At 37.5% G+C, this 63,563-nt stretch overlaps 6 protein-coding genes across 9 annotated transcripts; 2 read left to right on the top strand and 4 right to left on the bottom strand.

The window, feature by feature from the left end:
- Positions 1 to 19,875: 19,875 nt before the first annotated feature.
- LOC110883417 (protein NRT1/ PTR FAMILY 1.2) lies at positions 19,876 to 23,139 on the bottom strand. Its single transcript, XM_022131181.2, has 4 exons — positions 23,057 to 23,139; positions 22,240 to 22,457; positions 21,154 to 21,668; positions 19,876 to 20,870 (listed from the first exon to the last, which is right to left on the bottom strand). Exons 1-4 carry the CDS (start codon positions 23,070 to 23,072, stop codon positions 20,054 to 20,056), a joined length of 1,566 nt encoding a protein of 521 aa, XP_021986873.2. The 5' UTR covers positions 23,073 to 23,139; the 3' UTR covers positions 19,876 to 20,053.
- Positions 23,140 to 24,287: 1,148 nt separating this feature from the next.
- Positions 24,288 to 27,143, bottom strand: LOC110940863 (protein NRT1/ PTR FAMILY 1.2). The gene is made up of 4 exons (XM_022182436.2): positions 27,023 to 27,143; positions 26,731 to 26,948; positions 25,323 to 25,840; positions 24,288 to 25,146 (listed from the first exon to the last, which is right to left on the bottom strand). Exons 1-4 carry the CDS (start codon positions 27,141 to 27,143, stop codon positions 24,288 to 24,290), a joined length of 1,716 nt encoding a protein of 571 aa, XP_022038128.1.
- A 2,459-nt stretch (positions 27,144 to 29,602) lies between these two features.
- On the bottom strand, positions 29,603 to 33,393 carry LOC110940858 (protein NRT1/ PTR FAMILY 1.2). The gene is made up of 4 exons (XM_022182430.2): positions 33,235 to 33,393; positions 32,942 to 33,159; positions 31,408 to 31,922; positions 29,603 to 30,461 (listed from the first exon to the last, which is right to left on the bottom strand). The coding sequence occupies exons 1-4, from the start codon at positions 33,353 to 33,355 to the stop codon at positions 29,603 to 29,605; spliced, it is 1,713 nt and encodes a 570-aa protein (XP_022038122.1). The 5' UTR covers positions 33,356 to 33,393.
- Positions 33,394 to 41,552: 8,159 nt separating this feature from the next.
- LOC110883385 (TOM1-like protein 9) lies at positions 41,553 to 48,888 on the top strand. Of its 2 annotated transcripts, none has more exons than XM_022131155.2 (10): positions 41,553 to 41,872; positions 43,486 to 43,564; positions 44,712 to 44,810; positions 44,900 to 45,013; positions 45,116 to 45,276; positions 45,382 to 45,463; positions 46,062 to 46,147; positions 46,242 to 46,427; positions 47,493 to 47,953; positions 48,158 to 48,888. In XM_022131155.2, exons 1-10 carry the CDS (start codon positions 41,772 to 41,774, stop codon positions 48,709 to 48,711), a joined length of 1,923 nt encoding a protein of 640 aa, XP_021986847.1. In that variant the 5' UTR covers positions 41,553 to 41,771; the 3' UTR covers positions 48,712 to 48,888. The 2 variants fall into 2 exon arrangements, with proteins under 2 accessions (XP_021986847.1, XP_021986852.1); XM_022131160.2 differs by lacking the exon at positions 41,553 to 41,872 and adding an exon at positions 42,398 to 42,457.
- A 2,883-nt stretch (positions 48,889 to 51,771) lies between these two features.
- LOC118491685 lies at positions 51,772 to 52,077 on the top strand. Its single transcript, XM_035989658.1, has one exon. The coding sequence runs from the start codon at positions 51,772 to 51,774 to the stop codon at positions 52,075 to 52,077; it is 306 nt and encodes a 101-aa protein (XP_035845551.1).
- Positions 52,078 to 54,336: 2,259 nt separating this feature from the next.
- LOC110883400 lies at positions 54,337 to 59,086 on the bottom strand. 3 transcript variants are annotated; one of them, XM_022131168.2, is made up of 6 exons: positions 58,867 to 59,086; positions 58,680 to 58,797; positions 57,443 to 57,541; positions 56,390 to 56,857; positions 55,647 to 55,991; positions 54,337 to 54,735 (listed from the first exon to the last, which is right to left on the bottom strand). In XM_022131168.2, exons 2-6 carry the CDS (start codon positions 58,773 to 58,775, stop codon positions 54,460 to 54,462), a joined length of 1,284 nt encoding a protein of 427 aa, XP_021986860.1. In that variant the 5' UTR covers positions 58,776 to 58,797; positions 58,867 to 59,086; the 3' UTR covers positions 54,337 to 54,459. The 3 variants fall into 3 exon arrangements, with proteins under 3 accessions (XP_021986860.1, XP_021986865.1, XP_035831976.1); XM_035976083.1 differs by lacking the exon at positions 54,337 to 54,735 and adding an exon at positions 55,029 to 55,187; XM_022131173.2 differs by lacking the exon at positions 57,443 to 57,541.
- Positions 59,087 to 63,563: the final 4,477 nt, after the last annotated feature.

Genomic DNA, 63,563 nt, shown 5'->3' with positions numbered 1-63,563 from the left:
TATAGTTTGCAATACTTCACTTTTGTGCAATTTCCGCGTCGTATGAACCATGAACCATCCTTTTAAGGTTATAAACATTATGTAGGGTTATCATAGAGCCTATTTATCCATTATTGACACTTTGGACCCTTACGTTCCATAGTTTTCACTGTTTGTCACTTTTCGTCCCTCTAAAGTATGTTTTCACATACCGGAACCTTATGACACGTGTCAAGACATTATTGGACGAAATTTTTCGAGGTGTTACAAAAAAGCCCTGCAAATTGAATGGTGGAAAGAGTATGGTATAGTATGGAATGATTGATTCCTTGTAGTTAACATAAGGAGAGAACTATGTCATTGAGAACTAGATTTTATAAGTTATGAGCGAAACTTTCGGGTATGGGTTAAACTCTCGTATGAAGAACCTGTATGATGCGCTTGCTTAGGCAACTTAAGTGATGCATGAATTGAGAAGAATAGTAATGTAGGATAAATGAGGTGAGTTGAAGGTAACGTGAGGGTACGTATAATACAAATAACTATAGGAAACGTAGAATGACGCTAGATTTGGAGTTAAGCATGTATATGTGACTATGAAATATTAGTTTTGTTGCGATAACAAAACAAGAACTAAATATTTTGTGATATATGTATAAAATATAATCTAAGAAATGGATGAAGATATTAAGATCTGCTATAACGGATCGTACAATTGTAAGTATGATACTAAGTGTGAAGAGATGCGTAAATTGACCCACTACAAACGGGCCAAGAAAATGGGGATGTAAGTAAAGGTAAAGTATGAGAAGAATGGACTTGTTAGAAAGAAGTCAAATATTCGAATAATCATGAATTGAGAATGGATAGTTATTTAGCACTACGACGTACCTATCGAAATTAAACGTAGATGTGTATGTATAAATTACGAATTTAGATCGTATAGTCGGCTAAGATAATATGAAATTTGAAATAAACAGGAAGGAATGTTATTATTAGGATGTTGGAATTGTTTCAAGCAAATGGTATATTGCACAGGATATACAAATAATAGAATGACGAATGAACCATTAGCTAAGAAATGTGTTGGAAGCTAGCGTTATTAACGAAAGCGACACTAATAAAAACTCCAGGACGGGTTCTTGAAAATAGAGGGTTGTTACTAAGATGGGCTAGTGGTCCTGTTGATAGGGCAAGGGAAAGGATGTTAGTGTCTAATGGAAATGAGAAAGGTTTCGGGGACGAAACCTCATTTAAGGGGGGTAGACTTGTAACGCCCCAAAACTCGGGTCTAAATATTTTATTTGGACATTTATTAGGTTGGCATAAGTAAGTAGGATTTATTGGTTAAGTGGGTTGTTTCACTAATAACCAAGTTATCTAACTTGGTTAGATAGTATTGGCTATAGAGTGAGAATGGAAAACAATGGGGCCAACTATGTTTAATTAACAATCATGAGGGACTAATGTGGGTTAAAATGAAAGTTGGGATATTATAAGAAAATAACAACATACACAAACACACATTCGTGTGTGTTCTAGATCGATCAGGAGCTCCCAAAGGAGCCAAACCCTAGCTCAAGCTTATATGATCAAATTGAAGGGTAAATCGAAGCTCAAATTCATGAATAAACATGGATTAATGATCACCTTCACAAGAGGATCATAAGGTATGTCTCAAAACTAAGATTGGTGATCTTGTATGAAGTGGGTTATGTTTTAATCCATGAATTGGGATGAAATTGAGCATGAGAATGTATTAGTATCATGATATAGAGCATAGATTACACATGGTTTAGGTTAATTAGGTAATTAGAGATGAAACCCACTTGTAGTAGTGAAGATGATGATATGGATAATCATGCATGTTTAATTGTTGTGTAAAGTTTATGTATGATGTTGTATGTAATGAGTAATTGTTAGTTAAATTGGGTAGATTATGAGAATTATATGATTCCAGTGGAACTTGATGATCTTGACATAAACTTGTAAAATTATGCATGAATTAGTTGTACATTGTGCATTAAATGGAGTACGCACACCAAGTGTTTCATGAAATGCCTCGTATAAGCTAGTATGTGAAATTGTATGCTAAACACCGGATGAACATGTGTAGAGTTGTTAATGACATGATTGATAATAATTAATTATGAGAAGATAAATTGTAGAAGGATTTCATAAGAAGGTGTGGTTGATGGAATGATTGGGTGAAATTATGCATTAGAACTTGTATTCTAGGCTTGAATAATGAGGTGCACATCATACGACGGATAAGTGGCTTAATAGTAATTTGGATTTGGATGTGTACTAAATTGTCGCGGCCCCCGACCCACCCTGGACGGAGTCGGGGCCCGCGATGCAGATTTCAGTGGTACCCGTGGTATTTAATTTCTGCGACAGCGGAAGTCTTTTTACAACAGGATCTTTTCACCGGAAAATATGCTCGTTTTAATATATTACACAAAGTTCTTAAGGGATAAATCCCATAACTTACAATAAGTTGATTTCACACAGAAATCTTTATTTTTCAGAACATGTTTTATTTATTTATTTACACTGAGCCACTTCTCTGAGCTTGATAGTGCTTTATTGCACTTTTCCTGGATCACATAGATCACCTGAAACATGTTTGAAAAAGGTTTTGTCAGCGGGGAAATACTGAGTGAATCATTCCATTTTCTAAAACGACCCGTTAGTTATAAATTTACAGTATTAAGAGCGATTACAATGTTTCTATCAACCAATTATCAAGAATGGGTATTTGTCACTCGACCGGATCTGTGATTGTGGTCATATCACTATTGGTCCCGTTGCCCTAATAGTGACGGTTTACTCACACAGAGTAATAATCACTCACATAGAGTAATATTCACTCACATAGAGTGATAATAATAGTAATGTGCACAATACCCCACATACCAGCTGTAATTTGGTGATTACAAAGACTTAATCCCTGTAATTATAACCTTGAAAATAACTTGAGGTATTGTAATACTTACTCACAAACTGTGAGAAAACAGTTTAAAAAGAAGAATGACTCACATTGCAGATTAACGAGCAATAGATATAAGCCTACTGATTAGCCTTGATTTCACCTAGTTTAACATAATGCACACACAGGCAGGTTAGTAACTAATACAGCAATTACGTCAATTCACGAGATTAAACCTTCACAACGATTAATCAGTGCGATACTCGATAATTCAATCGGATTCACAACGAATAACAGAGCATAGTCCGAATTCGAACAGCACTCTAATATTCAAGTCGAAATCACGACGAATAATCAAAGTACAAGCTCAATTGAGCAGCACCTGGACTATCGATGGATAGTTATAATCGATCGGACGTTGAATCGTAATAGCGATCGAGTTATTACCCTGATTGCGGCAGCACTTCGTGATCGGTGTGTGTTTTGTGTGAACGATATTCGCTATAACTCGATGGTTACAGAGAATTTGGACGTCGATTTTGTACCAAAGTTCAAGTGCCAACGTCCCTTATTTATACCTGAAAATTGTCCTCCCTCGCGCCACGCGAAGAAAACATACATACCCGTCGCGTGGCGCGACGGGTCTATTTCTTAGCCTAGGTTGTTTCGTGTCTTAGATAGCCTTGGTGAGCAAGTTAAACGAATCAATTTCATTTCTACAGCTAATTTAGAAGATAAATATCACTAGGGTTTAACCCCCCCTGAGTTTTAGGGGCCTTGATCCTGATTCCGATTGTTATGAAAATTTTAGGGTTTATACGGAATCACTTGGGTTTCTCAATTAGGGTTTCCTTATTACCTAATTACCATCCTAATTATGGATTTTAGTGGCAGTTGTTACATCCTCCCCAACTTAAGAAAAATCTCGTCCTCGAGATTTATTGGAATAAATGAGGATATTTGCGCTTCATTTCTGATTCTAGCTCCCAAGTGTATTCTGGTCCTCTCTTTGAATTCCATTTAACCTTGACCAACACCAGTCGTTTATGTTTGAGAAATTTGACTTTTCTATCTTCGATCTGTATTGGTTTCTCTATAAACTTTAACTTTTCGTTCACCTCTACATCTTGAAGAGGTACTACCAGGGACTCATCTGATAGACATTTCTTGAGATTGGATACATGAAATACATCATGTACTCCAGCTAATTCTTCTGGTAGCTGTAAACGATAAGCAACTGGTCCGATTCGTTGAATCACTGGGAATGGTCCAATATACCTTGGACTTAGCTTTCCTTTCTTACCGAAGCGTACTACTCCTTTCCAAGGAGAAACTTTTAAAAGTACTTTATCTCCTACTTGGAATTCGAGCGGCTTGCGACGATTGTCTGCATAGCTTTTCTGACGATCTCTGGCTGTTTTTAATCTTTCCTTGATCTGTGTTATCTTGTCAGTAGTTTCTTGTACAATCTCAGGACCTGATAATTGACTTTCTCCGATTTCTGCCCAACATACTGGAGTTCTGCACTTGCGTCCATACAATGCTTCGAATGGTGCAGCTTCGATGCTTGAATGATAACTATTGTTATAGGAGAATTCAATTAATGGCAAATGGCTATCCCAATTACCACCAAAGTCAATTACACATGCTCGGAGCATGTCTTCTAGCGTTTGTATTGTCCTTTCACTCTGTCCGTCTGTTTGTGGATGATAAGCAGTACTTAGATTTAGTCGAGTTCCCATTGCTTTCTGAAAACTTTTCCAGAAATGAGATGTAAAACGACTATCTCTATCCGATACAATGGAGAGCGGGACTCCATGTAGGGATACTACCTCGTCCACGTAGAGTTGTGCTAACCTTTCCATGCTAAAGGTTTCTTTCATTGGTAGGAAATGAGCTGACTTGGTTAATCGGTCTACGATTACCCAAATCGCATCATTACCTCTTTTGGTTTTGGGTAACTTTGTAACAAAATCCATTGTTATGAGTTCCCATTTCCATACAGGCATTTCTAATTGTTGAAGTAATCCTGAAGGTTTCTGGTGTTCTGCCTTAACTTGTGAACAGGTTAAACACTTGGATACGTATTTGGCTATATCCTTTTTCATTCCTATCCACCAGAAATTATTTCTTAAATCTTGGTACATTTTATTATTTCCTGGGTGCATGGTATACCTAGATTTATGAGCTTCTTCTAAAATCTTATTTCTTAACTTTCCTTGCTTAGGTACCCAAATTCGTTTCTTATGGAATTTCCAAATTCCATCATTTCCTTGTTCTAGTTCTTTTAGGTAACCTTTCATTCCTTCAGCATCGTCTTGGATTGCTGTTTTCTGAACTTCTTTAATTTGTGCTATTAAATCTACTTGTAGATTTAACCTCAGAGCACGGACTCGTTTCTGTTTCTCATGGTACTTACGACTTAAGGCATCTGCAACTACATTTGCCTTTCCTTCGTGATATTGTATATCACAGTCGTAATCACTTAACATCTCCATCCATCTTCTTTGTCTCATGTTTAATTCTTTTTGCCCAAATATATATTTTAAACTTTTATGATCTGTATAGACAGTAAACTTACTTCCGTACAGATAATGTCTCCAGATCTTAAGGGCAAAAATTATGGCTCCTAATTCTAGATCATGAGTCGTATAATTTTCTTCGTGCTTTTTCAATTGTCTAGAAGCATACGCAATTACCTTCTTGCGTTGCATTAACACACATCCATAGCCTAATTTTGAAGCATCACAATATACTTCAAAATCTTCTGTTCCTTCGGGTAAAGCTAAGATTGGTGCATTCGTCAACCTATGCTTTAAAATTTTAAAAGCTTCTTCTTGTCTAGGTCCCCATTCAAATTTAGCGGCTTTACAGGTTAACTTAGTTAATGGTACGGCTATCTTAGAAAAATCTTTGATAAATCGTCTATAGTATCCAGCTAAGCCTAGAAAACTTCTTATCTCCATAGCTGTTTGTGGAACTTTCCATTTTGTAATGGCTTCTATCTTAGCAGGATCTACATGGATACCTTCATGATTTACCACATGACCTAAGAATTGTACTTCTTGCAGCCAAAATTCACACTTTGAGAATTTGGCATAAAGCCTTTCTTTTCTTAACAGAGTTAAGAGAACGTGTAAATGCTCACAATGTTCCTTTTGGCTTTTGGAGTAAATAAGTATATCGTCGATGAAAACGATTACAAATTTATCCAAATATGGTTTACAGATTCGATTCATCATGTCCATGAATGCTGCTGGGGCATTTGTTAATCCAAAGGGCATGACTGTAAACTCATAATGACCATACCTAGTTCTGAAAGCAGTTTTAGGTATGTCTTCTTCTTGTACTTTCAACTGATGGTATCCGGATCTTAAATCTATCTTTGAGAAATACCTAGCTCCTTGCAATTGATCAAAAAGATCATCAATCCTAGGTAGTGGGTATCGATTCTTAATCGTAACCTTATTCAATTCTCTATAATCGATACACATTCTCATCGATCCATCTTTCTTTTTCACAAACAGTACTGATGCACCCCAAGGGGATGAACTCGGTTGTATGAATCCTTTGCTTAGTAATTCATCTAATTGCTTTTTCAATTCTAGCATTTAGGTAGGTGCTAATCTATAAGGTGCTTTAGCTATTGGTGCAGTACCTGGAATTAAATGAATTCTAAACTCTACTTCCCTATCAGGTGGTAATCCAGGTAATTCTTCTGGAAAAACGTCTGGGTATTCTGAGACTACGGGGATGTCCTGAAGTTCTTTATCTTTAGTGTTAATGATTACTGAAATCATATACACCATTTCCTGTTTCCTCGAATAACTAGCCAATTTCATTACTGAGATAAATTTTAATGGCTTTCGAGGTTTATCTCCAGTAATCAAAATTACTTTTCCTGAAGGGGTTTGAATTTCTACTGCATTTTTGTCACATAGGATTCGGGCATGGTTGGCTACTAACCAATCCATTCCTAAGACTACATCGAATCCTGCTAAATTCATTGGTAACAAATTTGCAGAAAACTTATGGCCTAATAATTCTATTTTTCCTTCTTGCCAGATTTTATCTATATTCACAGAATTTCCTTCTGCGGTTTCAACTGTGAAAATTTGCCTAAGAGTGGTTAACGGTAACTTAAGAGCTTGACAAAATGAAGTATTAATGAAACTTTGGTTCGCACCAGAGTCAAATAATACTTTTGCAAATACGTCATGTACTAGAAACGTACCGGCTATCACATCTGGAATGAGTTCGGCCTCTTGAGTAGTCAGCTGGAATGCTCGCGCATTTCTCTTGGTTGCTCCTTCAGCTGGTTTGGCTTGGTTAACTACAGGTTTAGCTAACTTAGGACATTCAAATTGAAAATGTCCCCTTTCTCTGCAATTATAACAAACTCTTGTTTTCTTTCTGCAGTCTTCTTCCCGATGTCCTTTCATTTTGCAAAAATTGCAAACCATGTTGCATTGTCCATAATGCTTCTTTTTACAAATTTTGCAGAAAGGAGATGATGAGGATTGCCCTGTTCCTCTTTTCTTGGTATTACCCGCACGAAATCCTTGAGTAATCTTTTGAGCTAATTCCTTCTTGCGATCTTCCTCTCTTGTGCGTACCAACTCATCCGTCAGGGTATTAGCTAATTCTACCGCATCGTCAATAGTACGAGGTCTCGCAGCTTTAACGATGTTTCGGATTTCACTAATTAACCCCCAGATGTAACGAGAGATAAGTACCGGTTCTGGCGAAGCCAGTGATGGCACTACCCTTGCGTATTCAAAGAATGTCGAAGTATAGCCCCGGCAATCTACACCTAACATACGATGACTCAGGAACTTGTTTGCCATCTGTTCCTTCTCGTATTCGGGACAGAATTTTCTTTCTACCAAACTCTTAAATTCTTCCCAACCTATAGCGTAGGCTATCCTTCTTCCTTTTGCCTGGAGGACCGTGTTCCACCATTCGAGTGCTCCTTCTTTGAACAGATTTGATGCATACATCACTTGATCCTCTGTGGCACATTTGCTTATTGCAATTACTGCCTCGGTTTTCTCTAACCAACGCAGTGTTGCAGTTGCCCCTTCGTTACCTGCAAATTCAGCGGGTTTGCAGGCAAGAAATTCTTTGTAAGTGCAACCAGGCGTTGCAGCTTTCATTCTTTTAGGGAGTGGGGCCTGTTGCGGATCATGATTGTCATGATTGCCGCCTCCATTTATGCTGTTACTGCCGTTATCTTCTGGAATACGTTTACTAGGAATTAATTGTGGTTCGGCAGGTTTCTGAACAGCAGCTACAATTTCTGGAATAGCATGAGCTATCCCTTGGGTGATAAAGTGCTCGATATCTTGTCGAGTTATATATTGATCTTCCGGTTCTTGTTCAGATTGATTTACTTCATTAATTGGTTCATTGTTAGCGTTTTCCATCTGCTAGTTGGTAAAATTATTAGTGTCTAACTTATCAATGACAAGATTCACATAGATAAACACGTAGATTATCACAATATACAAGTATAACCAAAATTGTCGATTTCTCGACTTTTACTTTGTTATGGTATATTGTATATGCATCCATACACACCGTATTTTACAGAGTTTTATTGCCCATTTTACAGAATTTTAAGTTACTATCATACAATACGGCTTTCTGTGGTTTAACTGATGGTTCTAGTAACGATGCTCCCTCTCATCGTACTTCCAAGTTAGATGCTCTCCCATTTCCCTGATCTAATTACCTGTACCTATCAGTTCTTCACCGAACTGACGGAGTTCAGCTAGGTTTTCATTACTCATGGGAGGATTTGGGAGTGGTTCTGGGTCAAATTGTGGAAGGAAGCTATAAGGACTGTTAACTATGTTTTGGAATTGCCAGTCATTGGTCCACCATTCCTCCATTTGGCCTAATGGTCTGGTATGAACTAGTGGGTCTGGAATAGCTGGTCCTAGGTTTAGTGGGAATTGAACTGTAGCCGGGTAAGAGAAGAGATTATCGTTGATAGGTTCTAAAACATCACAATTTTCCAGTAGGCGATCTATTTCGTCTTGGAACGTGAATTCCTCAGATTGTTTAGAGCTTTCGCCAATCTCTATTCCCTTTTGTTTCAGATCTATTCCTATTTCCTTTTCTGGTAGTTTCGAACTTTCTCCAGTTTCTATTTCCTTTCCCTTGCTCATGATCACAGGATTTTCTATTTTAGGGAGTCTCCTAGTGGCAGGTTTCCTACGGCGTACTTTCCTCCACCCTACATATCTTCTCTTCTTTTTAGGTTTGGCTTTTTCCAACGGTGGAGCTTTGAATTCCACAGGTTCTTCTATGTCAGCAATGTAACCAGTAAAGTCGTGCGAGACTTCGATAGGCACTGGATATAAGTTGAGATTCTGGAAGGCTTCCGACATCTCATTCATGCTGCATAGCATATATGCAAAATGCAATGTTAAAACTTTGGAACAAAGTTTAACAAACAAACACTGAAGTTTTATTGCATATTACTTTTTGTACAGAAATAACTGAAATAAACACACTGGGATTTTATTTATTTACGGGATTGTGATTTCTCTTACTAGACCCAACTTATCGGATATTTAGAGATTAGCATTTTCTGCTACCGTAACTAGCATATAGAGATTTGCCCATTTCTCGTCTATTTTATCTTCCCAAGGTGTACTATTACCCAATTCTTGGACTTCTGGGTTAAACCTAACTCTCTTGGTTCGGGGTTTCTTTTTCTCCTGACTCTTTTTAAGTATCGAATCCCTTTTCTCTTGGGAAAGAGGATTCTCATAGTTTGCTTTGCGGACAAAGATTCCTTCTTCTAGGTTTACTGGGTTTCTAGAAGAAGATGCCACATCTAGTTTGTGGTAGATAGCAGACAGCTTTTGCTTACCCATACTGTCACTAAAATAACCAGTTAGTACAACATATAATCACCGAATAACAATTAGTAAAATTAAGCATTTGGACAAAATACTTAATTTAGGCTTAATCAGTGGCTCGATCAGTGGCTCAATTTAACTATTAGCTCCGATACCACCTTCTGTCGCGGCCCCCGACCCACCCTGGACGGAGTCGGGGCCCGCGATGCAGATTTCAGTGGTACCCGTGGTATTTAATTTCTGCGACAGCGGAAGTCTTTTTACAACAGGATCTTTTCACCGGAAAATATGCTCGTTTTAATATATTACACAAAGTTCTTAAGGGATAAATCCCATAACTTACAATAAGTTGATTTCACACAGAAATCTTTATTTTTCAGAACATGTTTTATTTATTTATTTACACTGAGCCACTTCTCTGAGCTTGATAGTGCTTTATTGCACTTTTCCTGGATCACATAGATCACCTGAAACATGTTTGAAAAAGGTTTTGTCAGCGGGGAAATACTGAGTGAATCATTCCATTTTCTAAAACGACCCGTTAGTTATAAATTTACAGTATTAAGAGCGATTACAATGTTTCTATCAACCAATTATCAAGAATGGGTATTTGTCACTCGACCGGATCTGTGACTGTGGTCATATCACTATTGGTCCCGTTGCCCTAATAGTGACGGTTTACTCACACAGAGTAATAATCACTCACATAGAGTAATATTCACTCACATAGAGTGATAATAATAGTAATGTGCACAATACCCCACATACCAGCTGTAATTTGGTGATTACAAAGACTTAATCCCTGTAATTATAACCTTGAAAATAACTTGAGGTATTGTAATACTTACTCACAAACTGTGAGAAAACAATTTAAAAAGAAGAATGACTCACATTGCAGATTAACGAGCAATAGATATAGGCCTACTGATTAGCCTTGATTTCACCTAGTTTAACATAATGCACACACAGGCAGGTTAGTAACTAATACAGCAATTACGTCAATTCACGAGATTAAACCTTCACAACGATTAATCAGTGCGATACTCGATAATTCAATCGGATTCACAACGAATAACAGAGCATAGTCCGAATTCGAACAGCACTCTAATATTCAAGTCGAAATCACGACGAATAATCAAAGTACAAGCTCAATTGAGCAGCACCTGGACTACCGTTGGATAGTTATAATCGATCGGACGTTGAATCGTAATAGCGATCGAGTTATTACCCTGATTGCGGCAGCACTTCGTGATCGGTGTGTGTTTTGTGTGAACGATATTCGCTATAACTCGATGGTTACAGAGAATTTGGACGTCGATTTTGAACCAAAGTTCAAGTGCCAACGTCCCTTATTTATACCTGAAAATTGTCCTCCCTCGCGCCACGCGAAGAAGACATACATACCCGTCGCGTGGCGCGACGGGTCTATTTCTTAGCCTAGGTTGTTTCATGTCTTAGATAGCCTTGGTGAGCAAGTTAAACGAATCAATTTCGTTTCTACAGCTAATTTAGAAGATAAATATCACTAGGGTTTAACCCCCCCTGAGTTTTAGGGGCCCTGATCCTGATTCCTATTGTTATGAAAATTTTAGGGTTTATACGGAATCACTTGGGTTTCTCAATTAGGGTTTCCTTATTACCTAATTACCATCCTAATTATGGATTTTAGTGGCAGTTGTTACATAAATGGATAGCTTATGGACTTACTAGTAAAGAATGGTGTTGAGATTATGTCAAATTTCTAGCTTTGAATATGGTTGTCAACTATAGAATCATGAATATGTTAGTATATGTTGAATTGACGATACATGTGCATATATGTAATTTGTTGATCATGTGCTTATGTATGTGTGTGTCCAACACCATGATTATGAAATATAAACGGTATCATTGCTATGGTCGACTAGGTTTAGATGAGTATATGATCATATGATGAAAGTATGTAAGTAAGATGGTTGACTTTCTGAAAGTCAACAATGTATGAACAGCACGACTAGGTCTTTGGATGCACTTACAAGGGTAGGGAGATCACGGGATACAAGTTAGATTATTTAATGTGCTATACATGATGGTGAATGAAATTAGCATGGATTAGAATAAGTAAAATTGCTAATGCGAGTCTTATGCATGCTAATAGTTATTTAACGAAAGTCAAGCAACCGTTTGGGTTGTAATTGAATGCTAGTGATGATGAATATATGTAATAACAATGTTTTGAATATGATGGCATGAATGGGTAGGAGTTTTCTCTAGCATGGACCAAAGAATGGAAGACTAACGGGTCAAGCGGAGGCGAGGAAGCAAGCATGAACACTAACGCTTAAGGTAAGTGACTTTCGACTCACTTCTTAGTATACATAAGAACTTTCTTGATATTAAATGAAGGGAAGTCATGTATGGTATGAAATGATTGAAGGTATTAAGATAAGTATTGATCTAGATAGTCGAAGGTAGTTTGTGGGAACAAACGGGTCGAATAAATAAGAATAAGTGAGGTAACGGTAATAAATTTGATAATGATTAAGGACCCGGGATAAGGATTCTTAGTCTAATATGTAAGGAATTGTTTTACGGATGTTTGGGAACAAGTTTCAAGTGAAACGGATGCAAAACGAGCAAGTTATGCAAATTTTAGTATTAAAATGGGAGGCTGATATGGGCTTCACCGTAGCTTACGGTGCCCACCGTAAGCTACGGTGGAAGCTGGGACTTTATTTCTGCCGTAAGGCAGTTTAAAGCTGCCGTAGGACTTTTGGGGGCCACCGTAAGCTACGGTAGCCACCGTAGCTTACGGTGGAGGTCTGATGCAAATGTATAGTTTATGAATTTCTTTGTTTTTCCTTCGATTTCGGACCCCGTGAACCCATTCCAAGCCTCGTTAAGCATACATAATGTTCCTCAACCCTACCAAATGGCTTGGTGAGCTACGGGTGAGCATGGAACTCATCCTTAAGATCCGAAACATACCCAAATGACACTTAAAAAGCGTTTATGTATGTGAGAGCGAAGGTATACACGTGAGTAGTTATGATTCGTTTTATGTATGCATGTAAGTATGTAGTTACGTATGCAGGTAGGTATATATGTAGGTATCGGTGTATGTATATACGCAAGTAGCTACGTATGTGCGTAAGCATTATGTATTTAATTATGAAGGTATATACACGTGTAGGTATGAACGCATATATGTGGATGCAAGTATGTATGTATAACTGTATGCCAGTAGGTAAGTTCGTATGCTCGTATGTTTTCAATATGATTGAGTATTGATGCTAATGACAGTGTACCTTGAGAATAAAGAATAATGCAGGTACAATGTTGAAGTCTCATCAGGGAATGGATACTCAGACGGGAATGCCTAAATGCAAAGAATTAACGAATGGAAAGTGAAAGTGTATGAATAATGTTACATTGATAATGCGTACTAACGTTTTAAATTGTATGGTAAGTGTAGGTTGTACGAATCACGGAGGATCACCGAGGAGTGGAGATCGAAGACCGAGTCACAAGTTAGATTGTACGGGAATGCTTGGATAACCAATTTAGTAAACATAGTTTATGTTTTTATTTTGTAAATGAGTTCGATTGTTGTATTTATTGTAAATGTGTCACCTTAAAAATGAACTTCAAGTATGTTAAGACATTCATAATGAAAGAAATTTTATGGTACGTATTTTCCGCTGCGCCTTTGATAGGTGATTGATATTATATTGAGAGGAGATCTCACTGTAACGTGTATATATTCAGATTATTGTAATCAATAGAAATCACGGAATACCAATCTTACATGGTATCAGCCTATTCACGATCCATACCCTAACCCTACCTCCCTTCTGCAACTTCTCCTCTCTCCTACAGCCTCTCATCTTCACTCCGATCACCTATTTTCACCCTATCTTCTATCATGGACAGCAAACTTCATCCAACCATGACAGTGTCCAACATCAAAAACGTTGTGCCTATAACCCTCGAAGTTGAAACTGCCCATTACACAACCTGGGCAGAACTTTTTCAGAATTCTTGCAATGCTTACCAGGTTCACGATCATCTGGAACCCAGAAAGCCGGCGCCGGCAACTACCTCCTCTGGTTCTGACAAGGACAAGGTCACTGCTCCTCCCTCTGATGATGAAGCTCTTTGGTCTCGTCTAGATGCCATTGTCAAGCAATGGATATATGGCACCATCTTACCAGATCTCCTTCATACCATACTTACTCCGGGTCAGACTGCTTATGACGCCTGGACTACTCTGGCCAACCTCTTCCGGGACAACAAAAACACCAGGTCTGTCTTTCTTCAACAAGAGTTCTCCAATATTCGTTTAGAAAACTTTCCAAACATGTCAGCCTACTGTCAACAGGTTAAACTCCTGTCCGACCAACTTGCTAGTGTGGGGTCCCCCGTTGACAATCAAAGACTGGTACTTCAGCTTTTAACCGGTCTTACCGAACAATACGATGGGATTTCAACGATCCTACAACATCGGGACCCTTTGCCTGATTTTCATGAGGCCCGATCAAGTCTCACAATGTAGGAAAGCAAAAAGAAACACCATGTTGCTCAGGCCGCCCATTCCTCTGCCACTGCACTTGCGGCTGTCTCAGCCAGCCCCTCTAAGTCTGACAGCACCAACACAACACATTCTGACCATAACCGTGGACGAGGAAGGAACCGCGGACGTGGCAGAGGGTGCAGAAACAATGGTCGCGAGGGTCGGTCTTACAATACTCAGAATACCCAGCACCCATACATTGTTTTTCCACAATCTTGGACAAACAATCAGTGGGCTGCTCTCATGAATCAGCAGGCCCAACAATGGCCAGCAGCAACCCCGAGCCCACCCTGCCCGTATCCATCAGTGCCCAGACCCAATACAGGTGCGGGTTTACTTGGGCCTGCCCCCGCTCAGGCCTACACTGCTGGTCCAGTTCCAACCGACATCGCTCAGGCCCTTTACACCTTATCTCTAAATCAGCAAGACCCGCTCGGCTACATGGATACCGGAGCGATAGGCCACATGAATAACCAACAAGGTAACTTTTCCCCGTCTGTTTTTAATGCTTGCACTTCCAAAAATATTATAGTCGGAAATGGCATGTCCATTCCCGTCCTTGGACAGGGCAACCATACCTTACCACCCTCGTTCCCTCCACTTAAACTTAATAATGTCCTTTACGCTCCTCAACTAATTAAAAACCTTATATCTGTTCGTCGTCTTACCACTGATAATTTAATATCTATTGAATTCGACCTTTTCGGTTTTCTCGTGAAGGACCTCAAGACCAAGGCCCCTATCCTTCGATGCAATAGCTCGGGTGATCTTTATCCTCTCACCGCTCCACTCCAAAGTCTCTCCTCTTCTCCTTCCACATTTGCTGCCATTACCCAAGACCGTTGGCATCAACGACTTGGGCACCCGGGACAAAATTTACTGCATTCATTAAAATCTTCTTCTTATATTGAATATGGAAAACTTAGTACTACTACTTGTCAATCATGTGTTTTTGGCAAAAGTGTTAAGCTACCCTTTTATGATTCCTTGAATAAGACTTCTTTACCATTTGACATTATTCACAGTGATTTATGGACCTCGCCGGTGCTTAGCACCGGTGGGCATCGTTATTACCTATTGTTTCTTGATGACTTTACTAATTTTCTATGGACATACCCAATAAGTAACAAGTCACAAGTTTTCGAGATTTTTTCACGCTTTACCAATTACATAACTACCCAATTTGAGCGAAAAATAAAACAATTCCAATGCGACAATGGGAAAGAATATGCAAATAATAATTTCCAAAATTTTTGTCATCAAAACGGCATGTACTTCCGCTTCTCTTGTCCTCACACCTCATCTCAAAACGGAAAGGCGGAACGCAAAATCTGCACAATCAACAACATGCTTCGCACCCTTCTCGCTCAATCTTCTCTCCCACCAAACCTTTGGCATCACGCACTAGAAGTTGCCACCTACCTTCTCAATATTCTCCCAAACAAAAATCACAATTTCCTTTCACCCACCACTCTTCTTTACAAGTGCTAGCCCACCTATGAACACTTACGTGTTTTTGGCTGCTTGTGTTATCCCATTCTCCCTTCCAACACAATTCCTAAATTAGCTTATCGGTCCCAACCATGTGTGTTTCTTGGTTCCCCTACTAACCACCGAGGCTACAAATGCCTCGACCTTCAAACTCACAAAATCTTCATTAACCGCCATGTTAACTTCGAGGAATCCGTCTTCCCGTATCAAATTCGTTCCCCCACCCCTACCCAATCGTACGATTTTCTTTCCCCTCCCCTACATCCACTTTTGTGGTCTCATGTCTCCCAACCAAACTCCCAACCTTCTCAATCACCTCCCACCCCTCCTGTCTCGACCCATCTACCTTCTCCCAGTCATACCGCGGCCCAAACCATCACACCTTCTCAAACCGACCCATCACCTCCAACTAGCCCCATACCCCCAGCCCAACCGGCTTTGTCTGAAACTGTTCTCCAACCGCCCCACCCACATCTATCCACCAACCTTCCCAGCCAACCTCGCCTCCTATAATTCACACATATACCCGCCGACAGCATAATACCACCCAACCCATGTCTGTCTTCTTCCCCGGTAATGCTACGGCTCATCAACCCACCTCGACTGTTCCTCCTCCGTCTCCACCACCTCCACCTCCTACCCGCACCATGCGCACACGCGCAATGGATGGCATTTCTAAGCAAATTAAACCAAACCTTAACCTTCACGCTTCCACCATCGCTCCAATTCCCAAAAACCCGCAGGTTGCTCTGTCCTCACCAGAATGGTACAATGCTATGAACGATGAATTTAGTGCTCTCATTAAAAATGAGACCTGGGAACTAGTTCCTAGAACACCAGATATGAATATTATTCGCAGCATGTGGCTTTTCAAACATAAGTTTAAATCGGATGGAAATCTTGAACGCTATAAGGCACGGTTGGTATGTGATGGTAGAAAACAGCAGGTTGGTATTGATTGTGGAGAAACATTTAGTCCGGTAGTTAAACCGGCAACTATACGATTGGTGTTATCCTTAGCTCTTTCTCAGTCATGGAAAATTCACCAACTCGATATCACCAACGCCTTTTTGCACGGAAATTTGGCTGAAACAGTCTACATGTATCAGCCCATGGGGTTTCGACATCGGAATTATCCGGATCATGTGTGTCGCCTCAAGAAGTCTCTGTACGGTCTGAAGCAGGCTCCTCGCGTGTGGTATCAACGCTTCACGGACTTTGTCCTTACGCTAGGTGTAATATCCAGATTTTTAAGTTACAAAATATTACTTATTTTAAATAGATAACGATTTGTTAATAGTTAAATGCTATGTTTTGCACATTTAGTACATCCAAAGCTATACAGTATAATATAATTTTTTAAGAAAAATAAACAAAATGATAAACATGTATAATACCAAATAGTAAATATATATACTCTTTTAGTAAAAGTATAGAAATCAACCAACTTACGTAACTTATTTACTTATCATAGTTACTCTCTTTAAAAACATAACACCTGGAACCATTTTGAAACACCTCATCAAGTTTTGATCCTATCTTAAATTTGAATATTTTACTTTTAACTTGGTGGCCAAGTATAACCTACTATAAAAAAAAAAAGGAGAGATGGCCTTCCCAATTTTCTATCATCCAAGTTTTCTTTGTATTCTCCTGACAATTTTCGATAAATTTTACAAGGTATCATATTAAACTCACTCTTTATTTATAATGATTTATTGTCCTTGTTAGTTTTGTTTATTTTTGAACCAACAATTATTTGGGTTTAGATTATGTTCAACCCAAAGATATCCGATTCATGATTTTCACAAACCAAATTTTGACACCATTTATTTATTTATAATATAAATAGTTATTGTTAGTAAATATTACAAGTAGCATAATTTTATTAAAAAAAAAAAGAAAGCTTTGTTATTATATTTTTATGAAAAATTAATACTTTTATTTCAAAAGTTTACACGTAATTCATATATGATAAAATTATCAATTTTAAGTATTTTTTTTTTCTTATTTTGGGTATTAATAAGTGGTTTACGAAAATATATGCATTTCCTAAAAAAAAATAATACGTTGATATTTTATGAAAACATGTTCATTATTATATTGTAGAATTTATATCATATTTAGATTTCATAGGATCCTTAAAAATAAGTGTTATGATTATAAATAACGGTGAATTTTTATATCCTCGTTGACGAATAAACAAAAAGCGTATTACTCAGAAATTATATGTCTAAATAAAATTATAATGATATTATAGGATTCCATGATCGTCTACACATATTTGGTTATCTCAATTTGTGATCCTTGCTTAAGGTACGGACCCTTCCCCACATATGGGTACGAATTTAGATTTCTACTACCTCGTAGTTGGAAACTTAGATTCGTTATTGTATGCTTTTGTGATCTTTAAGATTTTGTGCTATTATATTTAAATATATAGTTATATTGTTTTAGCAAATATTGATTATGATGCACTGAATTACTGATTGTGTCGCACCGAAAGGTGGCGCGCTGAAAAACTGAATGTGAACTACTGAATGTGATTATGTGACGCACTGAATGTGAACTGACTACGCACTGAACTACTGAATGTGATGCACTGAAGGTGACTAACTAAATATGTGTTATATATATTGTTTGATATATAGATATTGTTAAGAAAATGTATATTTCATTGTTGTCCCACTGAGTAAACCCCGTTTACTCAGGCGTGCATTTGCCTTCTTATGTACGTTAGGTTGCAAGGATATTCAGGAAAGACTTGGATGGATGGTTCGAGGGATTAAAGACGCACATGGATTTTCATAAGATTTTAAAATATTTTGTACAATATTTTGACTCATTTGAAATAATGTAAAGTTTTACAATTTATGGAATGAAGTTTTGACCTCTGATGTACTGTATAAGTAACACGTCAGCCCAAGCCGGGGTGGGGTGTTACACTAGGTTTCGTGCAGAGCAAGTCTGACCACTCTCTTTTTATATACCACCAAGGATCACACACAGCATATTTATTGATCTATGTGGATGACATTATCCTCACCACCTCGTCTGATGATCTTCGCAAATGCCTAATGTCTTCTCTTGCTGGTGAATTTGCAATGAAAGATTTGGGTCCCTTGACTTACTTTCTCGGTATTCCTGTCACCCGCACAGGTGATTACATGTTCTTATCTTAACAAGCTTATGCTAAAGATATTTTGCATCGGGCCGCCATGGATTCTTGCAAGCCTGTCTCCACTCCTATTGACACCCAATCTAAGCTGAGTGACTCCTCCGGTCCTTTGTTCGACGACCCGACTTCCTACAGGAGTCTTGCGGGTGCGCTACAGTATCTTACTTTCACACGTCCCGACATTACATACGCAGTTCAGCAGATTTGTATGCACATGCACTCCCCTCGGGTTGATCATTGGAACGCCCTAAAGAGGATTTTACGGTACATTCAGGGCACCTCTGATCTTGGTTTACTTTTAGGACCAATGCCATAGTTATCATTGCTTGCCTACACCGATGCTGACTGGGTTGGATGTCCCGACACTCGCCGTTCAACTTCCGGCTACTGTGTTTATCTCGGGGACAATCTTATTTCCTGGTCTTCCAAACGTCAGTCTACCGTCTCCCGCTCCAGTGCAGAAGCTGAATACCGAGGTGTCGCCAATGTCGTAGCTGAAATTTGTTGGCTTCGAAACCTGCTCCTCGAGTTGCACCGTCCGCTCTCACGTGCAACCTTAATCTATTGCAACAATGTTAGTGCAATTTACTTATCTGGAAATCCAGTTCATCATCAACATACAAAACATATTGAACTGGATATTCACTTTGTTCGGGAACAAGTTCAGCGCGGTAATGTTCGTATCCTCCATGTGCCATCTCGTTACCAGATCGCTGATATCTTCACCAAAGGACTCCCGCGGATCTTATTTGAAGACTTTCGGTCCAGTCTCAGCATCCGCTCTCCTCCCGCTTCGACTGCGGGGGTGTATTAGATAGCGTATATATATATAGTAATGATTTGTTTACTTTGATAGGTGATTGATATTATATTGAGAGGAGATCTCGCTGTAACGTGTATATATTCAGATTATTGTAATCAATACAAATCACAGAATACCAATCTTACATAATCAAATAAAAAATACAAACATAAAGTTGGGATTTACAACTAATTTATACCTTGTAAATGGAGTTGTCTTCAAGGCTATCAGATCCTTCTTCTCCAACCTAATGTGACAACCTACTTTCCGACGAAGAAAAACTCCGATGAACACGACAACATATTAAATAGTACAAAAAGTTGAGCAAATTCAAGAAACCAAGCAACCAATAATAGTAATCCACGTGGCCCTTGTTGATATCACTCGATACCCAACTTATATCACTTCCTTGGCATGTAACTGAGTCTACAATGTTGATTATAAGGCTTCCGACAATTGCAGCAACCGCCATGCTCACCATAAAAAAAGCCATTGCTAAACTCGCCATACTTTTTGGGAGCTCGGAATAATAAAATTCCATCTGCCCGATTGCATTAAACGCTTCAGCTAAACCTAGTAACACTAACTGTGGGACCAACCACATTGCTGACATGTCAACTGGCGTGTTTGAGTTTGCTAAATCACGCCTTATGGTTTCCACAATTGCAGATACTACCAAGGCTATGATTGACAATATTAACCCAATTCCCATTCGTGTTTTTGGGTGGAGCCCGCGTGGCTCGTGTGTAAATTTTGCTAGAAATGGGACCAAAATACGATCGTAAAACAAGATCCATATTGTGACTGTCAAAAGCATGAACAAGCTAAAAGATGCAGCTGGGATCTCGAACAATGAGGTGATGTTCCGATTCATTTTTTGCGCTTGAAGAACCGGGAAAGTTTGTGTAATGTTTGTGAACAGTAGAATGCCCGATGACCAAACAGGTATTATCCGAATTAGGGATTTTAGAGATTCCACCTTTTCGACTGTGGGGACACTACATGGGTTCGAGCCCGGAGAACCAATGTTTACATCTCTAACAACACATGCTTTGTTAAGAAACCTAAATCACAAAATAACACAATTTAGATAATTAAAAATAAAATAGATATGGTTCAAATAATGGGTTCAAACCAGATTAATTGATCTTTTTGATAAGGTTCATCCCTGATCCCACTAAGTTGTTTTTGGCCCATTTGACTTGTTGGAGGATAACCCTCAGTTTTTCTAAGGCCCATTTGACTTTTTGAAATATAACCCTCAACTTTAAATACAAGCCCATTTGACTTGTTGGAGTATAACCCTATTTTTTTATGCTGGCCCATTTGAAGTAGTAACTAACGAACCTAAAGTTGTCGGTTAGCTCAACCCGATCCATTTCATTGTTGTGATTATAGCAATCATCAGAAACAAGACTGATCTTACGGTTCCTAAACGCAGCGATTAAAACTTGCCCGAAACCTGTAAACGGGCTCTTGTTGACTTTGACTTTGACATAAAGAGGTGACCCGAGTAAGAACATTAGAGTAGAACATAACATGACCAAAACAGGAACCGCGAACCCGACCCGCCAACCAAATCGGTCTTGAATGTAGACCACAACAGTAGAAGCAATAACCGTGGAAATCGTCGCAGAAGCATAGTACCAGTTGAAGTAACTATCGATGAGCCTCTGGTTGTTATGGTGTTTGAGCTGGTCTGCACCAAAGGCTATGGAACATGGTTTTATGCAGCCCGACCCGATTGAGATTAGACCCAAAGATCCAAAAAGGACACCGAGTTGGGCCGGTGTTGGCGGGCAAGATGAAGCTGAAGGTGTTAGTTGTGGAAAAATGGATGTCAACCAGAGAAAACTCACCCCCTGTAGAAACAATAATATGCTATTATGGTAAATGATGAATAGTTAAATACGCAGTAAACGAACCAAAAAATGTGGTGTGTGTTCAAATCCTCAGTGGCGGATCCAGGGGGGGTTCCTGGGTTCCCAGGAACCCCTCGGTTTGGAAAAAAAAATAGTGGAAACCTTGGATAATTTGGGAAAAATTAGTGAGAATCTACCAAAAGGAACCCCCTGGAAAAAATTTCTGGATCCGCCACTGCAAATCCTATCCGAGCAAGAGCAGGTTAAGTAGGTGGCATTAAGGTGTAAAAAATTGCCGTTAAAAATCTTAACTTATCCGAACAATGAACGAACACGAACACTTAAACCAACAGGTTTGCTTGTTTGTGTTCATCCCTTTTAAAATAAACATGTTCGTGTTTGTTAATATTCTGACAAACATACAGTCATACATGAACAGGGGGTTCCCAGGAACCCCCTCGGTTTGGAAAAAGAAAATAGAAAAAGTTAGAAAAAATTAGTGAGAATATATACCAAAAGGAACCCACTAGGAAAAACTAAAAGTAAACAAGATGGGATGATTATGACTTACAAGAAGACTAGAGAAAGACCCAAATGCAATGACCCGAAACCGACCCAAATAAGAGTCAGAGATGAAAGCCCCAAAAATGGCGAGACCGGTGGAAAGTGCAGCCCACATGTAGATCACGCTGGTTCCGGTCACAGCTTCCATTTGATAAACTTCCATTAGATAGAACATCATGTTTGACATCAATCCACCACTCGCAACTTTCTCAAACGCTTCATTCACTGCTCCGAAACACAAACGCATAATTAGGGGTGCTAAACGGGTCGTGTTCGCAGGTTGGCGGGTTAAAACCCGACCCGAACCCGAAAATCGTATCATACATATGAACCTGAACACGACCCGAAATTTCATGGTTTGACCCGAACACGACCCGTTCAACCCGAATTTTTTAAATTTTTCTAAAATTAATATACTAAAACTAAAATTTACTTAAAAAACACAAATGTATATAATAATATCATATTTAAATTACAAAATCTATGTTAATTTCTCTTTTTAAGTTATAATCAAGGCATAAAATACACACCCCATTTTATTCACGTCATAAAATATATTGTAAAAAATTATAATATAGTATAAATGTGTTAAACGGGTCAACCCGCCAACCCGACCAGGTTAATCCAAACCTGACCCGTTAACCTAAACGGGTTCGCGGGTTCAACCTGAAACTGACCCGAACCCGTTTAGACTAAACCTAACCCCGTGAATTTCATGTTAGGTTCGTGTCGGGTTTTCGGGTCGTGTTAGAAATTCACACCCCTACTCATAATCATAATCCAAATTAATAACAATGAAAGAAAATATGCGGATTTTGATATACCGATGATGAAGGGCATGGTTCGGAGACCACCCTTTTGAACATGATTATTATTGTCATTGAGTAAATGTGTTTGTAAATCTGCATGGATGCTTGATTTTTCTTGATTCAAGTCTCCTCGTTCCATTTTGATCGATGTTTTGATGAAATTTGAATAGGAAGTGACGTGTTACACCAAACATATATATAGAGCCAAAAGACCTACGAGGCCTGCATGGATATTCTGAGTATACACCATACTAGAATATGAAATATGTTAAAAGAGATTATTATTTTTTTATAATAGGACAATGTTGTAGTTGTATCTACATAGATAAAGATGCTTCATAAAAAATGAAAAACCCATGTGAGGTTAAAGTGATGCAAAATTTACTTTGAGCATTTGTCCACACATAACAAATATAAATTCATCAATATTTTATGGGGCTTTATCTCATTGCATGGTATTTAACAATACCCCCCTCCCCCCCTCCCCCCGGGATTACGTGATGCAACCAAAAATTTAAATAGCCACCAACTTATAATTCTCTTGTAAAAATATACACTTGGTACTATAAATCCGAACAAGAAAAAATAGTTTAGGATTTTAATGTAAAGTAGAGTTCACATCATCACATGAGAATTGACATTATGTATTCAACTTTTTTTTCCTTTTTTGTATTTGAATTTAATTTTGAATGAAAGTTGAAACTCGTAAATTCACATGTGATATAGTATTTGTTTACAAGTTCAGTCAATATTGATTCATATACATTAGTTCACATATGAATTAGTTTTATTTGTACATGAACCAATGTTGTTTTACATGTGAAACATTAATAAAACATCATATTTATGTAAAATAATTAAAAATGAATATGTGTAGCATCGATAACAAGGTTGATTTGTACAATTTGTCCGATAAAAACTTGTTGACACTAGATAGATTACAAGTAGGAATATGATTTATGAATATATGATCACAAAAACCACAAAAATTGGAAGTGGAAATTTGTTAGCTAAAGTTATAACTTATGTATCTTGATATTTGATAATTACATTTTCTACTATAACATCTTCAAAAAATAAAAATAAACATAAAAAGCAAAAATAAAAATAAAAAGCTAGGATACTTCTCAAAAAACACACACACATAAGTTTATAGCTCTAACTCCAAATAAACGCTATAACTCATGACAGTTCCAACTATATTTACTCAACGTACCAAATACATTGAAATATATATTGTTAAAATTCAAAGTTTGTCTTCAATGCTATCAGATCCTTCGATATTGACCGCATGGGACAACCTACATTCCGAAGAAGAAAAACTCCGATGAACACGACAACAGATTAAGTAGTAGAAAAAGTTTAGCAAACTCAAGAAACTAAGCAACCAATAGTAGTAATCCACGTGACCCTCGTCGATATCACTCGATAGCCAACTTACGTTGCCTCCTCGGCCCGTTACCGAATCCACAATGTTAGTTAAAAGACTTGCGACAAGCGAACCACTCGCCGCGCTCACCTTAAGCACAGCTATTGAAAAACTTGCCATGCTTTTTGGGAGCTCAGAATAATAAAATTCTATCTGTCCAATATCATTAAACGCCACGGACAACCCTAGTAACACATATTGTGGGACCAACCACATTGCTGACATGTTAAATGGCGTGTTTTGATTTGCCAAATCACGCCTTATGGTTTCTACTATTGCAGATACTACCATAGTTATGACTGACAATATTAACCCGATTCCCATTCGGGTTTTAAGGTTAAGCCCGCGTGGCTCATTTGTATATTTTGCTAGCAACTTGTCCAAAATACAGTCGTAAAACGGGATCCATATTGTGATTGTCAAAAGCTCAAACAAGATAAAAGACGCAGCCGGGATCTCAAACCATGAGGTGATGTTTCGGTTCATTTTCTTGGCTTGAAGTGTCGGAAAATTTTGTACCGTGATTGTGAATAGTAGAATGCCCGATGACCAAATAGGTATTATCCGAATTAGGGTTTTTAGGGATTCCACCTTTTCGACTGTGGGGACACCACACGGGTTCGAGCCAATAGATCCAATGTTCACATCTCTAACGACACATGCTTTGTTAAGAAACCTAACGCAAAATACACGCAAGTTAGATAATTACGAAAAACCCAGAGGTGACAAAATAGACAAGTTAGATAAAAGGTAAAATCAAGTTTCTTTTTAACACATGATTAACCCATTTAATGTGACCCATTTAACTTGTTCTAATATAACCCGAATCGATTCGTTTTCACATTGTCGAACCTTAAGTTGTCGGTTAGCTCAACTCGATCCATTTCATTGCTATGATTATAGCAATCACCAGGAAGAAGACGGATCTTGCGGTTCTTAAAAGCAACAGCTAAGACTTGAATCAAACCCGAAAACGGGCTCTTTTTTACTTCAACTTTGACATAAAGAGAGGACCCGAGTAAGAACATGAGAGCAGAACATAGCATGACCAAGACAGGAACTGCGAAACCAACCCGCCAACCGAATAAGTCTTGAATGTAGACGACAACGGTAGAAGCAATAATGTAGGAAATCGTTGAAGAGGCATAGTACCAGTTAAAGTAGCTATCGATGAGCCGCTGGCTGTTATAGTGTTTGAGTTGGTCAGCACCAAAGACTATGGAACATGGTCTGATGCAGCCCGACCCGATTGATATTAGAGAAAAAGAGGCTAAAAGGAAACCGAGTTGGGCCGGTGTTGGTGGGCAAGATGAAGCTGAAGATGGTGTTAACTGTGGAACAATGGATGTCAACCAGAGTAAACTCACTCCCTGTAACAACAATAGTATGTTACTACGGTAAATGATAAATACGTAGTAAACGAACTGAACGAACATGTAATCATGTAATGAGGCTTGTTCGTTTTCGTTCTTTTAATTTTAACCAAACAAAGAACGAACACGAACATGTTTGGTTGGTTTAGTTTGTTCATTAAGAAATGAACATATCCGTCAGGGGTGGAGCTTTCACGGACCAAACACCCCCCCCCCCCCCCCGGTTTTTCACTTCGTAGAAAATATTTTTTTTATATAGTGTAAAATATTGGATTTTGAGGGTCCCCTTGATTTTTACTGAAAACTAAGTTCAAGATCCGCCAGAATGTAACATGTTCGTGTTCATAAATCTTAGAGTAAAATGCACGGATAGTCCCTGTGGTTTGGTGAAATTTCACCTTTAGTCCCCAACTTTTCAGAATTACACTCTTAATCCCTGTGGTTTGACAAGATGTTACTCGGATAGTCCCTAAAGCGGATGAAGGTTATTCGGATAGTCCCTGTGGTTTGACAAGTTGTTACTTGGATAGTCCCTGTGGTTTGACAAGTTGTTACTCGGATAGTCCTTGTCATTTCACACCCACTTAACCAGAAAAACTAACATCCATCCGCTTTGGGGACTATCCGAGTAACAACTTGTCAAACCACAGGGACTAAGAGTGTAATTTTGAAAAGTTGGGGACTAAATGTGAAATTTCACCAAACCACAGGGGATAGACTATCCGTGCATTTTACTCTAAATCTTATATAACCAAACAACAAACAAAAATGAACACTTAAACAAATTTTCTTGTTTGTGTTCATTCGTTAATATTCTAAACAAACACGAACTAAAAGCACTCTAAAAATTAAGGACAAAAGAGGAAGATGTGATGATTTCAACTTACAACAAGACTAGAGAGAGACCCGAATGCAATGACCCGAAAGCGGCCAAAATAAGAATCAGAAACGAACGCCCCGAAAATGGAGAGACCATCGGAAAGCGCTGACCAGATGTAGATCACGCTGGTTCCGGTCACAGCTTCCATGTGATAAACTTCCATTAGATAGAAGATCATGTTCGCCATCACTCCGCTACTCGCAACTTTCTCAAATGCTTCATTCACTACAACATCAAAGTCAAAACGAAAGTCAAAGTCAAAACGCAAATTGATGAAGAATTTGTGGATGTTAATATACCAATAATGAAGGGCATGGTTCTAAGACCACCCTTTTGAACATGATTATTATTGTCATTGAGCAAATGTGTTTGTAAATCTGCATGGATGCTTGGTTTTTCTTCTTTCAAGTCTCCTTCCATTTTTAAAAAATGGTTTGAGTGATTAAAATTTAATTGTGAGTGACAATAAGAGACTGAGAAATTTATAAAAACTTAAAAAGGAAACGAAGCATACAATTCATTGGATCAACTTTAATGTGATGTGTTACACCAGAAAAGGGTATGTATTGTTTCATTTATATGTAATCTTTCATTTTGCTTCAACACTTCTATAAATAGTTATAAATAGTTACGTATAAAATAGTCCTTAAGGGCTGGCATATCGTGTATACCCGTACACGATAAGACACGACACGATAAGACACGATACATGAAATCACATACACGAACACGACACGATAACTTATCGTGTCCTTTTTTTCAAACACGAACACGAACACGACACGATATACACGAAAATTACCTGTTAATACCTGTTAAGACGACTGTTTGACTGTTATACACGAAAATTACCTGTTAATACCTGTTAACACGAACAAAAACACGAACACGACATGCTATCTGAGAGTTACAGAGGGAGTTTAGGGGTTTTATTTTTTTTTTTTTTTTGAATTGAATGAGGAATGAAAATAGAAAGGAATTAAGGAACCCACACGCACATGGCTGATGAGTTTTATTTAATTTAATTTCTTATCGTGTACTAACGGGTATTAACAGGTAAACAGGTATTTAACCTGTTTATACACGAAAATTAACAGGTAATTTCGTGTCTACCTGTTTGGTACACGATACCTGTTAAGGCAATACACGATACCTGTTAACTTCGTGTAGGTTCGTGTCGTGTATTCGTGTATTCATGTATTCATGTAAAATTGCCAGCCCTAAGTCCTTTCATCACTTTACAACCCTCTCTTATTTTTTTAGGTAAAGTTCTATATAATTGTAGCGGCGCAGCTTGTTACCCGTTTACCAACTATCTCGATCACGGTCGTTTCAACATTTTTTGAGACCCTAAGCAAACTATAAAAGCGGGCCTTTTGAATTGGAATAAAGAAAACATTTGTTTTGCTTTCTTCCTTCTAAGTCTCAACCGCAAACACAATATCAAAATTCAAATATTCAAAGTATCAATTAGGGATTTGGAGGAAACAGTGATTAAGTAAATTGCAGTATATAGAGATTACTATAAAAATAGCCGTTAAGCAGCTTGGATTATCCTGGCGACACCACTAATTTTCTCTAACTCGCCTCTATTTTCTCTCCAATTCGCGACACCATTGAGTGAAACGGGCATGTGCGGCGTTACAATTAGTGAGTATGACGACGACGGCCTAAATTAAATACAAATTGCATATTGCTTATAGTTGGAATTAGGTCTCTTTAATTTTAAAATTAGTTCTTCTGTTAAGCCTTGCAATTAATATAATTTTTGTTTTGTTTATTTGGGCCTCATATAGTAATACACATATGATATATAAAGATTTTTAAAGATTTAGAGGCCTCTCTTTGTGTGGAGGCCCTAATTCGTTGCCTAAATTTGAAAGCCTCTAGATACGGCCTGATCTCGATGTAAATTCATAAATAATAATAATGATGAAAAAGAAATTCCATTATATATCTTTCATAATTTCTTATCAAATTCATGAAGTGTGGGACCAACCACAATCGTGACATGTCAACCGTTGTGTTTGACGTTTGAGTTTGTTGCTCTTAAAAGCAACAAGAAATAACTTGATATAAGCATGAGGTTTGTGAGGGTTGAAGAAGAATTCGCAATTTTTCCATGTATATCTAAAGTAATTTCGTATTTTGATGTCATTACCTATATAATTACGGAATAACCATAACCATTGGTTACAACAATAGAGACAAAGGCAAAAGGAGCGAATAAGGAGATACCAAGTAGGATCCGCCGGCTAAGACTTAGCCTGCAAAAACACTGAGTTTAAGTGGTCCACATGATATTTAGTCATATTGAGACATGTATAAAGTGAAGGCTAAATAGCCGGCGGCTAGGATTTTGCTTGGAGCTTTTTAGTCGCAAACTATTTAGCCCAAATTTTTTTCATCTACCAACTGTTTAGCATGCACTTTTTCATCTGTCGACTATTTAGCCTACGCTTTACACATGTCTTTTTTATTGTTTTTTTTGTGAACCCATTGTACTTCATCATGAGTTTATGTGTGGCATAGCCGTCTTAGCCCATGGATCACGTTTGCATCTTTTAAGTGGCACTTTTTGTCTGTCTATTTTGGTAACGGCTGAATGGATCGCGTTTGGCATCTTTTAAGTGGCACTTTTTGTCTTTGTCTATTTTGATAACGGCTGAATCTGGATGTCTACTCCATTAAGAATGAAGGTCAACTTTTCTATTCTAGTATATTTTATTTCTTAATTAGACATAATCATGAAAATGCAACTAATCAAATTAATCTTTTTTTACATATTAATATACAAAATTTTAATTAGTAATTAAAAAAAACAAAAGTTTATAGCTCCAATAAACGCTATAATTTCTTGAAATATATAAAGTTAAAACTCAAAGATTGTCTTCAATGCTATTAGATCCTTCTTCTTCAACATCATGTGACAACCTACTTTCCAACGAAGAAAAACTCCGATGAACACGACAACAGATTAAGTAGTACAAAAAGTTGAGCAAATTCAAAAAACTAAACAACCAATAGTAGTAATCCACATGGCCCTCGTTGATATCACTCGATATCCAACTTACGCCGCCTCCTTGGCGTGTAATAGAGTCCACAATATTAGTTAAAAGGTATCCAACGACCGCAGCAGCCGCACCGCCCACCATAAACACCGCCATCGCTAAACTCGCCATACATTTTGGGAGCTCGGAATAATAAAACTCAATCTGCCCGACCGCATTAAACGCCTGTGATAAACCTAGTAACACAAATTGTGGGAGCAACCACATTGCTGACACGTCAACCGAGGTGCTTGAGTTTGCTAAATCACGCCTTATGGTTTCCACGATTGCGGCTACTACCATGGCTATGATTGACAATATTAACCCGATTCCCATTCGGGTTTTTGGGTTAAGCCCGCGTGGCTCGTGTGTAAATTTTGCTAGAAATGGGACCAAAATGCGGTCGTAAAACATGACCCATATTGCAACTGTCAAGACCATGAACACACTGAATGATCCAGCCGGGATCTCGAACCATGAGGTGATGTTTCGGTTCATTTTCTTGGCTTGAAGCGTCGGAAAATTTTGTACAATGTTCGTGAAAAGTAGAATGCCCGATGACCAAAGAGGTATTATCCGAATCAAGGATTTAAGGGATTCCACCTTTTCGACTGTGGGGACCCTACACGGGTTTGAGCCCGAAGAACAAATGGTTCCATCTCTAACAACACATGCTTTGTTAAGAAACCTAAAACATAAAATAACACAAGTTAGATAATTACGAACAAAATGGACACGTTAGATAACGCGCAAATATTTCTTTTTTGTTGGTTGGTTTTTATAACACGGTTCAAAACGGGATGGATTGTCTCACTAAGTTGTTTTTGGCCCATTTGACTTGTTGGAGTATAGTCCTCAATCTTTAATTTTGACCCATTTCACTTGTTGGAGTATAGCCCTCATTTGTTATTTAGGCCCATTTGACTTGTTGGAGCATAACCCACATTTTTTTTATTTAGGCCCATTTGACTTGTTGGAGTATACCTAAGGGTGCTAAACGGGTCGTGTTCGCAGGTTGGCGGGTTCAACCCGACCCGAACCCGAAATTTTATACGAACCCGAACCCGAAAATTGTGTCATACCAATGAATCCGAACCCGACCCGAATATTCGTGGGTTGACCCGAACACGACCCGTTCAACCCGAAAACTTTTATTTTTAAATTTTTTTACACAAATTAATATATTAAATTTAAAGTTTACTTAAAAAACACAAATGTATATAATACAATTACATTTAAATTATAAAATCTTACGTGAATTTCTTTTTCTAAGTTATAAATATAGCATAAAATACATACCCAATTTAATTTATAACATAAAACATATTGTAAAAAAAATTATATAATATAAAGGGGCTAAACAGGTCAACCCGCCAACCCGACCAGGTTGACCCGAACCCGACCCGTTTAGCTAAACGGGTTCACGGGTTCAACCTGAAACTGACCCGAACCCGTTTAGACTAAACCTAACTAAACCCACGAATTTCGTGTTAGGTTCGTGTCGTGCTTTCGGGTCGTGTCAGAAATTCACACCCCTAAGTATACCCTCATTTTTTTATGTTGGCCCATTTGACTTTTTGGAGGATATGCATAATTTAACCGATTCATTCTCATGTAAGTATTAATTGTCGAACCTCAAATTGTCGGTTAGCTCAACCCGATCCATATCGTTGCTATGATTATAGCAGTCACCGGGATGAAGACGGATCTTACGGTTCCTAAAAGCAACGACTAAGACTTGAATGAAACCCGAATACGGGCTCTTCTTGACTTTCACTTTAACATAAAGAGGCGACCCGAGTAAGAACATAAGAGCAGAACATAGCATAACCAAAACAGGAACCGCGAACCCGACCCGCCAACCAAATCGGTCTTGAATGTAGACGACAACAGTAGAAGCAATAATAGTGGAAATTGTCGCGGAAGCATAGTACCAATTAAAGTAGCTATCGATGAGCCGTTGGTTGTTATGGTGTTTGAGTTGGTCTGCACCAAAGGCTATAGAACATGGCTTGATGCAGGCCGACCCGATTGAGATTAGACCCAATGATCCGAAAAGGACACCGAGTTGGGCCGGTGTTGGCGGGCAAGATGAACATGAAGGTGTTAGTTGTGGTACAATGGATGTCAACCAGAGAAAACTTACCCCCTGTAGCAATAACAATATGTTACATGGTTGGCATTGTGAAACACTCACTTTTTGCAAAAATAAACATACTAAAAATCAAGAAATCAACAATCAAAAATAAAAAATCGCTAAATAATCTCCATCGTGTACAGTGGCGAAGCTTGAGATTTCGACCGGGGGTCGAAAACGTATATACCTAAAAAATTCTATACGAAAACTACATACCGCACACTGCTGAGCGAAAAGTTCGGGGGACGGGCTAAATTTAGCCCGCTTTTAAACGTGTACCGATTTACCTTAGTTGTACTTATGCACCTTATATTACTTTTTAGGGTGGTTTTTTTTCCGGGCTAAATTCTAGCCTTCTTATCCGGCTTAGCTTATGTGACTTGTAGGGCCGACCATGGGTTGGGAAAGTGGACAATCATAGGGCCCACTTTCTCAAACCCCAAATGATTTATCTTTTTATATTTTATATAATCTTTTATTTTAGACAAAAGCCTATGAAGACTAAACCCAAGATGTTTTTTAAACCCATTAAGCTTTTTTTGAGTAAACTATCAAAATGGTCTCTCAGGTTTGGTCACTTTTACCATTTTAGTCCAAAACTCAAATCTTTTGTTAAAGACCCAGATTCAAAAGATTTGAGTTTTGGACTAAAATAACAAAAATGACCAAACCTCAGAGACCATTTTGACAGTTTAGTATTTTTTAACTAACATGATACTACCCAATAACCTATTTATAATTTTGGCTCAATGAAACCCAATTTTCATTTAACCCAACTAACCCTACCTAACCCAATTGAAATCCATGAATTTAGTGGCTTATTTTTCATTCAAACCTATAAATTTTGAGCCTCATTTTTCTAGTTGTACATAGCCCCGACCTTGTGACATGTGACGTTTTCTGATTGGTTGCTTTTATATATGTTTATTTTTTAGTAAGTTAATAATTTTATTGTCAATTAAAAAAATCGTCAAAATTTATATTTGCAATTTTCTCTCTAAAAACTAAAGGATGAAATGATTTCAACTTACAACAAGACTGGAGATAGACCCGAATGCAATGACCCGAAACCGACCCAAATAAGAGTCCGAAACGAAAGCCCCCAAAACAGATAGACCGGTTGAACATGCTGACCAAATGTAAAGCACACTAGTTCCAGTTACAGCTTCCATGTGATAAACTTGCATTAGATAAAAAATCATGTTCGCCAACAACCCGTCACTCGCAACCTTCTCAAACGCTTCGTTCACTGCCCGAAACGTACAAAATCAAAATCATAATTATGTTCAAACCGAAGAGAACGAATTTGGGGGTCTATATGTACCTATGATGAATGGCATGGTTCTAAGACCACCCTTATGAACATGATTATGGTCATTGAGTAAATGTGTTTGTAACTCTTCATGGATGCTTGATTTTTCTTGATGCAAGTCTCCTTGTTCCATTGTTTGTTTGTTTGATGAATTTTGAGTGACAATAAGTAATGAATTCTACTGCTTGGAAATATTAATGTGAAGTGTCACACCAAACAAGTATAAAGCCAAAATGAGGCATGCACAATATAATGCAGTATTGCAGACTTGCAGTTTACACTTAACACATATAGAGTCAAATTTGTTTTTTTTTTTTCTTTACAAATAAATATAAAATGAATTGATATATGTTTTCTAGTATTGATTGGTAATTTTTGAATTTTGTTAAAAGTTTTTTTAAAATTGTATAAATTTGTACTTATATATATACTTGTAGAAACAATTTTAAATGAATAAATGTGAGAATTATATAAATACTTTACTTTTTCAAAGAGCAACTTTCAAACTATGTGAATACTTATATGTAATGTATGATAATTCTATGTGGTGAGAGAGAGCATATATTATTTCTAAAACTTTAATTTTCTTAGTGTTCACTAGGGGTGTAAATGAGTCACGCCGAGCCTGAGCCTAACTAGGCTTGAGTTTGGCTCGTTATGTTTTTATGAAGCTCGAGTTCGGTTCGGTTCGAGTCTACTTCTTTGAGCTTGAGCTCGGCTCACGAGTAAAATCGAAAGCTCGAGCTCGGCTCACCAATGTTATCGTCGTTATTATTATATTATAATATAAAAAACTAAAAAAATGGGCTCGTTTAGGCTCACGAGCCTAAAAGAGCTATGTATTTCAGACTCGAGCTCGTTTAGGAAATATATTGTTTGCTAGAATTAAGTGAAATTTGTTAAAACAAAATGAAATTATGAATGAAGTTGATTTTTAATAGAATTTAATTAGATTTGTGATATAGTGGCGGATCACTTATGCTTAGTTGAGTGTTTAGTTATGTTAAAAGGTTTTTTTTTTTTTTTTTTTTTTTGAACGGCAAATTTTTTATTCCTATCGTCTGTGGAACTTGAACCCAAGACCTCCCCTCCTAAGATGTTTAAAGGTTTTACCTTTGCCAATGGACCGCCACCCCATTGGTAGTAAGTTAAAAGTTTTAAGAGTTTAATGATGACTATGACGACATTGGTAGAGGCGGAAGTGATGGTGGTAGCGGCCGTTGAAATTACAAATATCGTAAATGGAGTTATTCTATGGGTCTGAATCATCACAAACCTAACACAAGTTCGTGTCGACCTCACAAACACATTTAGCTAAATGGTTGTGTTTGTGTCAACCCGATTAGTTCATGTGTTGACCCATTTAACCCATGCATTCATTTAATGATACAGTTTTTTTTTTAATCTATTTTTATAATAATTTAAACCATTTGATTAATTTTTATGTCAAATTTTGAACTTCTAAGAAGAAATTGGCTTCAAAACAATATATAAAAACAAAGTTTTAAAGTGTGAATATGTAAAAAGAAATTGTTGTTTTCAAGCAAAAACAGGTCGTGTTTTATATCGATCTGCAAATGCATGTGCCATTGTGTCGTGCTCGGGTTTATATCAGGTTTAATTCAAAAACAAAACCTATATAGCTAACCTTAAGTTATTCACATACTAACATACATCAACACTTAATACATGTAAATGGAATTGTTCACTCATGTAACACGGGTGAAATTCATTACAGAACGATAAATTAATTTGAGAAAACAAACAAATGTAAATCGTTTTAATTTTTTATCAACATTTCATACTATTTTAAACTTTCATTTTTATTATTCGGATTGGACATCAACTCTAACCGGAAATTACATCGAAATAGAAGGTAAACGGGCAACAAGTTGCGCCGCTACCCTTTTTAAATAGTTGTGTTTTTGTTCTCCAAACAATTTATATAATATTAAAGACAAAGGTCGGTGGATGACCTTTGTCTTTAACTCCTCAACTTTTACAAAAAGTCATACTTAGCCCCTAACATTTATCTCCTTTTAATTTCCATATATTACAATTCTAATCCTTATACTTTTACTTTTTAACCCCTGTACTTTTAGTTCTTTCAATTTACACTCTCAAACTAGGTAACTTAAGCATTCACTTTTAACTTTTGGTAATTGACAACTTTGATCTACTAACTTTTTCTACTTAATAACTTAACGTCTCATTTATTTGAATTGCTTTTATGACTTGAGACCATAGCGTCACACATTAATATACTTTTTTTAATCTATTTCTAACCATATTAATGTCTAAATTACTTTTACGATTTTACACGATTGTCTAAAATATTGTTACAACTTTACATTGCAATGACGTTAATTTCACGAACGTACCGTGTGTAACAAAGTCAAAAACGTGTAATGTCACGTGCGGGCATCACATGTTAATTTCATCATTGTACATTGTAACCACAATGCTTATATAGGTTACACTGAGTTTGATCGGATACGTCAAACACGTGTTTTATGTGGTTAACGCATCACATAATGTGTCGTCAGCTATAAACAACTAAGGTGCTGCCACGTAACGCGTTGTGTATCGCATTTTTAACGTACATGTCGTTTTGAAATTCACGTTTCAACGTAAATGACTCACGTTTTGACATAAACTTTTTTCTCAAGCGAGACTGGTAAAAAATAATACGTTTTCTACTTATTTTGTGTACGTTCTAAACTGTATTTGAAAGCAAGTCGGGTCAAGTATGCTACGTTTTCATTCGATGGCGATGTAATTTTTTAAGTAAAGAGTCGGGTCAAATATATAGCATCAATACGAGTTACTTTAACTTTCGACGTCGCCGCAACGCGCGACGGGTCAAAATCCTAGTAATAATACAAATTTTAAGTTCTTATAACAGAAAAATATCCATGTATGGTATATTATTTAATAATTATATGATATCATTTTGTAGGGTAAAGATCAAATAGGAAGTTAATTTTCTCTAGGAAGGATAGGAAGCCATAGGATTATGACATGTGGCAAATTTTAAAATAAAGAGAAAGGGTATTTTAGTCAATCCAACTCTTTCTTCTTCCTTTTTCAAAACCCAGTAAATTCAAAAACCCATCATTTTCAAAATCCACCATCTTCAACTATTTCTTCACTTTATATCTCAATAATCACTACATTATAGTGCGATTTTCATCACAAATCAATGATTCAGAACCCGATCAACGTGTTCTTCAGCTTTTTTTTTGAAGAAAACCCAGTTTAATTTCATAAAAAAATCTCGTTTTTTCCGGTGATTTTGGAGATAATCACTCGATTCGTTCGATTCAAGCGTTGATAAGTGTTTCTATCATTCAAATTCCGTCAATTGATGAAGAAATCGGCTTCGATCCATGTAAGAAATTCTTTAATTTCATTTTCATGATCTGGGTTTTTTATTTAGTCATTGCGTTTTACGATCTTTGCGGGGGTCCGGGGGCGGCAGCCCCCGGTAGCGGGGTCCCAGGGGCGGCAGCCCCTGGCGGGGTCCAAGGGGCAGAGCCCCTGGCTGGGGTTGAGCCCCTGGCTGTACTAAAAACGCATCAGAAAAATTAAATTTCCATAAATTGGCTCATTTCGAAGACAGTAATTCGTAGACAATTCAGACAGTTCACAGTGACAGACAGTTTTATGTGTCCATTGCGTTTTAGAAATAAGACAGTTCACAGTGACAGACAGTTCACAGTGACAGACAGCTATTGCGTTTTAGAAAAAAACACATTTTTAAGTGTTTTTAGTCATTGTGTTTTAGGTAAAACACATTTTTTAGGTGTTTTCAGTCCATTGCGTTTTAGAATGAGTCATTTTTAAGTGTTTTCTGGCCATTGCGTTTTACATATAAGACATTTCTTTGTGTTTTTGGTGCATTGCGTTTTAGGTAAAACACTTTTTTATGTGTTTTCAGTCCATTGCGTTTTAGAAAACAGACATTTTAAGTGTATTCTGGCCATTGCGTTTTACAAATAAGTCATTTTTTTGTGTTTTTGGTGCATTGCGTTTTAGGTAAAACACATTTTTATGTGTTTTCTGGCCATTGCGTTTTACAAAAAAGTCATTTCTTTGTGTTTTTTGTGCATTGCGTTTTAGAAAAATGTCATTTTTTAGGGTTTTTTTTCATTGCGTTTTACGATACTGGGGTTTTTTCTATTGCGTTTTACGCAACTGGGTTTTAAATTTTTTTTTTCAAAATATAGCAATAGTATACTCGTTTTAAAGATAAAAAAACACTCGTTTTTTTGGTGCAATTTTTATAAAAAAATAATGTCGTATGAAAGAGTTATTAACGTTTAAAAAATGGGGGGAATTGGAGGAGAGAGAAACTATTGGCTTGGATTGACTAGATTGCCCCTGAAAAAAGTCACGCGCCTCTTTTTTTACTTTCAATTTCCCTGATTTAATCTTAGCCCTTGATTAAGTAAATGGATGGTCAAGATCACTTCCTAGCCTTCCTAGCCAAATAAACTTCCTATTATATCTCCACCCTCATTTTGTAATCAAACTTGAATTTTAAAACGGGGTGTCATTCATAATTTCATATATATAGTCATATATTTTTTGCATATAGATCCAGAAACTTTACATGGTAAAGTTATCTACCAAATTACCAAACGCATAACATTTGCTATGTTAAATTTTTAATTATATACTATTAACGATAAATAAAATTATCTTACCAATAATGACATACTATTACAAGAACACACAATATTTCTCCTATAATAACTATACTAGAACGTTATTAACAAACTTTTCTTTCGTCGGCTTGATCAAGTGCAACACGAAGCTTTTTCCTCATTTTAGAAACTTTGATTTGTAACGCGGGTTTCCACCTTCTCTCCGCAACCACATATGCATACGTCAAAAGAACCATCATTAGCACAAAACATAATTCAAGATGAGCGTTCGTCGTCTCAACAAGTTGTGAAACATATAGATAGTAGTATTCATATGCATCAATAAAAAGAATTGAGAAGAGAAAGATGGAGAATGTAGACAAAATAGCTATTAGAATGATGAAGATGACAATAATAAGAACACATGAAATGAGTGAGCCATGAAGAAGAGCAATAAGGAACAAGTCCAAATTTGGAGCCATTTGATTTGGGTAGAGGGGGTGGGTTGTAAAAATAATGAAATGTGAGGTTTTGTATAAGTTTATTATTTTTTTGGATGAAGAACTTTGAATATAGAAGTAGAAGAAAGAAAAGAATAAAGTAAGTCTTACTTATTCCACAATAGAAAAGCCACACATTGTTCATGCGCAATACAAGTTACTTGTGGCTGAAGGAACTTGCATGCAATATGCACTCAGCCCCACTAATGCTAATCCTCTGGCCACCGGTGGGCGGACTTAGGTGTTGTGGTGGGCGGATACACCCCTTACAAAAAATTTAGTGTATTTTATAGGCAAAAATATCGATCGCACCCTTTGAAAAGTTGGTTGAAGCCCTGGTTTGCACCCCAAAAAATAATTCATGAGTCTGTCACTAGAGGTTTTATTGGTTGTTTGTTTAGGGGAGTGTAATAGGTACTGACATATAGCGGTAGAGGAAGGGACAAATGGATGCACCTAAGTTGATCGGGTGGACCAAAACAAAATTGCGCGTAGATGGCCCTTTCCTCCTCTCTTACGGAATCTGGAATCTGTCTGGAAACATTTGCTCCTTTCTCCATCACATTAGCCGCCATTCTAGATTGGCCATAGACGGCACCACTAAGGATGCTACAAGAATATTTGGAGGAGAAAAGGAGCTAACGTTTTTAACTGCTTAAATCACATAAAATCTATCTTTGGCGGGGCTCGAACCCTTGACCTCAAGCGAACACCTAAACTTCAATGGTTTATTTTATATATATATATATATATATATATAAACATAATTATATTATACTCTAATAATAAGCAAACGGAGCTGTTCAGACGCTGTTGATTAGTTTCTTTTTTATTATTGTGATCTTTTATGGATTGTTTATATGCATTATTGTGTGTTTATATATTGAATGGGCTATGGTGGCGCGGTGGTTTGGGTGTTTGTTTCTGTTAAGACCCGGGTTCGGGTCCCAAATTTTTTGACCTTTTTATGTGATACAATGTGGGTTTTCATGTTTGTTATTATTGGCCACCCGATTGGTTGATAAGGGTGGTTGTTGTGGCCAATAGATATGGGCGGTGATCTCTTACCCTCCTTCGGTTGCCACGGGTGGCTCATTTACACTTGCTCTTGAAAACTCTTTTACACCTGGGGTTTCATTGCACTTAGTATGTGGTTTTTTTATTTTCTAGGGTTTCTGTTTTGATAATTGAAGTGGTGATGGTGGTGGTTGTTGTTCCATAGTCCCGGTGTTAGATTTCGGTAAGATCTGGTTTATTTATCCCCTTGTATAACTACTGCATGTTTATTGGTTTCTATGTAGACTCGGTTCGAGTCCCTTACATGTGTAATGTTTTTGACTGATCTGCTTGATCATATGTGTTATTTTTACCCTGTATTATTTAAGCGGTAGTTTTTTTTTTTTTTTTTTTGAGTTTGTTACATACTAAGACGATGATTATCAATTATCGTTGGCGAGGCAAGTGTATTGGAGCCATAGTTCTGAGCCTATAAGGTAAGTTTAGATCCGGCAAGTAAATTGATGTGTTCGTGACGTTGTTTCGAATGACATTGCATTCGAATGTTGTAAGTGTTTATATGTATTGTTGTTGGTTTGCAGATTAAATGTTCTACCGTTGCTTGATTGCTTACGTGTCTATTGAATTTTGTTTAGACAAGGGTTTGGCTTCTACATGTGTTCCGTTTTGGGCTATTTATTTGATGACATATATATGTGTATGTGTGTTTTTCCCCATATTATTTAAGTGCAATGTTTTCTAGATTTTGTTACTTGACTAAGGCAATGATTGTGATTTGTCGTTGGCGAGGCAACATATATTTTACAGCCACGGTTCTGAGCCTATTACGTAAACCTGGATTTACGGGCAATGATGTATTTTCCTAAGCCTATCGAAAATCCTAATGATCTTTGCGCAACGCGCGTCATTGAAAAGCACTAGCAATGATGTATTTTCCTGCGCCCGCCGAAAACCCTAATGATCCTCGCCCAACGCGCATCGTTGAAAAACACTAATTTGTATAAACCGTATTGTGAAAGTTATTAATCATATCACATATGACAACTTTTTGGCAATTTCATGTATTATCGATTCTAGACTATATTAAACCAGTTTTAAATGCGAATAACATTATAAATAATTAAAAATTAATATAATTCAAAACTAAATATAAAACTAGTTTAATTTTGATATGGATTTAAAATGTTATCAAAACATAAAGGCTTAAATAAACAAATTATAAAGTCTCAAATGTATAAGATTGGGCAAGTAAAAAAAACCCAATCCAACCACTTGTCTCGTTCACAGTTTAACCGACTCGACTCACGTAACAACAATTCAAGAGTATTTAATCAAACCGTTTATGTAAACGACTCTTATCTAACCAAAAAGTTCCGAGAGGAGTGGTTTTCGGTTAGATCCTAAGCAATATCTGAATAAATATATTTAGTACATCTAAGATTTATTATACTAATAAGCTAATTAAGAAACATGCTAAGTGTACACATGGCGTATTCGGTAACCCATGATTAGGTAGTGTTACTAAATTAGTAAAACCAACATTATTATTTCAGATAGTGTGTTAAAATCCGGTTTTTATATCATACCGGATTTGGCTCAGGGACGGTTTAACCAGGTGTATCGGGCGGTTCAATTAGGCATACTGAGCGATTTCGGCCGGTTCTTGAACCGGTTATTAAAACATCGATTTCAGGTAGCAAAATTGGGTATCAAGAAGATCTGGGACTAGTTACCAAAGAAAGAAGATGAGATAGAGAGAGAGAGAGAGAGAGAGAGAGAGAGAGAGAGAGAGAGAGAGAGAGAGAGAGAGAGAGAGAGAGAGAGAGAGAGAGAGAGAGAGAGAGAGAGAGAGAGAGAGAGAGAGAAAATCTGTTTGTGTGTACAGAGATAGAGAAATGACTGTGATACTCGGTCAGGAACATCGTCGTCAGTATCTGCAGTTTCTGACAAATACCTACAAAAACACAGTTGTGACACCAAAAAGTAATTCTTCGTCGATAAACACCCCTCCCCTCCCCTCTCCTCCCACCTTAAGAAAAAAAAAGGAGAAAAGAAGAATAATACTAAATCATGTGTGTATTAATGATCAAATGAATTATCTAGAGAAAGTATATCATTAGGGTTGGGCTACTTTACCACTTTATATTCTCATATTATACATACACAATATTCTTAAGAGATAATAATTATGCAATACAATACAATAGAAAGTCAGGATAACTATCAATATCTGTTGACTTGAAAACCTCCAAAACAAATCTCACAACTTTGACTGTTTGATCTGAAATCTCTCACTTTTCTTCACCAGATTCTGTTTCTGCATCCAGATCGCCCTTCTTCATCAACCGATCACAACAATAATCTCTCAAAATCACCGATAAACATGGTGAACTCTATGGTGGCTAGAGCCACAAGCGACATGCTTATCGGTCCTGATTGGGCCATGAATCTCGAGATCTGTGATATCTGCAATCATGATCCTGTGTATGTCTTTCTTTTCACCTATTTTTCCGCTTTTTGTTCTTTATTTCCACTTGTTATTGTTGCGTTAGTTGTTATCTGTTTTGTTGTTCACAAATCTAGGGTTTTTGTGGTTGCGGTAAGTTAGATTGTGTGAATTGTGGTTTAGATTAGGATTTATGATGCCTGCAATCATGATCCTGTTTATGTGTTGTTTTCACCTAATTTTTTAGAGGTTTTGATTGTTTATTTGCAGTGAAATCAGTTGTTATTGTTGCGTTAGTTGTTATCCGATTTGTTGTTCACAATTAGGTTATGAATTTTAGGGTTTTTGTGGTTTTGGTAAGTTAGATTGTGTGAATTGTGGTTTAGATTAGGATTTGTGATATCTGCAATCATGATCCTGTGTATGTGTTTGTTTTCACCTAATTTTTCCGGTTTTAATTGTTTATTTGCAGTGATATCACTTGTTATCGTTGCGTTAGTTGTTATCTGATTTGTTGTTCACAATTAGGTTATGAATTTTAGGGTTTTTGTGGCTGTGGTAAGTTAGATTGTGTGAATTGTGGTTTAGATTAGGATTTGTGATATCTGCAATCATGATCCTGTGTATGCGTTTGTTTTCACCTAATTTTTGCGGTTTTTATTGTTTATTTGCTGTGAGATCAGTTGTTATTGTTGCGTTAGTTGTTATCTGTTTTGTTCTTCACAATTAGGTTATGAATATTAGGGTTTTTGTGGTTGTGGTAAGTTAGATTGTGTGAATTGTGGTTTAGATTAGGATTTGTGATATCTGCAAGCATGATCCTGTGTATGTGTTTGTTTTCACCTAATTTTTCCGATTTTGATTGTTTATTTGCAGTGATATCAGTTGTTATTGTTGCGTTAGTTGTTATCTGTTTCGTTGTGCAACATTAGGTTATGAATTTTAGTGTTTTTGTGTTTGTGGTGACTTAGGTTATGTGAATTGTGGTTTGGAACTTTGGATATAATTAGGTTATGAGTTTTAGGGTTTTTGTGGTTATGGTATGATTAGGTTATGTTATTTGTGGTTTAGATGTAATTAGGTTATGAATTTTGGGGATTTTGTGGTAATGATATGATTAGTTATGTGAATTTCAGTTTAGATTAGGATAGAAGTTATTTATGTGAATTGTGGTTTTGGATGTATTTAGGTTATGGATTTTAGGGTTTTTGTGGTTATGATATAATTAATTATGTGAATGTGAATTGTGTTTTGGATTAGGATTTGAGAAATTAGGGTTAAGTGAGGGTATAACTTGAAGTGCAATCTAAGATCTTACTATCTCAGGTTTGATTGTTCTGATTGTATAACTTTGTTGTAGGATTTAGGAGTAGAATGTAAGGAATGGGATGGAGTGAGCTATAAGTTTGCATAATTTAAGGCTAACTAGGGTTGCAACTTGATCAGTAAATGGGTCGAAATTGTCACTTGTAATTGTTTGTATGTATTGTTTGTATCTATTTATATTGTTGGACCGTAAATCAAACTATTTGTAAGTAAATGGGCTGAGATTGGCACCTCTTAACAGTGTATATGTATTCATTGCTAGTTTTATATGTGCATTGATTCATGTAAATGGTGATTAATGCACTAATATTGGATTATGTTTCAGGCAAGCAAAAGATGTCGTTAAAGGAATAAAAAAACGTTTAGGAAGCAGGAATCCGAAAGTGCAACTTCTTGCTTTAACGGTAAGCACAAACGTCTACTATTTTCTTTATCTTGGTTGTTGAGAGTCATGATATTGTTTTAAACAAGATAGAGGTTAAGATAATATCTCCTCTCCTTATAAATATAGTGTATTTTGGGGTAGGGTAAACAACGAGGATGTATAAACTATAAAGTTCCACCTTGTGTGGCAACTCATTCACAAAGAGATGTAAACGAACAAAACGTTCAGCAAACTGTTCAGCGGGAAGTTTGCTTGTTTATTAAAGAACAAACGTGAACAAGTTTTGATGTTTTTTTAGTTAAATGAATAAAAAACAAACAAGCTTTGCCTTCGTTCATTAATGTTCATGAACGTTCAATGCATTGTTCGTTCATGTATGTTCATTTATGTTCGAATATATTATACATATATAGTAATATATGTTCAAACTTGAACGTGAACATGCATGTAAGGAAATAAATATTATCTATATTTTAACTTTAATATTTTTGATAGGCTGTTTATTTTTATATTTTTTCATGTATGTTCCTTTATGTTTTTTCCGTGTTTGTTTACCTATTAAATGCATAGTTGTCAATAGCGATCGTAGCGATCGCTATAGCGCGCTATGTAGCGTATAGGTCTAGTGTTGCTATTAGGGTTGTAGCGATGGATAGCGAGAATAGCGACACTTTACTTTTTTAAAAAAATTTTTTTTGTTTATTTAATATAAATAGCAATTAAATATAGCTATAAAATAACTGGATTTTAGGTTTTTGTTAAATATTCATGTAAAATAGCATATATATACCGGGGTATTTTGTTAAATATACATATAATATACATATACAAAGTATTCTAGTGTATCGCTATTTATAAAATAGCGCCCGCTATTTCTCGCTATTCGCTATGTAGCATATAGGTAGGTACCTTATCGCTATTTGTCGCTATTCGCCATTAACAACTATGATTAAATGAACGGACAAGAACACACATGTTTTTTGTAGAACAAACACGAACAAGAAAATCCATTGCGTTTGTGTGTTCGCGTTCTTCCATATGTTCAGTTAAACTAAAACGAACATGATCCTTACCGCTAACCGAAGAGTTCCATTTATTTCGTTTAATTATGTGCAATGTGATTTGTTAACTTGGTTAAAATCACTGACTCGTTTTTTTATGTTAAGCTCTTGGAAACAATCGTGAAGAATTGTGGCGATTTTGTTCATATGCATGTAGCCGAGAAAGACTTGCTCCATGACATGGTCAAAATAGTCAAAAAGAAGGCTAGTACTATTGTTATTATTTTAAATTTATTTACACACCATATTTTTGTCAATATATATATAATAGAGATTTTATATTAATCCTGCAGCCTGATTTTCATGTAAAAGAAAAAATATTAATTCTAATCGACACCTGGCAAGAAGCTTTTGGTGGAGCAAGGGCACGGTACCCACAGTACTATGCAGCATACCATGAATTATTGGTAAATATATAATATATAATATCCTTTTTTGGAAAAAAAATGTTTAACAATTGCATTTTTAGGAAAATGGGCAATTATATTTAATATCTTTTAATTGTTCAGCGTTTAGGGGCGAACTTTCCGCAAAGATCTGAGAGATCAGCACCTGTCTTTACTCCCCCACAAACACAACCGATAACATCGGGTCCACATAATGTACATAACTCTGAAAATGAAAATGGAACAGCAATGGCTTCTACTGAAGCTGAATTTTCGAGTTTGAGGTACCTAAATTATGTCGTTTAATTTTTTATTTGTGGAATCGAACAACGTTTTGTTGAATCACCGGTGTCGTGATTTAATATTTGCGTGTTTGATATTTTTGCCAGTTTGACGGAAATGCAAAATGCGCGTGGTATTATGGATGTACTTGCAGAAATGTTGACTGCAATCGATCCAGAAAAGAAAGAGGTAAAATTGTCAGTTACAGTTATAACTTATAATTAACTCGATGTTTGAAATTAATATAGAGTGAATTTCAAGTATTGTCCTTTATCTTTATATCAATTTTCAGGCGTTGTCCTTTATGTTCAAAATTGACGAGTTTTGTCCTTTATGTTTTCATATCATACACGTTTTGTCCTTTAGGCCTAACCCAGTTAGTTTTTTCAGTTAAATTTGGTCATGTGCTTTGCACATGAGGACATTTATGTCAATTCAAAGATTGCAGAAGCTTTGAGCTGTAAATTTGCCGTTGAACTTACCTTTGAATTGACAAAAATGCCCTCATATGCAAAGCACATGACCAAATTTAACTGAAAAAACTAACTGGGTTAGGCCTAAAGGACGAAACGTGTATGATATGAAAACATAAAGGACAAAACTCGTCAATTTTGAACATAAGGGACAACGCCTGAAAATGCGTATAAAGATAAAGGACAATCCTTGAAATTCACTCATTAATATATAAAAGTAACGTTTGAAATTAATTAATATATATGAGTTATTAAGCATTGATAAATATTTTCGTTAATTAATTTATTTCTTTTAATTTTTATTTTTGATAAAGGGACTTAGGCAGGAGGTTATTGTGGACTTGGTGGAGCAGTGTCGTGCGTACAAGAAAAGAGTGGTCCACCTGGTCAACTCAACCGCGTAAGACTTCGTGTAACTACGAATTAGTACTTCACAAATTGCTATTTTCACCGAAACATATACGAATAAACGTTTTATTTCATTTGTTATATAGGGATGAATCATTACTAAGTCAAGGATTAGCTTTAAATGACGATTTGCAGCGCGTTCTATCCAAACATGAAGCGCTTCTTAACGGAACTCAAGTAGTTTCATCTGAAAAGTCAGCTCCTGAAACCAGTCAAGCATTAGTACCTGTTGATGCTCCTCTTATTGACGCTACCGACATTAAACAACCTGGGTAATCAAGTTTATTTTTGTCTTTTTTTACTTTAACCCCTTAACTTTCAGTTTTTGCCCTAACACCCCTTAACTTTCTAAAAATTCTATGAAATGTCATTTTGACCCCCCTCGAGTTCTAAGTGATTATTTTTATATATGTACGTGTCAGTATAAATTCAAGTTGGTTTACGTTTTGACGTAAATTTTGTCTGGTCAAATATGATACGTTTCGTTCATATATTTATTTATGTTTTCAGCTGGTCTACTTTTTGACGTAAATGATGTTCGGAAACGAGTCGGGTCGAATATAACACATTTTCATTAGATGGTATAAATTCGAGTTACTTTACGTTTCGACGGCGTCACAACGCAATCATAGTTGTTAATAACGAATAGTGGTAAATAGCAACAAGCTACCTATACGCTACGTAGCGATAGCGATGAGATAGTGAGCGCTATTTGATGTTTAGTGACAACGTATTAGAATTTTTTTTAAATAGGGTTTTTTGATGCAATTAGTGAAGATTGCAGCTTTTTAGTCGATTAAAATGCCTAAAAATTAGGTTTTTATTATTGAAAAAATTAGGGTTTTATTCACGAATTTAAGGTTTTTTGATGCAATTAGCGAAAATTACAGCTGTTTGGTTGATTAAATGCCTAAAAGTTCAGTTTTTATTATTAAAAAAGGAAAAAGAAAAGAAAAGAAAAACCCTAAGTGTCGCTAATTCACGCTATTGAGCGCTAAACATCAGATAGTGATGATCCAGCGCTACGCTACGCTATTCGCTATAGCGCTCACTATAATCGCTATTAGCAACTATGAATGCCGGCACCATCCTTAAACTTTAAAAAACACTATTTTCTTATGTTTCGACGTAATTTTTTTAGGAAATAAGTCGGGTCAAATATAAAACGTTTTCGTGCTTATTTTTATGTACGTTTTCAGTTGGTCAACGTGTTGACGTAAACTTTATTCGGAAACTAGTCAGGTCAAATATAATACGTTTTCATTAGATGATATAAATTCGCATTACTTTACGTTTACTAGTTTAACTACTAAAATAACCCTTTTCGTCTTTTGCAGATCTGCCGCCCCTTCGGGTGTCGAGAATGATTTGATTTCTCTTGCTCTTGTTCCAACTAACGGACAGTCAACAACTCCGGAAAAAGTCAATGCCGGTTTTGACCTTTTGAGCGGAGACGGTTTTGGCTCGCCAAATGCTTCAAGCTCCTTAGCTATTGTCCCTGCGGGTGAAGCTCAGCCTGCTGTTACTCCTGTATCTCAACCAAATGCGTTAGCACTTATGGACATGTTTGCACCTCAAGCCCAACAACCTCAAAACGTGTCGGCCCAACAACCTCAAACTCAGTATACACCGGGCCAACAACCGTCACTTTATTCTAACGGAAATGTTGCCAACGCGGCCCCACCTCAGAATGAGTTGTGGTCCCAGTATAATCAAGGGAATAATCCTGTGTGGAATGGTCAAATGGGTCAACAGCAGCCGCCGCCGCCGCAGCAGCAGCCACCTTCACCGGGTTTCGGTAAGTGAAATATTATTTTGCAAAATGCAAATATAGATAATAGTACCTGGTAGGTGTGAGCAGAAAAGCGAAAGAACCGAAACCGAAAAAACCGATTTAACCAAACCAAAAAAAAAACGAACCGCACAAAAAACCGGAAAAAATCGAACTGAAGAACCTAACCGAACCGAATAACCTGGAATCATATTTTGGTTTCTTTTATAGGTGCTGCAACTAGCGGTGGTTTACCGCCACCGCCATGGGAAGCTCAGGCTGCCGACGATGAATTAGCAGGCGGCACAACTCCGTACTCACAACCTCCTCATGACTCACAAATCCCTGTAAACATGAACAACCATGTGCCGCCAATGAACAACCAAATGCCACCGATGAGCAACCATATGCAGCCGCCAATGAACAACCAGCCAGTTTACGCCAATCAAATTCCTCAACAACAGTTTCAAGGTGGCGTACTTCCGCAACAGCAAATGGCGTACATGCAATATCCTCAACAAATGTACGGTAACCAGATGGGACAGCCCTCCGGCTATGGCGGCGGTTATGGTTACGGTTATGGATACGACCAGCAGCAACAAAACGCACAATATATCGATCAGAGAATGGCGGGGATGTCTATGAGAGACACAGTTTACACCGGTCCGTCAATGGCTAATGCGTCATATGTTCATGTGCCATCTGGAAAGCCTCAAAAAGCAGAGGATAAGCTGTTTGGAGACCTGGTTAACTTTGCGAAAGTTAAACCGAATAAAACGACGTGACCCGGTCAACCTGGTTTCTATAATTTGTCTTGAAGATTTCTTTCTTTTGTTTTGCTTTGGATTTTTTTCTATATGTATAGATCAGCCGAAATGATTATTGTGTGTTGATATATTTTTCTAGCTATTTTTATATTTTTGACTTATGGGAATTTTTTTTATTCTATGATTTTTGTTTCATTGATGTTGTAATGTGTGGTTTTGTTTATATTAACATTGCATGGCTAATCAATAAAAGGCAGGCATAAGTGGTCTGTTTCATGGTTTGGTTTGAGGGCGGTTTAGTTACCGGTTGCAGAACAACACTGAACCGGTATCATATTGTTTGACCGCGTGTCACGCTTACATGTAGAAACGCGTACATGGTTTGGTTTGAGGTCGATCTGGTTAGCGGTTTGCAAAACACTGAACCGGTATCATATTGTTTTTAACCGCGTGACACGCTTACATGTAGAAACACATACATTGTGCGTAAACACATACATTGTGCGTAAACACATACATTGTGTGACCCAACAAGCGTCACTTTATTCAACAAAACGATTACCACCTCAAAACAATATCGGAAAATAATATTGAATACTTACAAATTACTTTAGATGAAAATGGCAAAGATGCCATTGTAGAACAGCTAAATGCTTTATCCTCTGGATTATATTGTACTAACATTACTCCTATAGAATCATACATAGTGGTGAGTAACCATAAATTACTAGATAAACACACATTCACAATGACATGACCGACTAGGTCACCAGGTAACATAATGATGAGGCGAAAACTTAATAGTGCAAATGGGCATCCTCTTAAGAATTTAAAAGTCTTACTATCAAAAGATTTATCATGTGCGGCATTCTCTTTAGGTAAACTAATTACTCGCCCCTTACAACCTAAGTTGATACAAAAAAGCTACTCATGTTTAGAAAGAATACAAGAGGACATTTGTGGGCCTATACACCCTCTTTGTGGTCCATTTCGCTATTTCTTAGTCTTACTTGACGCGTCATCGCGATGGTCACATGTGAGTCTTTTGGCTACTCGAAATGTAGCATTTGCCCGACTTTTAGCTCAAATCATACAACTGAGAGCTAATTTCCCGGCAATCAAATTAAAAACATCCAGGTGGATAATGTAAGAGAATTAACATCTCAAGCTTTTAATGACTATTGCATGTCGATTGGGATAAATGTTGAACATCCGATAGCTCATGTTCATACACAAAATGATTTAGCTGAACCATTAATTAAATGATTACAAATAATCGCTAGACCTCTCCTGATGAGATGCTGTCAGATGCAAGTTGCCAATGGTATTTTACACGTTGCACTTATCAGATTAAGACCAACTACTGATCATGAATAGTCCCCATTACAACTGGTCTCAGGAAGAGAACGAAAACCTATCCCACCTCAAAATATTTGGTTGTGCGATATATGTATCGATATCGCCACCACAACGTACCATAATGGGACCACAGACTAAGCATTTACGTACAAATATAATTCCAGAGGAAATGAGATTCCAGAAGAGACACTTGTACCAAACGGGAACGAGATCTCTATCAATTATGTACAAAATAGTACAATATGGAACCAAAATGAAACACGTGTTAATGATATATTCGCATATGCTATAGCCATGGATGTAATCAATGAAAATGATTACATACCTAAAACTCTAGAAGAGTGCATGCACAGAAATGATTGGCCAAAATGGCAAGAGGCCATAACGGCTTAGTTAGGTTCGCTTGAAAAGCGAAATGTTTTCGGACCTGTAGTCCGAACACATAGAGACGTCAAACCAGCAAGTTATAAATGGGTGTTTGCTATAAAAAGAAACGAAAAGAATGAGATTGTACGATATAAGGCACGTCTTGTAGCACAAGGGTTTTTCCCAAATCCCAGGAGTTGATTATGAGGAAATGTATTCCCCTGTAGTGGATGCGATAACACTAAGATTTCTAATTGGCCTTGCAATCTCAGAAGGACTTCAAATGAGACTTATGGATGTTGTCACTGCATACTTGTACGGGACACTTGAAAATGACATCTATATGAAAATCCATAAAGGATTAAAAAATGCCTGAAGCATTAAAATCAATACCTCGAGACGTGTGTGCTATAAAGCTAAAAAGGTCTTTATATGGTCTCAAACAATCTAGTCGTATGTGGTACAATCGACTGACTTAAAATTCAGTAAAATAGCAGCCTATGTTAATGATATAAACATCATCGGAGCTCCTGAAGAGATAGAAAAAACTGCTAATATATTAAAGAGAGAATTTGAGATGAAAGACCTTGGTACAACAAAATTATGTCCCGGCCTGCAGTTCGAGCATTTGCGCAACGATACATTCGTCCATCAGTCAAATTATATCCAGAAGATGTTAGTGCGTTTTAATATGGGCAAAGCTCATCCGTTTAGCATACCCATGGTTGTCCGATCGCTAGATCCACATAAGGATCCTACCGCCCTCAAGAAGAAGACGAAGAAGTACTTGGTCCACAAGTACCGTACTTAAGTGCGATCGGTGCCCTTATGTATCTTGCAAATAACACGAGACCCGATATTGCATTCACGGCACATGTACTAGTGAGATATAGTTCGAATCCAACACGTAGACACTGGAATGGAATAAAACATATATTCTGGTATATTTGCGGGACACAAGACTTGGGTCTTTTCTACCAGAAAAATCAAAAGTCCCAGCTTGTTGGGTATGCCAATGCTAGATATCTATTAGATCCACATAAAACAAAATCTCAAACAGGTTATGTATTCACATATGGTGGCGAAACAATTTCTTGGAAATCAACTAAGCAAACACTTATAGCAACGTCATCAAATCATGCGGAATTGATAACACTATATGATGTCGGTCAAGAATGCGTGTGGTTGAGATCATGGGCGAAGCTTAGTTATGTTCCGAGGGGGTGCCCGCCTCCCCGAACTTTTCGATGCGTATACTACTTTCGTATAGAAATTTTTTAGGTATATGCGTTTCCGCCCCCCGGTTTCGGAAAAATGGGGGGGGGGGTCAAGCTTCGCCAATGGTTGAGATCAATGATTACTCACATACAAGAAGCATGCGGATTAGAACAAATCAAGAAAGAGCCAACGATTATTAATGAAGACAATGCTGCTTGCATGGCTCAAATTGGAGAAGGTTACATCAAGGGTGATCGAACAAAGCACATCTCACCAACGTTATTCTCAACATACGACTTGCAGAAAGAAGGGAAAATTGATGTTCGCCAGATCAAGTCAAGTGAAAATTTAGCTGACCTATTCACAAAATCTTTATCTAGAAGCAGTTTCAAGCAGTTATCACACAAGATCGGTCTTCGCAGATTAAAAGATATTTGTTAAATTAAGGGGGAGAATTATACACACTTTACCCTTTTTCCTTTAACTAAGTTTTGTCCCACTGGGCTTTTTAGTAAGGTTTTTAATGAGGCAACATAACTGATCCAGTAGTATCAGTTTGTTTACATAGGTCCTGAAGTACCTATTTGACGTCATCCTGATATATGTTGTTAACCGTGTATAATAAATAAATAATATATATCTGAGGAGGAGTGTTATAAACACATATATATCTTCCCCTGATCCTTCTCACATGTTATATTTTCTGTTATATCTTGACTTCATCAGTGTATATCTATCTATAAATGAAAGAGATTACAATTCTGATATTTCACTTATTTTTTTTTCTGAAACTAATTAATCTATATCTTTTTTTAATTATATTGAGCCATATTTATTTATTTAATTATTAAGTTTAAATAAAGCAGGTTGTCGGATGAATGTGAAATGGGCACAAAAGATAACATCTCCACTTGCCCACTTGGTGCTTTTAACGGTGTTAGACAGGTCATGTTCACAGGTTAACGACTTCAACCCCACTCAAACCCAAAAAGTTTATACGAACCAAAAAACGATCTAACCAATAAATCATGTCACACATATGGACTCGAACACAACACGGATATTCGTAGATTGATTCAAACAGGACTCGTTCAGCCCAACTTTTTATTTTTTGTTACTTTTTCACATATTAAAATTTTACATCAAAAAATATAAAAATATACAAGATAATTACATTTTAAATATGAGATCATAGATCAAAGGTTAGAGATCCAAGATCGGAAATTCAGAAACAGGAGACGAGATATATAAATAGCAAAGAGTGACATAATTAATTGATAATATTAATAATGAGGGAAAGACTTGGTGTTCCTTGTGACCCAGGTTCGACTCTCACTCTTCTCATTATTTTCTACGGCATACAGGTGAAGGGCGAATACGGGTGGCGCCGGTTCGTCTTGGATGGGAGGCGAGGTTTTACCAATTATTCCACTGTCGTGCCTTCGGGCGGGTGGAGGTCGGGTTTCCGCGCATCTGGGAGAGCCAATGGGCTGGCGGCCATCGAGTAGTCGACCTTGGCCACAACGTCCGGGGTACCGGTGGTTGGTACATCGTTCCTTGTCGTTCAAAAAAAAAATAATGTAACTATAAACACTATAGCGTACAAAAGTACTTAAGTGCCTATGGCTTTATAGCCTAATAGTATCTTAGGGTTCGATTCGAACAAGGGGGTTTTCCCATATTTATTGAGTTTCCTCCTGAATTGGTGTATAATTATGCCTAATGGATATGGATATGATCAGGTGGTTCCGCTAGTGACACTACGATACTCTAGTGATCCGTCAATAATCCAATTTTGCCGTTAAAAAAAAAGTGGTTAAGTACTAAACCAAAACACGTCTAAAATAACATAGGCCAAAAAAAAAGGTAAATACTAAATACATAAGGAGAGTTTATACTTGCAACAACAATTCAATCTACTAGTATTTCTACACTATTATCCACCGTGAAACTCGAACCCTTAATCTCTTCGAAAGAGGACACCATTTTACACACCTGGATACAACTAGGCCAAAAGTCCTTTAATAGAAAGAGTTAACACATCCTTACCTTAGCCAAAAGAAAAAAAACAAAACAACTTTTAAGTTTTCCTCAACCTTTTTTTTCAACCGTGAACACACCCCTTTAAAATATACTCCTAAAATCCACTTGTTGTCTACCTTATGAGACCCGAACTCTTCACCAAAGTGTGAAGAGTCGAGACGCCATCAGTATTATCTTTATAGAAAAATAAGATATTTGTTGTTTATCAGCATTATGTTACAAACATTATTCAGTCTTTAAAACCAACTGAATAAAGATTAGTATTCAAAACATTGAATACTCTAAAAACCCTTATTAACAATAGCTATAACTTATGTAACTATATGTGCATATTTATATATTGAGTAAACTTTTGATTTGCTCCCTGTGGTTTGGTCACTTTAACGATTTTGCCCCAAACCTTTAAAAATAGCCATTTTCCTCCAATAGTTTGCTATGGTTTTTCCATTTTGCTCCACAGACAATTTGGATGGAGTTAGAGGCGGGGAGCAAAATGGAAAAACTATAGCAAACTATTGGAGGAAAATGGCTATTTTTAAAGGTTTGGGGCAAAACCGTTAAAGTGACCAAACCACAGGGAGCAAAACGGAAGTTTACTCTTATATATTTTATGCAACATATCAAACATTAAAAACTACAAAAACTAAAATATGTGCATGTTAAAACATAGCAAACATTTAGAATACTTCCTACATTTGGTGATGAAAATCCACACAAACAAATCCAAATCCTAAAGCCGTCTTAAAAACAAGCTTCACAAATGATCATGAAACGGGTCAATCAATACATTCTAAAAGTAAGATTTAAGCGACCTGGGCGCATATCACTTGCTTCCATAAGTGACGTCGGAGCAGTATCAGGAATAATACTACTAACACCATGGTATATTAACCTCGATTTCCCGCCAAATATCAAAACATCCCCTGATTCTAACGTCACTTTATCTGCTTCATCAATAGCTCGTGTTTCACCATATAAAAACTCCGCAGAGTCACCTATTGAAAATGATACAACGGGTAGCCCTTTCTTCAAGCTCTTTTCACTTTCATCTTTGTCCTGAACAACATACCAACACAAATATTAATTCACAATCTTGCAAATTCAAGGTTAAAAACGTCATTTTCGTTTTTAAGGTTTGGCCAGTTTTGCGAATTTTTTCACAGGTTTGTTTTTCGCATCTGGATCCAAAAAGTTTGAAATTTTGTCATTTTCTTCCGGCTTGTTAACTCCATCGATTTTTCCCCGTTAAGTCAGGGGTATTTTTGTATTTTTCGTTAACTTAAAAGGCAATGACTGAATCCGTAGACCGAATTGCCCTTAAAAGACAGAAATACCCCTGCCTTGACGGAGAAAAATGGATGGAGTTAACGAGCCAGATGAAAATGGCAAGATTTCAAACCTTTTGGATCCAGATGCGAAAAAAACAAACCTTTGGGCGAAAATCGCAAAACTGGCCAAACCTCAAGGACTAAAAATGGCATTTTACTCTTTTCACTTTCATCTTTGTCCTGAACAACATACCAACATAAATATTAATTCACAATCTTGCGAATTCAAAGTTAAAAATGTCATTTTCGTTTTTAAAGTTTGGCCAGTTTTGCGAATTTTTTTCACAGGTTTGTTTTTCCCATCTGGATCCAAAAAGTTTGAAATTTTGTCATTTTCTTCCGGCTTGTTAACTCCATCGACTTTTCCCCGTTAAGTCAGGGGTATTTTTGTCTTTTTCGTTAACTTAAAAGGCAATGACTGAATCCGTAGACCGAATTGCCCTTAAAAGACAGAAATACCTCTGCCTTGACGGAGAAAAATGGATGGAGTTAACGAGCCAGATGAAAATGGCAAGATTTCAAACCTTTTGGATCCAGATGCGAAAAAAACAAACCTTTGGGTGAAAATCGCAAAACTGACCAAACCTCAAGGACAAAAACGGCATTTTACTCTTTATCAGTTCAGAAAGAAGTTCTAACCTGATGAAGACCAAGTCTACCGGTTTTCGTATAAAAATTGACGATGCATATATCAGGTGACATGGAAGGAACAACTTTCCCTTCATTTAAACTACCACTGTTCCCGCGTATAAACTCGTTTGAATCGTGTATCGCTTTTTTAACCATATCACTAAACTTTTCGGGAATTCCCGGAGGCTTAGAATTATCAGATGACCTTAACTCAGTGTACGTGTGAGTGTCGGGATCCCAGTTTTTACCGAGACACATCATCTGTAAATGTAGTTTTGTTCCACTATTGTACCCAGGTTGGTAAAAACCACCTACACCGATTCCAAGGTCCCTGCAAGTTTTTACGATACTAATCTGGAAATAAAAAAGAGAAAATCGATCAAATGACGTTGCAAACGAAATCGTTCGAATTTAAGCTTTAGAGTAAATTACGTTTTTGGCCCTGTGGTTATATCACTTTTACTATATTAGCCCAAGATAAGAATTTTTAACATATCTGCCCGACTGCCCCCATGGTTTCTATAACTAACCATTTTGACCCCTAAGTCTAAAGATCATGGGGGCCAAAATGGTTAGTTATAGAGACCATGGGGGCTAAAATGGTTAGACTTAGGGGTCAAAATGGTTAGTTATAGAGACCATGGGGCAGATATGTTAAAAATTCTTATTTTGGGCTAATATAGTAAAAGTGATATAACCACATGGGCCAAAAACGTAATTTACTCTAAGCTTTATAAACACGGTATATATACCTGATCATCAAAAGATATATAGCCCTTCAGGAGTACAATCCCCGGCCCCAAAATCTCGATGTTTTGCCCTTTCGTGGATTGTTTGATTTGATTTCGTTTTTCTCGGTTCATCGCAAGTAACGAAGGTTTTAACTTGAATCCAGAACTAGACTTCTTTGGACAGATATCAAATACATGATGCTTTGGTCTTTGATCATCGTCTGATGCATTCAGTGTCGGTTCAGGAGATTTATCCCCGTATTGTTTCACCTTCTTAAAACCATTATAACCATCCAACTCATTCAGTGTCGGTTTATGAGATTTATCCGCGTATTGTTTCACCTTCTTAAAACCATTATACTCATTTAACTCATTCAGTGTCTGTTTAAAAGTTTCCACACCAAAAGCCGAATCGTCAAAACTAGACTCTCCAGGAACTGTTGATCGATCATTTTGGGAAAAAGAAGCACTATCCGAAGATTCATCGATCTGAAAGAATGTACATATAATTCATTACAGATGACCGTCAGTCATTATGCAGTGGAAATTAACATTTCTTTCTAGAGTAAGTTACAAAAATCGTCCTTTATGTATGTCACTTATTGCAAACTGTGTCCTTTATCTTCAATAATTACAGAAAACGTACACGATGTTTGTAAACCCTTGCAAGTTATGTCCTTTAGCCCTCACTCAGTTGATTTTAGTGGTTAAATCTGACCAAATGGACCCCACATGAGGGTATTTTGGTCATTTTACTCTCACGTGGGGTCCATTTGGTTTGATTTAACCACAAAAATATACCCTCATGTGGGGTCCATTTGTTCAGATTTAACCACAAAAATTAACTGAGTTAGGGCTAAAGGACATAACTTGCAAGGGTTTGCAAACATTGAGTACGTTTTCTGTAATTATTGAAGACAAAGGACACATTTTGCAATAAGTGACATACATAAAGGACGATTTTTGTAATTTACTCTCCTTTCTATAAATTAATCGTTTTGTGATGATTAAAAATTTGGAACTTCATCAAGTAATAAACCCTAATGAGAAGAGAAATCTGGAAACATATCATACCTCTGCCTTGGGTTTCCAGTCCGTTCGACGATCAACATCCGTATGTTTGATTTTACTATCGGATTTACCAGAAGCACTATCTAAAGATCCATCATTAATCTGAAACAATGTCGATATAATTCATCACAGATTATCGTTATGCAGTGGTGTTTAAAAACAAGATTAGGGCTGCAAATGAACCGAACGAACATGAACAAGACTTTGTTCGTGTTCGTTTGTTAAGAAATATTTCATGAACACTTAATGAACAAAATTTTATGTTCGTGTTCATTTGTTAAGGAAATGAACGTGCTCGTGTTCGTTTGTGTTTGTTTGTTAACTTACGAACACAAACTAACTTTCATGGACACAAATGAAAACAAACGAACACAAACAAGCATGAACATAATATATAATACACTAATACTTATTAAATATTTTATTTACCGGAATTTTGACGTATTTAAATAAAATATAAAAACTGAAAAACACTAATGAACTATCGAACATGTTACGGAACGTTCACGAACATAAATGAACGAACGCGGCCTCCGTTCATGCTCATTCATTTAACTAAACAAACGAAATTTCTTGTTTGTGTTCGTTTGTTTAGGAGTAACTTACAAATATCGTCCTTTACGTATGTCACTTATTGCAAACTTTGTCCTTTGTCTTCAATAATTACAGAAAACGTACTCGGTGCTTGCAAACCCTTGCAAGTTATGTCCTTTAGCCCTAACTCAATTAATTTTTATGGTTAAATCTGACCAAATGGACCCCACATGAGGATATTTTATGGTTAAATCTCATGTGGGGTCCATTTGGTCAGATTTAACCACAAAAAATTAACTGAGTTAGGGCTAAAGGACATAACTTGCAAGGGTTTGCAAACATCGAGTACGTTTTCTGTAATTATTGAAGATAAAGCACACAGTTTGCAATAAGCGACATACATAAAGGAAAATTTTTGTAATTTACTCTTTGTTTAATAAACGAACAAACACAAACAAACTTACCACCGAACGGTTCACGAACTGTTCGCCCAAACGTTCGATTCATTTACAGCCCTAATTTCTAGTAGTTTTGCTTTTGTTTTTTTTATATAAACTTTGTTAGTTTCCAATAAACTAATGACTCCATGATGAATTTTTTTACTTTTAAGCATTGTCACCTAACTGCGCCTCGCGCCTTTTACAAATTTCTTCAAGTAATAAACCCTAATCGAATAAAAAAATCTGAAAACACATGAAAATCATACCTTCGCCTTTGGTTTCCACACCGATCGAGTATCATCGACTTTACTAACGGAATTACCAGCACCATAACGGTTTCCTGGACGATTATATCGCGACATCTTCAAATAGTTCAAATAATCACTGCGATTAACGAAATTGTTAGTTTAATAAAGCGAAAATCAAAGCATAAGATCGTTAAAATGAAGATACCTGCTAGAAATCACGATCAGAACTGGTACAAAGGTTCAATTTGTGGTTGAATTTGTCGAATTTGACGTCAAGGTAAAACCCTAACAGACACAATTTGAGAAAGAGGAAAGTGAGGATGGATTCATGAAGAAGAAGAATAATAATTAGTGTTGTTACATTTAATTTATATGATCTCATAAAAGGTTTAGATGAAAGGGTGTTCGTAACTCTTGGTATTCAGATTTCAAAAAGTGCTGAATGAAAAACTCCTAAATGGTTAAATGTTGAATTAGCAAGAATTTGACCTATTAATACTTAACTGTTCAGAGAGAAATGTTTATCTAATTTAGATTAGAGGTCTTAATAATCTAGATAAATGTCTATCCAATTCAGATTAGAGGTCTTAATAATCCAGACTCAGTATAATGCTTAACCACTCAGAGGCAAATGTCTGACCCATTCAGACATTTACTTACGAAACAAACAGTCTGAACCATTAATTGTTAAACTAGTAAGAGGTCTGAACCATTAAGAGTGTCATTAAGAGGTAAACAAACAGCCCCTAAACCTTTTTTTTTAACGGTGAAAAAAATTTAACAGTTGAGAGAGAGATTTCACACCCTCCCAAACAGAGGGCTCTAACCACACTCTAACCAGACTATCTAACGGCGTTCCTCGGGAAACCATACCACCCGCTGCTAGTGGCAGGGGTTTGCGCTGCCACAAAAACCCGGGGTGGCTCTGGCTCGAACTCTTGACCTAAGGTTTGGGAGAACTAGCCTTCATTGTCTTTATCCACCAAATATGGCACTAGTGGGGAGTGAACTTGAGTCTCCAAGGAGAACCCAAGTATTTCCAACCACTAGACCACAAGTGATGGATGCGACTAAAGATTAATTGATAGCACTCCTAACTTTCAACTTTTACCGATTGACTGATAGCACTCTTAACTTTAAACTTATTAGCCGATAGCATCCTCAAACTAAATAAACCCTAATCCAGCTAGTTTTTTTTTGCCAATGTGGTACTTGTGTGGTGACATGGCGTCTGGCGTGGAATTTTTTGATGACGTTGCAGCTAATGTGGCGTATGGCTTGGCTTTTTTGATGGCGTGGCATCTGACTTTGTTTTTTATGGCGTGGCAACTGACGTGGCACTAGTTTGGTGACATAGCAGCAGATGTCAGCAAACTAGGCTAGTTTGAGGGTGTTATCGGCCAATAAGTTGAAAGTTGAGGGTGGTGTGTGGTACAATCGAAAGTTGAAAGTGACATCAGCCAATGACAAAAGTTGAGGTTATTCAAATTCAATACCCTTTGTTATTAAATTTTGTATTTGGATTAGCTTTAATTTATTTTTGTTTATCTTGATATCTTCTAAATTAATAATTTAATGTTCCAATATTTTTGTATCATTTCTCCCCATATTGTCCCTCATTTTGAAAAAAAAAAAACAAAGATATACATTGAAATAAATAATTGTTCCGATGGAACCTTCTTTTCTGTTTGTTATTTTTTTATTACTATTACCAAATTAAATGACTGCAACAGACACCACAGTGGCCAGTGTAACAAGGGTCGCTGTCAAAGATGCCTCAGAATGGGTCATGAGGCCAAGGATTGTAGAAGCCCTCGGCCTGCTAACCAGAATCAGCAGCAGCCTCAAGCGCAGCAGAATCAGCAACAGGGCAACAAGGGGTGTTTTCATTGCGGTGCTGAAGGTCACTTCAAAAGGCACTGCCCTCAGCTAAACAGGAACCAGAACAACAACCACAATAACAACAATCAGGGAAATGGCAACAACAACAACAATGGTGGGAACAACAACGGCAATGAAGCAAGGGGTCGTGCATTTGTGTTGGGGCAGGGTGATGCCAGAAATGATCCCAACGTAGTTATGGGTAAGTTTCTTCTCGACGAGATTTATGTTACTGTTTTGTTTGATTCGGGTGCGGATACGAGTTATATGTCTTTGAAAATGAGTAAATTGTTAAAACGTACACCAACACCCCTAAACACCAAACATGTCGTAGAACTAGCAAATGGTAAAAGTGTAGAAGCCACGCATGTAGTCAAGGGTTGTAACATCGTTCTAGCGGGTCAGATCTTCTCGATTGATCTTATTCCAATAGTTCTGGGTAGTTTCGACATCGTCATCGGCATGGATTGGTTATCCAAGCAGCAAGCAGAGATCTTATGTAAGGAGAAGATCATTCGTATTCCTCGTTCGGGTAAAGAACCTCTTGAAGTTCAAGGCGACAAGAGTGGTGCAGTGGTGGGCATTATCTCTTTCTTGAAGGCCCAGAAATGTTTACGAAAGGGGCATACTGCCATTTTGACACTTGTTACTGATGCATCGACGACAGAGAAAAGAATAGAGGATATTCCAGTTGTACGCGAATTCCCTCAAGTATTTCCTGAAGATTTACCTGGTCTACCGCCTCATCGTCAGGTCGAATTTCAAGTCGAGCTAGCCCCAGGAGCAGCACCTATAGCTCGCGCACCGTATCGTTTGGCTCCAACTGAACTGGAAGAACTGTCAAAGCAACTACAAGAGCTCTTGGACAAGGGCTTTATTCGTCCAAGCTCTTCGCCTTGGGGGAGCTCCAGTACTATTTGTGAAAAAGAAGGATGGCACTTTCAGAATGTGCATAGATTACCGTGAACTGAACAAGGTCACAGTGAAGAACCGTTATCCTCTTCCTCGTATTGACGACTTATTCGACCAGTTGCAAGGGTCGAGTTACTATTCCAAGATTGATCTAAGGTCTGGTTATCATCAGCTGAGAGTCCGGAATGAGGACGTCTCCAAGACAGCATTCAGAACTCGCTACGGCCATTACGAGTTCCTAGTCATGCCATTTGGGCTTACGAACGCGCCTGCAGTTTTCATGGATGTTATGAACAGGGTGTGCAAACCCTATCTTGACAAGTTCGTCATTGTCTTCATCGACGACATTCTGATCTACTCCAAGAGTCAGGATGAGCACGAGCAGCACTTACGTCTTATCTTGGAACTTCTTCGGAAAGAACAATTGTACGCCAAGTTTTCAAAATGCGACTTCTGGCTTCGTGAAGTTCACTTCTTAGGCCATGTGGTGAACAGGGATGGGATTCATGTCGATCCATCCAAGGTAGATTCGATACAGAACTGGCCTGCACCGCGTACACCAACAGAAATACGACAATTCTTGGGTTTGGCGGGATACTACAGACGATTCATCAAAGACTTTTCGAAGATTGCACAGCCGCTTACGCTACTGACACAGAAAGGTGTCACCTACCGTTGGGGAGATTCCCAGGAAACCGCTTTCCAGTACCTAAAGGATAGGCTTTGCAGCGCACCTATTCTCTCATTGCCAGAGGGCACGGATGACTTCGTGGTTTATTGTGACGCATCGATACAGGGTCTTGGTTGCGTATTGATGCAACGGGATAAGGTTATTGCCTACGCCTCTCGTCAACTCAAGGTTCATGAACGAAACTACACGACGCACGATTTAGAGCTGGGAGCTGTTGTTTTTGCACTTAAGATATGGCGACACTACCTGTACTGTACTAAGTGCACAATTTACACCGATCACAGGAGTCTCGAGCATATTCTTAAGCAGAAGGATTTGAACATGCGTCAACGACGATGGGTCGAGTTACTCAACGATTACGAATGCGCCATCAAGTACCATCCAGGCAAGGCCAATGTTGTGGCTGACACTCTCAGTCGGAAAGACACTCTACCTAGACGCGTACGAGCCTTGCAGCTCACTATTCAGTCCAGTCTTCCTGCACAGATACGAACTGCTCAGATGGAAGCATTAAAGCCTGAAAACGTCAAAGCTGAAGCCTTACGCGGCTCAAGGCAACGAATGGAACAAAAGGAAGACGACGCCTACTATGTAACGGGGCGTATTTGGGTCCCACTTTTTGGCAGTTTACGCGAGCTGGTAATGGACGAAGCTCACAAGTCCCGCTATTCGGTACATCCAGGGTCTGATAAAATGTACCACGACATCAGAACTACATACTGGTGGCCTAGCATGAAAGCCCATATCGCTACTTACGTCGGCAAGTGTTTGACATGTGCAAAGGTCAAAGTGGAGTATCAGAAACCAGCGGGCCTACTTCAACAACCCAAGATACCGCAATGGAAATGGGAAGAAATTTACATGGATTTTGTTACCGGCCTACCCAGATCCCAGCGTGGGAATGACACCATATGGGTGATCATGGATCGACTCACCAAGTCTGCACACTTCCTGGCTATAAAGGAAACGGATAAGTTCTCCACTCTCGCAGACGTTTATCTTAAAGAAGTTGTTTCGAGGCACGGGGTGCCCACCTCCATCATTTCGGATCGGGATGCACGATTCACGTCAGAGCTATGGCAAGCGATGCATAAATCTTTTGGCTCACGATTAGACATGAGCACAGCATATCATCCTCAGACGGATGGGCAGTCTGAGCGAACGATCCAGACTCTTGAAGACATGTTTCGGGCATGTGTTATTGATTTCGGCAATGGCTGGGAAAAGCATCTCCCTTTGGTGGAGTTTTCGTATAATAACAGTTATCACACCAGCATACAAGCCGCTCCATTCGAGGCATTGTACGGACGTAAATGCCGGTCACCTCTCTGTTGGGCAGAGGTGGGGGATAGTCAGATCACGGGTCTAGAGATTGTAGTGGACGCCACGGAAAAGATTGCACAGATACGGCAACACAT

The sequence above is a fragment of the Helianthus annuus genome, chromosome 1 (assembly GCF_002127325.2).
Source record: "Helianthus annuus cultivar XRQ/B chromosome 1, HanXRQr2.0-SUNRISE, whole genome shotgun sequence".
NCBI lineage: Eukaryota > Viridiplantae > Streptophyta > Magnoliopsida > Asterales > Asteraceae > Helianthus > Helianthus annuus.
This window is presented reverse-complemented; position numbering and strand designations above follow the sequence as displayed.

Excerpts from the sequence above, each read along its gene's own strand:
- LOC110883385 (XM_022131155.2), top strand. The coding sequence starts at position 41,772 with ATGGTGAACTCTATGGTGGCTAGAGCCACAAGCGACATGCTTATCGGT. Across the intron at positions 44,811-44,899 it reads TCAAAATAGTCAAAAAGAAG|CCTGATTTTCATGTAAAAGA; the intron begins GCTAGTACTATT and ends TTAATCCTGCAG. Across the intron at positions 47,954-48,157 it reads GCCACCTTCACCGGGTTTCG|GTGCTGCAACTAGCGGTGGT; the intron begins GTAAGTGAAATA and ends TTTCTTTTATAG.
- LOC110883417 (XM_022131181.2), bottom strand. Across the intron at positions 21,669-22,239 it reads GGTCTTTCTCTAGTCTTCTT|GGGGTGAGTTTTCTCTGGTT; the intron begins GTAAGTCATAAT and ends TTGTTTCTACAG. Across the intron at positions 20,871-21,153 it reads GAGCTAACCGACAACTTTAG|GTTTCTTAACAAAGCATGTG; the intron begins GTTCGTTAGTTA and ends TTTGTGATTTAG.
- LOC110883400 (XM_022131168.2), bottom strand. The coding sequence starts at position 58,775 with ATGTCGCGATATAATCGTCCAGGAAACCGTTATGGTGCTGGTAATTCC. Across the intron at positions 57,542-58,679 it reads TGTGGAAACCAAAGGCGAAG|ATTAATGATGGATCTTTAGA; the intron begins GTATGATTTTCA and ends ACATTGTTTCAG. Across the intron at positions 54,736-55,646 it reads GTAGACTTGGTCTTCATCAG|GACAAAGATGAAAGTGAAAA; the intron begins GTTAGAACTTCT and ends TATGTTGTTCAG.
- LOC110940863 (XM_022182436.2), bottom strand. The coding sequence starts at position 27,143 with ATGGAAGGAGACTTGAAAGAAGAAAAACCAAGCATCCATGCAGATTTA. Across the intron at positions 25,841-26,730 it reads GGTCTCTCTCTAGTCTTGTT|GGAGTGAGTTTACTCTGGTT; the intron begins GTAAGTTGAAAT and ends TTGTTGTTACAG. Across the intron at positions 25,147-25,322 it reads GAGCTAACCGACAACTTAAG|GTTTCTTAACAAAGCATGTG; the intron begins GTTCGACAATGT and ends ATTTTGCGTTAG.
- LOC118491685 (XM_035989658.1), top strand. The coding sequence starts at position 51,772 with ATGATTACTCACATACAAGAAGCATGCGGATTAGAACAAATCAAGAAA.
- LOC110940858 (XM_022182430.2), bottom strand. The coding sequence starts at position 33,355 with ATGGAACAAGGAGACTTGCATCAAGAAAAATCAAGCATCCATGAAGAG. Across the intron at positions 33,160-33,234 it reads AACCATGCCATTCATCATAG|TGAACGAAGCGTTTGAGAAG; the intron begins GTACATATAGAC and ends CGTTTCGGGCAG. Across the intron at positions 30,462-31,407 it reads GAGCTAACCGACAATTTGAG|GTTTCTTAACAAAGCATGTG; the intron begins GTTCGACAATTA and ends TTTATGTTTTAG.